At 38.9% G+C, this 71,419-nt stretch overlaps 2 protein-coding genes and 1 long non-coding RNA gene across 7 annotated transcripts in view; 2 read left to right on the top strand and 1 right to left on the bottom strand.

The window, feature by feature from the left end:
- Positions 1 to 11,615: 11,615 nt before the first annotated feature.
- On the top strand, positions 11,616 to 40,661 carry LOC143858377 (2-alkenal reductase (NADP(+)-dependent)-like). Its single transcript, XM_077369014.1, has 6 exons — positions 11,616 to 11,793; positions 12,159 to 12,410; positions 16,678 to 16,873; positions 22,993 to 23,159; positions 39,178 to 39,305; positions 40,141 to 40,661. Exons 2-6 carry the CDS (start codon positions 12,180 to 12,182, stop codon positions 40,517 to 40,519), a joined length of 1,101 nt encoding a protein of 366 aa, XP_077225129.1. The 5' UTR covers positions 11,616 to 11,793; positions 12,159 to 12,179; the 3' UTR covers positions 40,520 to 40,661.
- A 2,031-nt stretch (positions 40,662 to 42,692) lies between these two features.
- Positions 42,693 to 52,832, top strand: LOC143858383 (2-alkenal reductase (NADP(+)-dependent)-like). The gene is made up of 5 exons (XM_077369020.1): positions 42,693 to 42,995; positions 46,782 to 46,959; positions 47,724 to 47,890; positions 51,220 to 51,302; positions 52,048 to 52,832. Exons 1-5 carry the CDS (start codon positions 42,765 to 42,767, stop codon positions 52,424 to 52,426), a joined length of 1,038 nt encoding a protein of 345 aa, XP_077225135.1. The 5' UTR covers positions 42,693 to 42,764; the 3' UTR covers positions 52,427 to 52,832.
- A 16,078-nt stretch (positions 52,833 to 68,910) lies between these two features.
- The window catches only part of LOC143858723 (uncharacterized), a 4,898-nt gene continuing 2,389 nt past the window's right edge, over positions 68,911 to 71,419 (bottom strand). For all 5 annotated transcript variants that reach the window (XR_013239016.1, XR_013239017.1, XR_013239013.1 and 2 more), the window contains 2 exons: positions 69,237 to 69,315; positions 68,911 to 69,001 (listed from right to left, as the gene is read on the bottom strand). This is a non-coding gene — a long non-coding RNA (uncharacterized LOC143858723). The remainder of the gene's footprint in view (positions 69,002 to 69,236; positions 69,316 to 71,419) is intronic.

The raw sequence follows: 71,419 nt of genomic DNA, 5'->3' as shown, positions 1-71,419 counted from the left end.
AGCCTGCATGTAATGCAAAAGGAAACACAACATCTACAACCCTTAAACCAGCTTTTCCATCTACAGTTTTTACACACAATAGGTATGGAGCTGAAAATATAATTTGACGTGTCCAAAATCTAGGTTACACACTCAGCCCAACGGCCATGGAGGGGGGTTTTGATTCAAGGGTTTTTTTTCGTATTAACTGCTATTCTAGGGTTTTTTTCATTTTTTAATGGTTTAAGGGGTTTTGATTCAAGGGGGGTTTTGAGTCAAGGGTTTTTTTCGTTTTTAATGGCTTTAAGGGGTTTTGAATCGAGCGGGGTTTCTTTTTCGTTTTTAAGCTGATTCTTTAGGGTTTTGTTTTCTTCTTAAAATCTAGGGTTTCTTTTTTCTTTTTTTAACTGATTGTTTAGGTATGTGTTTTGTTTTTGTTTTTTTGGGAAAAAACTTATCTAGGGTTTCTGTTTTTTTTTTCTTTGGAATAATCTTACATCACTCCCTCTCCTCTTTTTTCAATTTTTTTTTTCGGTATAATGCTATTCTAAATTTTTTTTTGTTTATTAACGGATTAAAGGGGTTTGGATTCAAGACATGGAGTTAGGGTTTGTATTTTTGTGTAGATTCAAGACATGGAGTTAGGGTTTGTATTTTTATTTGGATTTAAGACATGGAGTTAGGGTTTGTTTTTCTTAAACTAATATTCCATGGGAAAAAATGTCACGGTTGCTAAAGATGGCCTAGACATGATTTAATTTGCGTACAGAAAATTCAACCATGATGTTATTTTGGTATTTGGGTAATGAAAAGTTAATCCATAATGGAAGGATATTTCGATGGCATTGCATGAGAACAAGAAGAATATCAGTTGTGGGTGAGTACTCTTTCCCTCTCTAGTTGTCCCTTAGTTTTTATTAAATTGTTGTTGTGTGATGATGATGGTCCCCCTGTTTTTGGCTAACCATTAAGGTAGATGGTGTCATTTTCATTTGACCATATAGAATCAAAAAGAAGACTGGTTTGTAAGGCCTTTTTCCATGGCTGATATCAGTAGGAAATGACCTATAGAGCTTTCCTAGAAGCACTCTATTAAAATAAGATTTGTGGCCCGTGGAAAAAAAAAACCTTTGTTTATGAAAACCCTTGGTTACCATTTTCTGATTTAGGGATTTACGCTTGGAGGTGCTTTCATTTTTTTTTACCAAATCCACAATGTTATGTCATGATGATGTTGCTCTTGTTAATTGATGAATTAATTGATCCAATGTTGTTTGAACAACATAGTTATTTTGCTGACATTCTCTTATTTTGCATGTAAGAGAAACTATTGTGATGGCTTCCTCAAGCAGCAACAATGGTAATTCATCTAGTGTACAAGCAATGTCCAAGAACTGTCTATGTGAGCAGCCAGCGGTGTTGAAAATTACCAAAGTAACGCAAACGGAAACAGAGGCCGCCCACACTACAGTTGCAATATGCCCCGGGTCAGTAAACATTCAATTTTTGTAATGTAGTCTTCTTTTATGCAACTTGTGGGAATTCTAATGTGTAACCAATGTTCAGGGCCGCAATAATTCCGTTAGGCTGACGTTGATTCATACGGGACTGAGGTTGGTAGGGTGTCAAGGCCTTACAATGGAAGAGAAGGAAATGCCGAGAATAGGACGATCGAAGACCGCGTGAACGCATTGGAGAATGAAAATACCATGTTGAAGAATGAAATTTGGATGCATAAAGTATTAGAAATTGTTGGTTTTTTTTCCTTACTTTTCATGAAACCAAAGTCTTATATTGGGTTGAAACATTATGGGGGTGTTGGCAATGTAATTATTTTCATGGACAGAGAAACTTGATGGTGGCATTGGCAATGTACTTATTTTCATGCTTTGAATGTGAATTACTGATCTTTTTGCCAACTTGCCTCATTTGATTGCTCTTGCTAATCTTAGAGAGGTGATGGAACATTAACGTATAAGATAGGAGCATATCGAAAGTAGTATTGTTTTTGAAAATTCATGTCGAAAGTTGTATGAATGGTAATGCAAATGCCACTCTCTGCTGCAAGATTTGTATACGATTGAAACTGAATTTGGCAAGCTCAAGTACAACATCATTCCTATCCTTCCTTAGTTGTAAACTGGTTAATGAAAACTGCTTTTTATAACTAGCAGCTTCTGAAGATTGCTGATTTTCCCATATTTATCGAGAAGAAGATTCTTTGGATGATTGCTTGGCTATTTTTAGTACATTGTGTGGGAATAAAATAAATTGCCATTATATGAAGTTGGTTTTCAATTTTGAGCATTGAGGATTGTCGGGTGCTTAAGAATCACTTTAGTTTTGGACCTGATCTTGGGAACTTGTACTTGTGTCTTCTGAAAGAATTTTATTTGTTAAAAAAAGTCAGTCCTGAACAAGTAGAGCAAAGGCTAAAAATATATCATATACAAAATGTCCACAAAGTTGTTCGATACATTGTGTTTGCCCATTTACAGTTGAAGCCACACTCAAAGTCAATACATCAATGGCATAAAGGTGACTAAGACAATTTCCAATTCGAAAGAAAACATTTTTCTTTAGGTTTCTAGATAACTTCAAAGACAAGTGACCGAGGAAAAAAGTCTACTTTTAATGGACCAAACTCGCCCAAATCAATTGGTTATTGACTCAACTTAGTACTAGATGTTCCTAGGGATTTCATTTTAAAATTTGCCAGTGAACCTTTCATGCATTCGTGCTATTATGTAAAGCACTTATTTCTTATATGCATTCCAAATAGTCAAATAAAGCCAGAAAAGTTTGTGGTTCTTTTCTCTTTGCACTGATAAACTCTATTGGCAGACTTTGAGGAATATGCATCGACATGAACAACTAAGCTATATCGTACAGCAATAATAAAAAAAAACAAGCTCATGATCACAATCAACAGAGAGAAGAAAAATCATATTAAAGGAAAGGACAAAAGAAATATGTCCCTATTTTCAACATGGAACACAGAAGTGGATATCAAATTTAACAAAACATATTCCTCGCATAACAGTTTCCTTAATGATATTCATATATTCTATCCACTTTCTACTCCTATAATGCCTATTAAAACACAAAACAGAAACAACTCTTCTAAAGTAAAGCAGCAGCAGCAGGTTTTGATAAGTCTTCTCAGCCCAATGGCAACAGTCTTCTCAGCCCAATAGAAAGATATAAATACTTCATACAATGGCAACAGTTGCCATCAAATACAAACATATAAGCACTTCACACAATGCCAACGAAAAAAAGTGTCTCAATAAAACAAAAGCAATTGCAGCAGTGGTTCCTCTTCATTAGTAATGTAGCATCAACCAATAACACCCAAAAAAAGCAGCAGCAGCAGGTTCTGATAAGCCTTCTCAGCCCAAAATGCCTGCAAGATTAGTCCAAAGAAAAAAAAAACAGAAACCCTAGATAAGTTTTTTCCCTAAAAAAAAAACAAAACACATACGTAAACAATCAGTTAAAAAAAGAAAAAGAAACCCTAGATTTTAAGAAGAAAACAAAACCCTAAAGAATCAGTTTAAAAAAGGAAAAGAAACCCTTGAATCAAAACCCCCCTTGATTCAAAACCCCTTGAAGCCATTAAAAACGAAAAAACCCTTGAATCAAAACCCCCGCAAACCATGAAAAATATGAAAAAAACCCTAGAATAGCAGTTAATACGAAAAAAAACCCTTGAATCAAAACTCCCCTTGAATAAAAACCCCTTGAACCATTAAAAAAATGAAAAAAACCCTAGAATAGTAGTTAATACGAAAAAAAGAAAATAGAAAATACATACCTGTGCATCGGAGAAGGAGGTGGCGCCCATCGTGAAGGAGGTGGCACCCGGAGAAGGACGGAGAGAGAGAGAGAGAGAGAGAGAGAGAGAGAGAGAGAGAGATAAGGGGGTATCGTATGCTGGGGGTTTTTCTAATCTTTTCGTCGAGCTAAGCAGGTGGGGCCCACTAAAAAACCCAATCGCATGTGTTTTAAAACCTCAACCGTACCCAAGGCTCAAACGGTTGAGCGTATAATCTTTTTGCTCATATATATTAAGAATAGACCAAAAGAGGGACACAATATCTGTCTTTAATATTTGATGTAAATAAAATAGTAATCAAAACTCTTGCATTAGATGTAGATATAAATTGCTAATCCTATATAAATTTAAATTAAGAGAGATGGGGTGAAGAAGGCTCCGAAAACCCTAGCCCTAATAAAAAAAGAAAACAAAATTATGCTTTTGTTGCTGTAATGGTACCTTTTTAATGGAACCTTAGTTTTCCCGTCTGAGAGGTGAGAAATTGAAGGTCGAAGAGTCTGAGAGGTGAAGAGATTGAAGGTCAGAGAGGAGAAAGATTGAATCGAAGAGGAATCGAGAAGGAAGTAAAAAAGAAGGCGTAGAAAGAAGGTATAATAGGGCAAAGGGTACGATTGTCCTAAAAAAGTTAAGTTTTTTTCATCTAAAGAGTGTACACTGCGTTCAAGGGTTTAGGGGTACTATTGTCCTCGTGAAAGTTAAGTTTTTTTTGCCTAAAAGTGTGGATGAATTAAAGGGTTTAGGGGTACTAGCGTCCTCATGAAAGTTGAGTATTTTTTCCGTTAAAGAGTCCTTGGCGTGGAAGAATCTTACTCGCCCACGTTGAATTTACACACTTCTACTCTCTTTCAAAATCCCGTAAGTCTTTTACGTACTGTTTTATTCTTTTTAGTGCTATAGATATTGTTATTTTGAAGAAACATATCTAAATATTTCTCTAATGCTTGAAATTTCTGAAGGGTGTTTTGGGTTTGACTCCGCTTGTGCTGGGTTTAGGGGTCCTAGCGTACTCATGAAAGTTGAGTATTTTTTCCGTTAAGAGTCCTCAACATGGAAGAATCTTACTCGCCCACGTTGAATTGCACAACAGTTTCCTCCTCAACGTTGAGGAGCCAAGTTTTGTTCATCCTCACTGATTCAGTACACACATCTACTCCCTTTCAAAATCTCCTAAATCTTTTACATACTATTTTATTCTTTTTAGTATTCTAGATATTGTTATTTTGAAGAAACAGTATCTGGAAATTTCTCTAAGGGTTGAAATTTTGAAGGGCGTTTTGGGTTTGACTCCGCTTGTGCGGGGTGTTGAAATTTTTCTACTAGGCTTCATTGCATCTTGGAGGCAATTCACGGAATCCCCTCTGCACATTTCTAGTGCGGGTGGAATTTGTCTTAATGAAAGTGATATCACGACTTGAAGCGATTATGTTTATGATTTTCACGATCAACAGTAGGGGGGTTGGACATGGTTCCGGTTCGAACCAAGGAACCGAACCGAACCGGCACATTTGGTTCGGTTCGGTTCGGTTCCATTTCTATATGGTTCGGTTCAGGTTCAAAAATCCGGGAACCGGTGAAAATTCGGTTCGGTTCTGGGTTTGGGATCTCGGAACCGAGAACCGAATTGGTGTGGGCCTCACTATATTTTTTTTAAGGTCTGCTTGCATGTAGCGTAAACACCATATAAAAGAGCATTCTTTTTTATCAAGATACTGATAACAGCTGATAACAACTTAAGGATAAAGGATCATCCAACAGTGATTAACCAGGAAAGTTGAATAGGGCGGTTCTTCCTAGGGAAATGATATTTCCAACCCTTTTTGTTTTTCCTTTTTTACCCTAGAAATGAATACACGTTCATGGCATTGGGCTACTCTTTTTCTGGAAAAAATAGTGATTTTCAGGAAAAGACAAACAAAAGGTGGTGGAACTTCTGAGAAAGAGGTGTCTCTCTTTATGTCTTGTTTCCTCCCATTGGTGGATTGGTGTAATACATGGGACCAATTCCAATGTAGGGTGGGTCACCTTGCTCCCTCCAATAGTAATGTACGTCTTGGATGGTTAGTGAACGGTGGCCCACTTGACATTTAGCGTTAATTGAAATCGATTGGGTCTGCCCACGCTGATAGGATTCGCATATAAAAGAGATCAACGGTAACGACCAATTTTTATGTCCCATACATTTATGTGCAATCAAGACCGTTGATCTTGTAGAACATCGTGCCCACATGATCTTGTTCTCATGCCAAGTAAGCACCCCTTGTATACGAAAATCAATGTTCTAGATTTTGTTGGTGGAGCCTTAAGCAAGGCATGATTGATCAAGGGCCTACAATCATCCAGTTAAGGTGTTTGGATCAATGGATCAGATTGTTTTCATTGGTACAAGGAATGGGAACCATTTATCTTCAATCGATATCACCTCTCATTTTAAATGGCCCCTACAGCCTCTACCAATGGGAATGTACGGATCCATAGTCAATGCAAACCATAAACCATCTCTTATGGTCCTTCCTAACCGAACCGAACCGAACCGATTATATATGGTTCTGGTTCGGTTCGGTTCCACACATATATGGTTCGGTTCTGGTTCCAATTTCAAGGAACCGATTATACATGGTTCGGTTCTGGGTTTAGCCCAAAACCGAACCGAACCATGTCCACCCCTAATCAACAGTACCATCATCTCCAACATGAATAAGACAAAATCACTAAAAAGTGAGCCTGTGAGGCAGCAGCGAAATTGCCTAGCAAATCCCGGTTTGGCTTTTATATGAAGTATGCAATTCATGTGGACGGTACATAATTTTTTAAAATTTATAGTAGTACATATAAATACATCATTAAAAAAACGTCAACCTGGGGGCTCTACCGTGGAAAATACAACAGTGAAAATAGCAAAAATATTTTTATTTAAGAATTAAATTTTCAAATAAATTCTATCAAATGACCAAATAGTTCTTATTTTAAATTGAAAGATTTTGCGGTGCTAGAAAATCCAATTCTTAGATAGTGAAACCAAAGTTTACACTAGCCCAAGATCCATAACCAAAGCAAGATGTATCCATTATATGATATAGAAGAACAACGTACAAGATAATTAAGAGAATAAAGCTTCAAAATATGTAGAAAATAGGGCAAGTTAGCTCTTTCCTTCAATCACAAGCTTGCACACAAGAGATCTTCAATGGAGATCGTGCTAGAGGAGAATCTCTACAAGAATGAGTAAATGAGGATAGACTTAATCATTGGAAAGTGCAGAATAAATTGCTCTGGTAAGTGGTACTAGGTATGAGAAAGTGGAGACTTAAGGGCACATTTGGATCGCCAGATTTGGAATCAAGAATCGACGTATGATTCCTTTCCCACCATTTCCAGCGTTTGGATATTGACATATGGGCGGAAACTGAAGACCCAAACGTCATCTTTCGCGGAAAACGAAACCTCCCAAGGGAGGTGGATTCGTTGATTCCATCTTCTCTCTCTCTCTCTCTCTCTCTCTCTCTCTCTCATTAAAAATCTCTCGCCAGCAAGCCCCCCCTCTCTCTACAGTAAAAAATCTCTCCAAATCTCTCGCCCGCAACCCCCCCCTCTCTCTACAATAAAAAATCTCTCCAAATCTCTCACCCGAAAATCCCTCTCTATCTTCCCGAACAAATCTCTCTCTCTCTCTCAACCCAAACAAAAATTGTTTTCTCATCTAGAATAGAATACTCTCGTATGTGGACTAAAAAGCTAGGGTTCTGCTCTCTCATTTGGGTTTTTTGTTTGTTTGCTTGTTTGTTTTCAGCCATTGTTTTCATTTATTTTTTTGCAGTCATTTTGCTTAGGGAGGTAGTCATTTCTCTGAAATCTTTCTTGTTTCAATTTCTCCTTTCTTTTGATGGATTTCTAAAGTGGGTTTTCTTTTTCTTTTGATTTTCTGCTCCATTCAATTCATCTAGATGAAGTTTTCTGGGTGCCTTGAGGGCGAGGAAGAGGGTTTGGATTTTCTGTTACATTCAATATATCTCCATGGATTTATTTAAGTTTATTTACATCCTATCTCACCAGAGTTCCTAAAAGAGGGTTTTCGTTGAATTTTGATGTACATAAAAAATCATCAAATTCCAAAAGTTCAAACCAAACGCTAGTATTTCCTTTACTGTGGGGATCAGAATAGGTATGGAATGTGATGAATATTCCCATTCATAATTCTGGCAATCCGAACGCAGCCTAAATGCTTAAGGATGTAGTGATAGGTTTAGAGTTCCAAGTGAAGTTTGAATTTGAAATAGGCAGGAAGTGGGAAAAGATGGAGCAAATATGTGTTTTCACACAATGCAACCTAGGAAAAGTGACCAAAATGCCCTTGAACACAAAATACATTTTTGTCCTCACTACATCTCTTAAAATAAAATAAAATAAAAACTAAACAAAATTAGTTTCCAAAAAACACAATTTAAAATTTAACACTCCCCCTTAAAGTTACTTTTTGAAAATAAGTCTAACATTACCACTTAGTAGTTCAAACCGTCCTTTGGAAAGTGATTTGGTAAAGATGTCGGCAGTGTTCTCTTTCCTCCTCATTACCGCTACACCAATTCTCCCATATAGTACCTTTTCACGAATGAAAATAATGCTTTGTTCTTGCGTGACAAACCGGATTTGTGGCAAGTTTAAGTACACTTTGGTTGTCTCGAAGAATAGTAGTTGATGAATATCTTCAATCGAGCATCGCAACTAAATGCATTGTTAAGAAGCAAGAGCGGCGGCCTTATATTCCGCTTCCGTTGTTAAAAGAAACATTGAATCTTGTTTCTTATTACACCAAGAAACACCCATCGATCCATACAAAAAACATAACTGGAAGTGGATATCAAATCATCCAAGTCCCCTCCATAATCGTCATCGATAAATCCATTTAACATAAAATCAACTCCTCTCTTGCAAAGCTATCCCAAGTAAAGAATAGAGTTTGCATGCTTCAAAAATCTCTTTGCCACTTCTAAGTGTGGTTTCCGTGGTGCTTACGTATAGCGACTAATAATCCCAATGGAGAAAGAAATATCCAATCTTGTGGATGAGTATATCTAAAAGAGCACAATATGGCCGGCGATCATAAAGAAGCTTTCCTTCTTCTTGCCTTTTCTTTAAGTTGGCATCAAGAGGAGTGGAGGATCGGTTACCATGACTCATCCCAAATCTTCTAACAAATACGCTACCCTTCAAGGTTTCTACCTCCAAGCCAAGAAAGTGAATTAGCTGTCTCAAATTCTTCATCTCAAAACGATTAGATAGCTTCGCCCTTTACATCGCAACCACCTCTACATCATTGTTGTTGGTAAGTATCATATCGTCAACATAAAGAAGTACAATAACAAGCAAGCCCTTCGCTTTCTTCAAAAATAAATTAGAATTGGAATTGAAAGCCAAATAACAAAAAATTATAAGCATTCGGCAATCTTAACATTCAACGCCCTTGGAGCTTGCTTTAACCCATAAAGAGCTTTCTTGAGCTTGGAAACCTACATCGGATGATCACTTAAATTGTAACTCCGTGGTTGCTCTATATTGATGTCTTTGTCGATCTCTCCATCCAAGTTGAAACATTCTCCAACTATGACAAGCGGCGAATGAAATTACAACCCATTCTCTCTATTTCACCCCTTTCTTTTAGCACTCAACATTATAATCTAGCATTTTTCTCTTCCTTTCCTCTCGCCCTCCGTTCCGCTCACCTCTCTTCTACTACTTTCTTCTAAAATTTATTTTTTTAATGCCATTTTCTTCTACAATTTGTATTTCCCTACATCTGCTTTTCCCTAGGACTTGAAAGATAACAGCCTCCCTTCCCCCTATCAAACCGCACAAATCTCTCACTTTTAGTAAAGTCCTAGTTGCTTTTATGAGACTAAAAAAGCTGTTTGAGATTGAACTCTCTCCTTTGAGAAAGAAAAGTAGATGACTGGTATTAGAACTACCTTATTTTGATAGTGGCACCCAACTTTTAAAGAGAAACTGCATCGTGACAGCAAAAATTAAAGCAAGGTCTACCACTTTGGTAATCCAAATTCTTTTTATTTTTTATTTTTGATAAGTAGGGCTGCAACTCGGGTCGGGTTTTGGAGAACCCAACCCTACCCGAGAAATATCTCGGGTCGGGTCGGGTCGGGTTTTTTTTCGGAAAACCCACGATTCCCAAACCCGGCCCTACCCATGATAAATCTCGGATCGGTTCGGGTCGGGTCGGGTTTTTTCACATTGACGCAAATTTTTAAGGAAAATTCTTGTTTGGCAAAGCAACTCAACTCATAGTAGCAGAAATTACACTCACATTACACTTGAATCAAACAATGATGTAATTACACTCACATCACACTTGAATCAAACAATGTTGTAATCAAACAATGTTGTAATTACAATCAAACAATGCTGAATCAAACACTTGAATCAACTCAACTCATAGAAGCAGAAATTACACTCACATACAGTAACAGTGGGTGCGTGAGTTTTCACTTTTAACTTTGGGATAATTACATTTACACCCCCTCTAGTTTCTGACACATCCACTTCTACCCCTATAGTTTAAAACGTGACAAATACACCCCTGTAGTTTCAATTTGTTTAAGGTTTGCCCCCTCAGCTGAAGGTTCATCCATAGATTGAAGGGTTAAGATGATCCGATGGAGCTGATTTTTTGGGCACACCATATCTATGTCAGGACCCATCAAATGAACGCTTTGGATCATCCAAATAATGTGGGCCCCTACCTGAATCCAAACACTACAAAAAAATCATCCAAATAATGTGGGCCCACATTGTTTGGATGATCCAAAGCGTTCATTTGATGGGTCCTGACATAGATAGGGTGTGCCCAAAAAATCAGCTCCATCGGATCATCATAACCCTTCAATCTATGGACGAACCTTCAGCTGAGGGGGCCTACCTTAAACAAATTGAAACTACAAGGGTGTATTTGTCACGTTTTAAACTATAGGGGTGGAAGTGGACGTGTCAGAAACTAGAGGGGGTGTAAATGTAATTATCCCTTTAACTTTTAACTAACAATAGAAAAAAATGTACATACTGTAACTTATGTAACTCGGGTCGGGTCGGGCCCCTTCAAACCCGGCTCGACCCGAGATTCATGCGGGCTTTTGAATGTTGAACCCGGCTTGACCCGAAACCCATGAAACCTGAATCCGACCCAAGCTATTTTCGGGTCGGGTCGATGCGGGTCGGGTAAAACCCGGCTCGAGTTGCAGGCCTATTGATAAGTGAGCTGGAGTTAGGCAGGACCCCTAGCAGATTCATTAGAATAAAAAGAGATTACAACTACAGGGCTCAAAAGCCAAAATTCTTGGGATTAATAACCCGGCAGCCAGAGAGAAGAAGCAAATATAATGGATGTGCCGTAGGGCAACCATCTATATGATACTTTTTAAAACGAGTCACTTTACAGCTTAGAATGCCACATTGGTTCCGTCCATTCATGTTTGAACAACTGAGAAATTATATAGTGGCCGACTGTGAAGTCACGTCAAGGGAGTAGGTGGCCGACCGTGAAGTCCCATCAATTTGCAAAGTTAATTCATTTTACACCCTACAATGCTAAATTGGTTCGGCCCATTTATGTTTGAACAACTAAGAAATAATAAGGTGGCCGACCGTGAAGTCCCATCAAGATGGTACATCAAATGTGCCACCCTTGATAATTGATCAAACAGCAGCGTCTTAAAAGTGTGATGTTGGATCAAATATCAAGGGTGGTACCGTTTTGACATTACTTCACTGTAGGGCCAAAACTAATGGTACCGTTTTAACAACTACAGGTTTTGATACTTTTCAAGTACATTGGGTTTATCCACACAGGTTTTCCTTATGAAAGTGAAGAAGAAGAAGAAGGGACTATAAGTGCTTACACCATATAAAAACTTGTTTCGTTTCGTTTGTTTGAAGCTAGTCGCCACAACCCAGTTTTGAAATCTTTTCCGGTACGCTTTTTTCCTGTTACTGTGGCACCACACATTTTGCTCAAATAAGTGACAGAGGGATTGATTTTGGGAGTTTTTATATGATGGTGGATCCGGCCTGACCTTGAAAACAGTGCCCCCCTTGATAGTTGATCGAACAACGGTCCCCTTTATCATCTTTTGAAGGGGCAACTGATGGATCAAACATTAAGGGTGGCGCTTTTTTTAGGGTCACGCCTGAACGGGCATCATACAATTTCTCTGATTTTGGTGATGACAAAATGCTACAGATAGCGAATAAGAGAGCGCATTACTTGTAATCTTTAGTTACAGAATTCTTGAGTTTCCCAAAGATAGTAAAAATTTAAGGCCTTCGATTTTGGCAGAGAGAGAGAGAGAAGCAAACAATGGCTGAGGCAGATGAAGTGAACAACAAGCAGATAATCTTGAGAGATTACGTGACGGGATTTCCTAAAGAATCGGACATGATTTTGAGCTCAACAAAAATCCAATTAAAGGTTCCTGAGGGATCCAAATCAGTCCTCGTAAAGAATCTCTACCTCTCTTGCGATCCTTATTTGCGAGGTCGGATGAATCGGATTCCACTTCGCAATATTCCTTCCTTCACGCCAGGATCGGTAATTTTTTTTCCACTTGGAATTTTCATTTCTTCATATTGTTAGGGTTTTTATTTTTATGGTCATGGAAACTCGTTTATTTTGTAAGTTTGGGAAGACACGAGAGCAATTTTTTTTGTTTTTTCCTTGAAATCTGCTTAGGAAGAATTTAATGAGATTTCATATGACCGTATTTTTTCAAAAATGTATGGTATGCCCCACACCATGGGATGATCCAAACCGCTCACTTGCTGGGCGTAAATAGGTTTGTGCCCCAAAATCATTTCCATAGAATGATTCTAACCCTCCGATCTATAGAAGTTTCCATAATGTGCAGTCCCTCTATAGATCGGAGGGTTAGGATCATCACAACCTATTTACACCCAATGGATGGACTGTTTGGATCATCCCATGGAGTGGGTCCTACCGTACTTTTTGAAAAGTACGAGTTTAGGATGAAATACATTTGACGAGGGAAACAAAAGACAAAGTAACACATGGAATTTAGGGCCAGTTTGGTTCAGGCTTTTGTTAGGAATATAGATACCATTTGAGGAGATTTTATATGGTGTAAGCAAGGTTTTAAATTTCAGTTTCGTTACCTATTTCGGACCCCTCCGAAATTTCAGTTTCGGTCCCCATCGAAATTTCGGATTTCGGATTTCGGATTTCGGTCGAAATTTAAAACCATGGGTGTAAGCCCTTATATTCCCATATTTTTAAAAAGTACCACATCATAAGATGATCCAAACCGTCCATGGGGATCATCATAAATTGTGGTCCTGTACAGTACTTTTTGAATAATAAGGTACTATAAGGGCTTACACCATATAAAAACTCCCATTTGAGAATGAGAATAAAATGGTTGGGAGTTGTGTTCTTTTATTTCTCAAAAACCATGGAAGGTATTTTTAGTGTTTAATATACACCCCATATGTAGGGAATTTAACTGGGTAGAACTCACACCTAAAAAGCTAGCTGTTAGAGGGTGGGTTGCACATTTCCTTATAACCCATCCTCATCCATTTCACTTATCCGATGTGGGACTATTTGCTTTTGTGTGGAACCCCAACAATCTCCCCCTCCACGCGGAAGCAACGTGGACAATCTCGCCCCTTCATGCGGCAGCAACATGGAAACCACGAGATACTACATCGAGGTTTCCGAGATCTTGCTCGAGGGACATTTCCCCGCCCTCGGAGGCCCATAACGTAACTCAACTCAACTCAACAAAGCCTTTGTCCCAAATTAGTTGGGGTCGGCTAAATGAATCCTTTAGAAAAATTTCACGAAGAAAGTGAAAGGAATCTATCCGGCTCTAATTCTGGTTCTAATTGGATTCTTCTACGTGGATCATTTTTTTTCCATTCTATCCTATCCAAGGTCATGTTCTTTGTTATGCTTCTAGCTATCAAGTCTTTTCCTCACTGTTTCTACCCAAGTTGTTTTCGGTCTGCCCCTACCTCTTTTTACTTCATGAATTTGGCACGAGTCCCCTCTTCTCACTGGAGCATCCAAAGGCCTACGTTGGATATGTCCAAACCATCTTAAGCGGTGCTCTCTCATCTTCTCCTCAATTGGTGTCACTCCCACCTTTTTACGAATGTCTTCATTTTTAATTCTATTTAACATTGTGTGGACACACATTCATCTAAGCAGTCGCATCTCCGCTACACTCATCTAATGTACATGCTGCTTCTTGGTGCCCAACATTCTAAGCCGTACAGCATGGCTAGCCTCACAGCCGTCTTAGAAAACTTTCGCTTCAACTTTCCCTTCAACTTGGTAGGAATTTTACAGTCACACAGAACTCCTAAGGCAAGCTTCCACTTCAACCAACCTGCTCTTATTCTATGGTTAACATCCTCTTCAATCTCTCATTCCTTATGTAGAATTGAACCAAGATAGTGAAAGATATCCCTCTTAGGTATCGTCCAGTCATATTTACTACATCCTCGTCCCGCCTCCTTACATTACTAAAGTTGCACTCCATATACTCTGTCTTAGTCTTACTCAGTCTAAAACCTTTGGATTCCAAAGTAGTTCTCCATAACTCTAACTTAGCATTTACTCCTGCTTTGGTTTCATCAATTAATACTATGTCATCTGCAAATAACATACACCACGGCACCTCATCTTGGATACCCTCCGTAAGCTCATCCATAACTAGCGTAAAATGATAAGGGCTTTGAGCTGATCCTTGGTGCAGTCCTATTGTAATTGGAAACTTACTAGATGTGTCATCCGTGGTTTTGACACTTGTTACTGCTCCATCGTACATATCCTTATTCACATCAATATATTTAGTAGGCACTTTTTTCCTTTCAATGACCCACCACATAACACTCCTGGGAACCCTATCATATGCTTTCTCCAAATCAATGAAAACTATATGAAAGTCCTTTTTATTTTCTCTAAATCTCTCCATTAACCGCCTAATCAAGAAGATAGCTTCCATAGTCGATCGTTCGGACATGAAGCCAAACTGATTCTCTGACACCTGCTCTCTTTTCTTAGCCTATGCTCAATTACCCTCTCCCAAAGCTTCATGGTCTTCTTTATTCTTATAAATAGGTACTAATGTACTCTTCCTCCACTCAGCAGGCATCTTCTTAGTCTTTAAAATGTTATTAAATAATCTAGTTAATCAAACCAACCCCACATTACCCAAGCATCTCCAAGTCTTAATAGGAATATCGTTAGGGCCCCTAGCCTTACCTAATTTCATATTTTTCATAGCTACTCTTACCTCTGATGCTTGGATTCTACGAACAAACCTCGGGGGCCCATATGTAGGGATTTAACTGGGTAGAACTCACCCATAAAAGCTAGTTGTTAGAGGGAGTGTTTCACATTTCCTTATAGCACATCCCCATCCATTTCACTTATCTGATGTGGGACTATTTGCTTTTGCATGGAACCCCAACAATCTCCCCGTCCACGCGGAAAGCAACATCGACAATCTCGCCCCTTCACGCGGCAGCAACGTAGGTACCATGAGATAGTACACCGGGGTTTCCGAGATCTTCCCCGAGGAATGTTTCCCCCTCGGAGACAAACCGGGGTTACCACACCCTGAGCTCTGATACCATTTGTAGGGAATTCAACTAGGTAGAACTCACCCCTAAAAGCTAGCCGTTAGAGGGAGGGTGCCCATTCCCTTATAACCCATCCCTATCCATTTCACTTCTCCGATGTGGGACTATTTGCTTTTGCGTGGAACCCCAACACCATATGCTGATGCTCAAACCGAGTGGCTCTAGAAAGCTTAGAACGACAACATATGAAAGATTCACCATCCTCGTTTGGTTTTAAATATTTGGTAATTTGCTTCAGTGTTTGAAAATTGTTTCTTATGATAACTCAGGCTTGGTATAACTAACGTTTTATATCTCGGTTTCGGTCATCAGCGAAACCCAAACGTTTCGGTTTCAGTACGAAATTTCGGACGAAATCTTGTAAAAATTTCACCGAAATTTTCGAAACGTTTCGGCCGTAATTTTGTACTTTTTCAAAATTATGTGCATTTCGTTTCGTTTTCTGCCGAAATCAAAATATTTCAGCTGAAACGTTTCGTTTCGGCCGAAATTTAAAACCATGGGTATCACCGATTTGACTTTGGTGAGTCCATGATTGCTACAATCAATTTTCATCGAGTCGGGAGAGTCAAAGGGGTTTTCACTCGATTCCATAGCACCAAACTCAGATTCAAACGAGAACTCGCCCAAGGCAAATCCTAGTTGACTCGGTCGACTCTCTGATTGACTTGGGGAGTTTTAATTCAGGGGTTTGTTTTTTTCTCAAGAAAAGATAAGAAATTCAGATTTATTACATCCTTGCAAGGCCAATATCTTCTTCACTCCCTTTCTCAGTATTGCCTTACCGCAGCTCACTAAATGAGTTGATTGAAAGGCAAGGGTTAGAGGACTTGATTGATGACAATTGGGTTTATGTGAATCTAAATTTCATAGTTTTAATCTAGTTATGAGCCTCAGAGGTATTGTCTTTTAGAACACTTGCCGAGTCAACTCTAGCCAATCAAGAACTGAGCGGAAATATTAGAACTTGGTTTTTTGTAGGATATGATATAGAATGCAAAGACCTCTATTGAATATGTAACAACCTTAAAAAATAAGATCTTCTTTAGAAGTAAAAAAAGCATGATCAAATACTTAACCGAGCGCCAAGACAACTTGGCTTGCACTATGACAGTCTGACTCAAGTTGGGAAATTTTGAGCCTTTTCTTATGGTGCCTTGAACTTGTGTTTGTTACTTTTTATTATGCAGCCCTTGCAAGGTTTTGGTGTATCTAAAGTTATAGATTCTGGACATCCGGACTTCAAGGAAGGGGACTTGGTGTGGGGGCTCACTGGATGGGAAGAGTTCAGTCTTATATCGGTGACCGATACCATGAAAATCCCCAATACCCTGACTAAGATCAAATACACCGATGTACCACTTTCCTATTACACAGGCCTACTCGGTAAGTTAGACTTTTGTAATGCGTATACAAATTAGTAGGCTGTGGCAGTTGGAAATATATGAAGCTAAGTTATCTGAAAGTTGAAGGATGCTTTGTTCACATACTGTCCCCTGTTTAATACTTTTAAGGAGAGAACGGATAGTTAAGTACTTGAGGCATTGCTTGAAACATTATCTTCTCATTTGTGAACTCTTTTACTTGGTCTTATTTATCTCCATTTGATGGACATCTATGTTTTTGCGTGTTTATTTTCCTAAAGAAAAGAATCTGATATTTTAGCTGAGATTAAGATCTCATTTTAGATGATTTACTTAGGTTAGGTGACCATAATAACAAGATCAAAGCACACCAGAGTACTTAAATCCTGAAGCATTCATTCGTTGATTGTAGTCTCCATGTAATAGATAGATAGCTTTTTACGTTGTTTTGTCATAATATCTGATTTCTAGATTTTTCTGTAATATTTCCAAAGCATGGGACTTTATTTTTAAGTGGAATCAGCAATACATTTCTTGAAATATAAATTAAAATGAAAATTAATAAATTGAACGCTATCTGCCTTGAAATTACCTAGCAATTTCTAATTGAAATCCATGAAAAGAGGATTAATGAATTTTCTGAAATTGTGGTACATGTATCAAACCTTGAACCATCTGACTGAGTTCACTCTGTCCCTTTGTTAAATTTTAAAGTGTATTTTTGGGTAGCTTTTATTTTAATTTTAATTTGAGACATGTAGTGAGGAGAAATATGTATTTTGTGTCTATGGGCATTTTGGTCTTTTGTTGGCCTAGCTTGCACATGTGTGAGCTACACATGTTTGCTCTATCCTTTCCTACTACCTACCTATTTCAAATTCAAACCCTACTTGAAACTCTAAACTCACTATCCTAGCATTAAAGTCCTCACTTTCCCATATCCACTATCTCATACCAAAGCTATTACTTCTCTTTGCTTTCCTTGACTAAGCCTATTCTAATTAACTCCTTTTTGGTAGAGATTCTCCACTACCTAGACCTCCATTGAAGCTTCATTGAAGCTCTCTTGTGTACAAGCTTTTCTCTTGAAGCTTTCTTCTTTTTATTGTTGTTTATCTTGCAGTGTTGTTCTTTCTATCATATATTGAAGTACATCTCTTTTGGGCATTGTTCTTCTTCTACTTGGTTGTTCATCTTGGGCTAGTGTAAACTTTGGTTTCACTATTTGAGAAGAGGATTTTCCGGTGTTGTGAAATCCGTCTTTCTCTATATGGTATCAGAGCCACAAGGGTGGTAGTTAGTGCTCGTCAAGATTTCTTTGGTGAAGAAGTTCAATCGGTGCTTTGAAGATGGATATGAGTGGAAGGGTTAGTGGACTCAGCATTGAGTTGCTAAATCAATCAAATTACAAGATATAGAGAACATGTATAGAGTCTTATCTTGTGGGAGAAGATTTATGGGAGGTTGCTTGTGGCAGTGCCGTTGTAGCTCCGGGAGATCCACAAGAAAATGCCGATGTATTGAAGGCGTGGAGGATGAAGAATGCCAAGGCCAAATTTCTTTTGAAGTGGTCTATTTCACATGACTTGTTTGAGCACATCATTGGGTGAAAATTGGCAAGTGAGATTTGGATTACTCTTGATGGATTGCTCAACAAGAAAAATATGGCTCGTCTACAAATGTTGGAGAATGAGTTGGCGAATGCTACACAAGGTAGTCTCTCTATTTCTCAATTCTTTTTGAAGATTAAGAATCTTGTTCGAAGATTTCTCTATTAGATCCGGAAGAGCCTATTTCAGAAGCACAAATGAAGCGGCATATTATTCGTGGGTTGAAAAAGAGAGTACATTCCATATGTTACGTCGATTCAAGGGTGGGATCGGCAACCTTCTTTGGTGGAGTTTCATAATCTTCTTGCTTCACAAGAGTCTTTAGCTAGACAAATGGCGGGTTGTTCAATATCCGGGAGTGAAGGAGAAGCATTATTTTCAAGCAACAAGAAGCCCTTCAACAAATACAAAGAGAAGAAAAATTTTCCAAGTAAAGGTGGAGATGAAGGTGGATCATCCGTTACGGGTAATGGAAACCGAAAGGGTATCAAGTGTTACCGATGTGGTAAACTTCGCCATATACAAAAGAATTGCCATGTGAAATTGAAGAATGGTAATGTAGCCGAAAATGTTGATGACCGAACAAATGAAAAAGATTGGGGTAGATATTTCGTGGCTGAAACTACTATGGTGGGTGGTTTGGCATCCATCAATTTTGAGGATGATTAGACTGTTGATTCCGGTTGTGGGCATCATCTTACTGGCGACGAATCCAAATTCTTAAAGTTCCAAAAATATGAAGGCAACGATGTTACTATCACGGCGGACAACACTATACATCCGGTAGAGAAAGAAGGGGTCATTACTATTGGTGGAGCGAATGAGGATCCAATTACACTTAAGAGTGTGTTTAATGTTCCCAGCATGAAGAAGAATCTCTTCTCGGTGGCAAATGCGGTTGATGCGGGAAATTATGTTTTATTCGGGCCTAAGGAGGTGAAATTTCTTCGAAATATTTCAAGCTTGAAGGCGGATGTTGTCTACACTGGTAAGAGAGTTAAAGATTTGTTTCTTTTATCGGCTTCGACTTTATACGTTGATAAAATGAGTACAAATGATGGCCATTCAATTTGGCATGCTAGATTGGGTCATATAAGCATGGATAAATTGAAGGTCATGGTGATTAAGAATCTAGTGAATGGGCTACCAAATTTGAATTCCTTTGGTAGTGGAAAGGTGTGTGAGGGTTGTCAATATGGTAAGGCACATCATCTTCCATTTGACAAGTCTCTTTCAAGATGCAAGGCCCCATAGGAGCTTATTCATAGTGATGTAATGGGACCTTATAGGACACCTTCATTTTTCGGCTTCCGCTATATGTTGTTATTTGTTTATGATTTTACTAGATTCACTTGGGTGTATTTTATAAGGGAGAAATCCGATGCATTGTCTAAGTTTGTTGAGTTCAAGAAGACCGTTGAAGGTGTGCTTCATAAGAAGATCAAGCGGTTGAGAACCAATAATGGTGGAGAGTTTACTTTCAATGACTTTTCTATATTTTGTCGTGATCATGGTATACAAAGGGATCTCACTTGTTCCTATACGCCTCAACAAAACAGAGTGGAGGAGCGGAAGATTAAGCATCTTGTGAAAACTTGTAAGAGTTGGTTGTATGCAAAGAACTTACCCAAGGCCTTATGGGCGGAAGGTATGTCATGTGCAACTTATGTGATTAATTGGGTGCCTCTTAGTCCGATTAATGTGAAGTCTCCTTATGAGTTGATGTTTGGGGTGAAGCCTAGTGTCAAGCACTTCAAGATATTTGGTTCAACTTGCTATGTGCATGTGTCGGATGAAAGGAGAACCAAGTTGGATGCTAAGGCGAAGAAGTGTATTTTCATTGGGTATGATGAAAGGAAGAAAGGTTGGAAGTGCATGGATCCTACAACTTACAAGTCCATTATTTCAAGAGATGTTGTGTTTGATGAAGTCTCTTCTTAGTAAGGTTTGGATGGTGGTTCCACAAATGGTGTGAGCGTAGGTGAGGACATCCTTGTTGAGTTTGAGCCTCAAGCAACAATGAACTTGCGGTGACACCAAATGTTCCAATGGAATTTGGGTCTTTCTCTTCTTTGCCGATGGGGGAGCAAGGTGATAGGGGGAGTGATGTTGCATGTCATATTCAAGAAGAAGAGCAAAATGAAGAAACTAATGAAGAGGAGTGTAGTGCAACACATCTTAGAAGATAAAAAAGAAAGATTGTCAAGCCCGCATGGTATCAGGATGAAAACATGGTGAGCACTTATTCTTGTTTTCTTTCCAGTCCATTTGATAACAATGAGCCTTCTTGTTTTGATGAAGCAAAAGAGGTGAGAGAATTGAAGGATGCCATGGATGAAGAGATGAAGGCACTTATAAAAAATGAGACTTGGGATCTTTTTCCTAAACATAAGGATGTGAACCCGGTTACATGTAAATGGGTGTACAAATTGAAGCGGAAAGCGGATGGGAGTGTGGATAGATTCAAAGCAAGGTTGGTGGCTAGAGGGTTTTCTCAAAAGTATGGAGAGGATTATGAGGAGACCTTTAGTCCCGCTGCCAAGATGACTTCCGTTAGAGTTGTAATTTCATTGGCTGTTTGTCATGGTTGGAAATTGTTTCAACTTGATGTTAAGAATGCATTTTTGTATGGTGAGATTGATAAAAACATCTACATGGAGCAACCGTTGGGTTACAATTCAAGTGATCATCCGAATTATGTTTGCAAGCTTAAGAAAGCTCTTTATGGGTTAACGCAAGCTCCAAGAGCGTGGTATGGTAAGATTGCCAAATATACTTACAATTTTGAGGTTATTTTGCTTCTAACTCCGATTCTAGTTTATTTGTGAAGAAAGAGAAAGGGTTGCTTGTTATTGTACTTCTTTATGTCGACGATATGATAATTACCGGAAACAATGATGTTGAGGTTGCAAAGCTAATGGTGGAGCTATCTATTCGTTTTGAAATGAAGGACTTGGGGGAGCTAAGTCACTTTCTTGGCTTGGAGGTGGAAACTTTGAAGGATAGAGTGCTAGTTTCTCAAAAAGGCTATGCAGAGAAATTAGTTGGAAGATTTGGGATGAATCAAAGTAAAATATCATCTACTCATCTTGATCCCAACATAAAGATAAGGTGGGGAGAAGGCAAGCCTCTTCCGGATCCGCGGCCATATCGTGCTCTTGTGGGTAGTCTCATCTACTTGACTATCACAAGACCGAACATTTCTTTTTTCCGTTGGGCTTGTTAGTCGCTATCTGCAAGCGCCACAGTAACCAGACTTGGAGGCAGCAAAGAGGATTTTGAAGTATGTGAATTCTACCATTGACTTTGGGTTACTTTACAAGAGAGGGGTTGATTTTGTGTTGAATGGATTTACCGATGCCGATTATGGAGGGGACTTGGATGATCGAAGATCTACTTCCGGTTATGTGTTTTTGTGTGGATCGGCGGGTGTTTCTTAGTGTAGTAAGAAACAAGACTCGGTGTCTCTTTCAACAACGGAAGCGGAATATAAGGCCGCCGCTCTTGCATCTCAAGAATACGTTTGGTTGCGGCGGTTGATTGATGATGTTCATTTACCTATTCACAAGGCGACGATTATTCTTGGTGACAACCAAAGTGCACTCAAACTTGCCACAAATCCGGTTTGCCATGCAAGAACAAAGCATATTGAGATCGAGCATCATTTCATTCGTGAAAATGTATTAGATGGTACAATTGGTGTAGCGGAAGTGAGGAGCAAAGAGAACATTGCCGATATCTTTACCAAGTCACTTTCCAAATGACCATTTCAGCTACTTAGGGGTAAGCTTGGACTTGTTTCCAAAAATTCACTTTAAGGGGGAGTGTTAAATTTTAAAGTGTATTTTTGGGTAGCTTTTATTTTATTTTTATTTTGAGAGATGTAGTGAGGAGAAATATGAATTTTGTGTTCATGGGCATTTTGGGCTTTTGTTGGCCTAGTTTGCACATGTGTGAGCCCACACATGTTTGCTCCATCTTCTCCCACTACCTACATATTTCAAATTCGAACCCTACTTGAAACTCTAAACCCACTATCCTAGTATTAAAGTCCCCACTTTCCCATACCCACTATCTCCTACCAAAGCTATTACTTCTCTTTACTTTTCTTGACTAGGCCTATTCTAATTAACTCATTTTTGGTAGAGATTCTCCACTACGTAGACTTCCATTGAAGCTTCATTGAAGCTCTCTTGTGTGCAAGCTTTCCTCTTCAAGCTTTCTTCTTTTTATTATTGTTTATCTTGTAGTGTTGTTCTTTCTATCATATATTGAAGCACATCTCTTTTGGGCATTGTTCTTCTTCTACTTGGTTGTTCATCTTGCACTAGTGTAAACTTTGGTTTCACTATTTGAGAAGAGGATTTTCCGGTGTTGTGAAATCCATCTTTCTCTATATCCCTTTCATTCCATACCTCCACAGTGATTGTAATCCTTCTCATATTGCAAATTAGCATTCTGCTTTCATATTTAGTTTCATCTCAGTAAAATATCTGGCACTTCAAGTTTTAACATAGGAAATTGTTTGTAGGTATGGCTGGTCTCTCAGCTTATGCTGGAATTTATGAGGTTTGCACTCCTAAGAAAGGGGACTATGTGTACATATCATCAGCATTCGGTGCAGTTGGTCAACTTATTGGGCAATTTGCTAAGCTAATGGGTTGCTACGTGGTTGGAAGTGCTGGCTCCAATGAAAAGGTGACTTGCCACTAAAGATACTTACTATTTACACTGATGCATGAATAGGGGAACTAATGAGCATGAATGGGAGCCAGCACTTCCAGCACTAAATTTGGAAGTGCTGGCTCCCATTACTATTTACACTTATGGTTCGAACTGTTATTCTGCTAGGTCTACTATGGACATGCCCTATGCTAAAACGAAGACATTAGATGATTTTAAGTTTTTAACCCTCCTATTTGTGGAGACTATATAATTGGATGTGGAGTTTTTAAACCTCCACAAATGGTTTGGACCACCGATACGGTGGGCCCCACCTATACTTTTGCATCCCATATATAATTTAGACATGAACATGCATTTTGATGTCATCTGCCCGACTGGAAAACTTGACACCATGATATGTTCGTAAAAATATTTATAAAAAATAACTAAATTTGCATTTGAGATGTTACATGATACATGATCGTATTTTCTGTTGTAAAAATAAAATATTAGTCCATAGAAAGCATGAGACAGAAAAAGTTTATAAAAAATAAATACATTTTCGAGATGTTATATGATACGTAATCATATTTTCTCTTGTAAAAATATGAGCAGCCAGATGTACAACTGTACAAGTGTGGCCCACTTGTACCATCATTTAAACCATTTATTCGCCAGGCCTTGTGATTGACAACCATCCCTCAAAATTCTCTTCCATTGGATTACCTAAACCGGTTGATTTGTGGAGATTTTTCTGGTAAATGCAGACTAACCGCCCCCATTTAAAGGCTACCAATTGCAGGCAATGAGAGAGAACTTTGGTTCTTACCCCCATCCACAACAAGTGTCTGGCATATATGATGCATGCTCCCCGTTTGTACTTCTGCCCATCATATTTTTCAAGGGAAATATGGCCATGCATCATTTTTTTAACAGGAATGGGCCATGCATCATATAACAACTCTTTAGATTATATATAAAGTGAACATTCTGTTTTTTTGGTGGGCAATCGTATTCCAATGTTCTTGTTTTGTTGGGTTTTGTAATTATCCATGTGGAAGAATCTGATGTAGAGATGATAATTGCTTCAAGGCGCGTTACAAATTGTCGCTTTTCTTAAGACGATAATCGCACCCACCAATCGAATGATGTGAAATAGGGATCCGCGAGTTCGCCTCCAAGATACAATAAATCCCAATAGGTAAAACCTATTAATGATTTTTGACGCTTTGCACAAGCAGAAACAATCCCGAATTATTGTTGAATTTTACAAGTCTTAGACAATTTCTAGTTTCTGTTTCTGCTGTTATTAGAAACTAGATGGCAATGGCAAAAGAAAACAGTAAGAAGGTTTAAAGAGAGTGAGAAGGAGTGCTTTGATCTCTTAGAATTCAATAGAATTTGTGAACCCCGTAATAATAGCCCAAATGGCATGTTTCTGGTCTATTTATAGACCATATGGTGTCTTTTCTGGTGGAAAAGCCCCCCTTTATGGTACCTCTACACAATGGGCATCTTTTATGGCCGTTAGATCTTGTTAGAGAATAAGATCAAAGCTGTTACTCTAATATCTGATTGTGGGATTGATCGGGCTGGATTTAGTAGTAGGACTAGATTAGGCAACTAAGATTAAGGTAGTTGCTAAGATTAGGATATTCTTTTATAGTAACCTCTCTTTCCTTGTTTATCTCCTAAAGTGCTCTATATAAGCACTAGTTAGGGTTCATTGTAATCATCCAAAATTAGTGAAATTTCTTTAATTTTTCATGGTATCAGAGCCATCGACCCTGCCTTGATTACAGCTCTAGAAGCCTCCTCCGGCGGACAATCGATGTAGCCGTTCGCCTGGACACCGTTGTTCTCCACCACATTCCTTTCTCATTGCTATAAATCCAAGCCTATCTTCATGTGCCACAAAGGCTTAAGCTGTTGGAGAAAGGCGTTATTTATCTTTTATACTTTAACACTTCCCCGCACATGTGGCCCACGTGGCAAACACGTGGCACATGTAGTCCCACTTTGGGTTGACCATCGCATGTGTATTTTTGCTATCCGGGAGGTTTGAACTCAAGACCTTTGGCTCTGATACTATGTTAACTTACCAACTTCTCCAAAAGCTTAAGCTGTTGGAGAAAGTCGTTATTTATCTTTTATACTTTAACACCATCTAATGGAAGGAGGAGTTTGCACGACTACATGTATTGCAATCTTTACATTTTGTGATGATATTTCGATTTTTCCTCTTTATAGTATTCAATGACTTGGCTTTGATCAAGGTCGAGTTTATCAACTTAATTTCATAGATTTTCAAAGTCATAATTGTATCCTTTGTTTCCTATTCCGTAGGATATCTCATGCTTTGAATAAAACAAGGCTGAAAAAGCCACTTTAAAGAAGGCTAATGGATGAAATTATCACTCTCTTGTGTTTCTCTCTACACACCCCATCTTTCATATTTAGCAAATTCTCATCCTGATGTTTATAGAGACACCCCTCTTCTCATATTTCTCCCATGCCTTGTCTCAACACTTCTCACCTCAATTTGATTTGCACACCCAAAGAAACATTTCTTCCGCTTCCTAAAATCCACATATGACATACTTTTCTTGTTGATATTTGTCGTATGCTTTCAAGTCGCTTGTTATCGCTTCTTTTCATTTTTTTTTCTCTTTTTTTCTATCCTTTTCAGTTGAGGTACTCCGTTTGATGTACATGCCTGAAATAGTCGCTCTACTCAGTTGAGGCCTTGATTTCTTGAGATTCATGCTTGAGAGAGTAGTTTCAAATTCCATGAGGATCGACTTATGATGTATAATTCCATGTTGTCCTGCCCCTCGAGGCTTCCTTTTTCCCATCGAGGCTTTGGTCCATAGTGACCCACTTTTATGCGGTTCGGTATTCCAAAAACGGCCCATGATAAGTCGCCATCGAGGCTTAAGTTCAATTCGGCCCTTTGAGGCTCTTCAACAAAGCAGCACCTTTTTTGGCAATCAAAACGTTTCCTCATCGACAACTTCAGTCCTCGTCAAGAAATCTTTGTCATCCACTTTCAGCACTGTGCATTGCATTTTGATTACATTTGTAATTTAGGGATATTGTATTGGGAATTTATTGTAATCAAACATATGTCGATTTTTCAAATTACATACGTTTGAGTGGACATTTTAGAGAATAAGATCAAATCTGATACTCTAAGATCTGATTGTGGGATTGATCGGGCTGGATTTAGTAGTAGGATTAGATTAGGCAACTAAGATTAGGGTAGTTGCTAAGATTAGGATATCACTTTTTATAGTAACCTCTCTTTCCTTGTTTATCTCCTAAAGTGCTCTATATAAGCACTAGTTAGGGTTCATTGTAATCATCCAAAATTAGCGAAATTTCTTTAATTTTACAAGATTCTATGGCCCAGATCGGTCCTGAGACGATTGTTGGGTTATGTAAAACCCCATATCTGTTAGATCGCATCTGATCGGCAACCTACGGCTCCAATTACACCAATCAGCTATTGATTGTTGGGAAGTGTCTGTTCACGATTCCAAATCATAGAGCGTATTCTTTTATTGCAGCTAATTACGAATCTCAATCAGTCTTGTCTGTACACCAACCCCAATGGCTAATTCAGCTCTTAAGCCTGGAGCCTGGAACTCAATCAAAAAGAAATTCTCTTTTGCCGGGAACTACTACTTCTAGTCTACCTACGTACACCAATCAGCTATTGATTGTTGGGAAGTGTCTGTTCACGATTCCAAATCGTACTCAATCAGACTCCAACCGATCCAACGCCCAAGATTGCACCTGCTCGGGCAACGCCCAAGGAGTGACGATGCGTATGTGCGAAGTGCAAAGTGCGCTAAAAAGCACTACTAGCACCCTACAACCCACGCCGCGCGTGTGTGACGACTGTGCGTTGCACCGTCCCGTGGTTTCACCCACGGCTAACCCATTGTGCAATAAAGCAAATAAGAGAAGTGCGTAAAGCTCTATATACCTGCCACTTTCTCTTGAAACTTTCCATTTGGGACTATTTTTCCCACCTTCCCACAACTCTCTTTTTACCTTCTCAAAAAGAAACCTTTTTTTTTTTTTTTAAATCTCGAAAGTTACAAAGGAAAAGGGGGACAAGGTTTTCCCCAGAAGACAGCCCACAATAACGTTCGAGAGTACATCACCCCCCAGAAACAAAAGAAAAGTTACATTAGAAGTTCAAAGTGGAATCCCAGGAAATTCTCCCATCACAATTTGCGAGACATGGAGGCTCAACACCCGCCTTTGCCGATGAGTCCTCCATTGAATTCGCGGATCTTTGCCTATGTACCAATTGTAGGCGGATGACTCGAATCAGATCCCTAATCTCATCGATTTTATCTAATAAGCGCCACGGTCTGTAACTTCGATTCGATGAAAAAGAAAACCTTTTTCAAAACTAAAATGTTTTTACATTAAAAACTATGTTCAAAATCCCATTTTATTTTGAAAATATCCAACACATGGATTATTGTAGATTATTCTTCTCTCTCGGGCCGTTTTGTTCTTCCCCCAAATCCGCTTCCTGTTTCACCACCCATCTTCCATTGAAAAGCTAATGCCTATTTTCTTTCATCTGCTTTTCCTTTTTTGCCCTAATCTTAGGTTCTCTTCTTCACTGTCAAGGGTTTCAAAACCCCTCCTAATCATATTTTTCTTTTTAATTGTTTGTTGCATCTGATAACTATAGAAGAAGAAATTATGTTGGACAACTTCTCCATTTGCAATAGAGAATTTTTGGGTCTCTTTCTCTTCATTTTTTTTAAAAGGTCCCCCTGGAAATCATTCACCTGCATCACACATTCAAGGATTCAGATGTCTTCCTTCTACAACAGACATCTATTGGGTATTTGATACACTGATACACAAGCCAGTCTTTTTAATTTTTTGTTGGAGCTTATAATGATACAAGGATTCATGCTAGACGGTTGGGGTCTCTTTCTTTCTGACCTTTTTTTAAAAAAAAAATCCCTTGGAAATCATTCACATGTACCACACATTCTTAACTCTCAGATTTTACATTTCATAATGAGGAGTGCTATTGATTTGATCTGGGTATTTATTTTTCTAAAGAGTACGTGGACACCTAAACTGCCATTTTCATCTGTTTTTTTTTTTTTTTTTTTGACTGTGTTATGCTTGAATGAGAAATTACAGATGTAATTTTTTTGGATCTTTGCCAATGGGAAAACTCAAGCTTGAACTCACACCATGATTATAGTCTGCTTAGGGTTGCTACAAAATATCTTGTTTTTGATGAATGAAAATGTTTAAAATAAAAAGAATGGGAGTTAAAAAGAACAGGGGCTGGAAACGTGATGCAGCATTTGATCTTCCAGGCGAGGAAGAAGTAAAAACGGCATAGTTTCTGAATATTATTACAAACACAAAAATACACTACTGAGCTATCAATGATAACTAGTTGCAGTCCCGTGCAACCCTATTTTTATGAGATTCTTTATTGAGAAACTTTAGTGCGTTAAATATTTATTGAAAAGCTTTTTTCGTTAAATGCATATTTTGCAATTTAGATGAAATCAATTTAGAAAAGTTACTAATTTTTTGGGACTCTTTATTGGAAAACTTTATTGTGTTAAATGTTTATGGGAAAAAGATACTTTATCAAGGTTTCATGTGATAGAGGAATACGTATAGATATTTTTCTAGAAAGAAATTTAGGAATTCCATAAGTGTAAAACGGTGTGCAACATCCCCTTCAAGCATTTTTAAATTTTGAAATGCAGTGGGGGTGCCACGCGGCGCCACTCCAGCTTACCACATTTAGCTTTATATATATAGTTGAACGAAAAACAAAGAATCAAATGAAGCGAATTAACATAGAAGACCATGGGCAAGACATTTAGAAACATGATCGGATTTCTTTTAAGTCTCATCATTCAAAGTAAATTAACATAAAATACCAACATAACTTAATTTTACAACTGAAACAACATATTAAACCACCAGTGAGTGAATGACAGGAAATCCTAACCATTTCGCTTAATCAACAAACATCATTTTTTTTATCACTAAAGCTCCCATTATTAGAAACAACCATAGAATAATCCACATATCAAAGTAGATCATTTTTCGTAATTCCCTTTTCATGTTACTAAGGTTAATGTCCAATTCTTTGAACTGTTGCTTCTCTAATTAATAACTAATAATTTGTAGAGTGGCACAAATTGCTTTGAATGCTTCTCGAAAAATATACAACTTCCTGAAATCCAAAGTGAACAGAAATATCATATAAGACAACTGTAGAATCTCACCTCTTATTAATTCCATTAATAAAGCATAGAACAATCATCCTCCACAAATTTTCAGTGTACCGTTGGAACTGGTGTGGTTCCAGCTATTTTTTGGGGCCTACAAATTGACATTACAAAACCACTAAACAAAATAAAAAGAGAACCGAAACAGTGAAGAAATACAAAAAGAAGTTTTAATTAGAGGGATATAATTATCAATTGAAGGTCCCCCTAATTAAAATTTGAACTGTGATAGTTCATGATACTCTTTTCTAGGTGTAATCAAACAATAAAAAACTGAAAATGGTGGTTGAATTTTTGTTTTCATTTGCATCCTATTTATCTATCATATATTTTGATCATTATATAGTCATTACTTGCAAAAGTAATTTCATTTGTGTAGAAAGAAATCATAGGATGCTTATGTAAGAAATAAGGCCTAGGGATTAAAATAACAACCGACATGTTCCCCAGCCATACCAAATCCAAAAGCCCTGGCAATCTCAGATGTAAAAAGGCTAAAACCAAAACACGATGCTCTGTTTCTGTTCTTCAACAACAACAACAAAGGTAAAAATCTTGTAGAATCTAACAGTCCCACCTCACTGTTGACTTTGTCACTACATAATGATAAATGATAGAAATAGTAATAATAGAAAAGTGGGAAAAAAAAAGACATTATCGAGGAAGCAAAGATGGTGTTTTTTAAAAACTGTTTAGGTTTAATCCCAGATAAATTTTTTGAAAATAAGAGAAAACAAAAAATAGAAGCAGCTGCAATTGTTACTCCTTATGTTGTCATCATCCACCCTTTTTTTTCATTGGGATGAAACAAGAACCAATGGAAGAGATTAATACATGGAGAGGGACTACAGAGCACAAACAAAGGGTTGAAGTATGACCTCCAAAAAGAAAATCACAGGAGATTTATAAGGAAAAAGCCAAGTTAATAGCAAAAAACTGACTTTATTGAATAGAGATTTGCAGCCTAATCACAGGAGATTGAAAGAAAGTTGTCTGCAGCCTAATCACGGCTCCATGACTTGCTACCCCTTCTTCAGTTTCTATTTCACTCCTCTATATCAAAGCCTTTTCTAACTGGTTTTAATTAGGATCTCCTGAAGAAGGATGGGGTACACGACCTGCAAGAAGAACATCAAACTTGTCCATCGTGTGATTATACATGATATTCATTTAAGGAGAAACAATTTATAATGATATCCATCTAAATAATTTATGACCCCCTTTCCACCAAGGGGCTGTTATATCATAGAAACCTTCAACAATACACAGTAAGAGTATTATACAGTAAGTCAAAAGAAGAAAAATCAACAATATAAACAAAATCCAAAACAGAGCCTTAAAAAAACCAACACAACAGTTCTTCAACCCCCAAGAACTAATTAAAAAAATGCCAATTCCAGCGAAACAAAACGCAACCCAAAAAAAGAGAGGTGGTTAGTGGAAACCTTTGGAATTGTGAGCACTCACTACTCTGTTGTCGCTGGATCATCTGAAAAATGGGGGGGGGGGGGGGGGTGTTGGAAGAATTAAGGAGGAGAAGGGAGAGGGAGGGAAGATACAATCGTGAATTCGATTTTATTTCTTAGTTTTGGAAGCTATGAAGGATAATGGGAAAGATTTTTGGGATGCAGGAAGCGGCCGAAGATTTTGCTTCTTTTTTTTTTTCACTACAAATTGTCACGTTGAAGAGAAGGAATGTCAAAGATTTTCCAAGATTTACATGCTCTTTTAAAGGCCATATGTAGATATTTAGGTGACATTTGATTTTTTTAAGCCCAAACGTCGGACGATTGACGTTTCCATGATTTAGGCAGTTACGATTGACGTTTCGTGATCTACGCAGTGTTTAAAGCCAAACTTTTTGTGCAGTGAATGATTTTTAAAGCAATTATCAATTCAGGGTATAGAAGGGGTGCCACCTAGCACACAACTCTGGAAAAAAGTAAAATTTTAAAAGGGAAGAAGAATCAACACAGAGATTGTAAATTTATTTATAATGAGATAACTGTAATGTTTGTAAAGTTTTAACTTTAGGGAAGAATTTCTGCTTTTATTACGGGATATAAATGGGCCCTACACAGACCATACGATGTATATTCGTGGGCTATACATCGTGGAAACGTTTATATTTGCTATGCAGAGGGTTTGACAAACTGACAATACAAAATGGAAGTGTGTATATTTTTGCTGTGCAGAGGAGCTGACACGTGGCACCCCCACGGCTTAGAGGATTCCGCTTTACTTATATATATATAGGATTACCATATCACTTTTGTGAAAGACTAGAACATCTTAAACCCTAGCAAACATGGTTGATTGAGTGCCAAAGATTAGGCTCTCTATGTTTTGGATTTTTAGAATTCTTTTTTACTCCAACTGATTTCTGGACTTAAAATTGCTTTAGGTCGTGTGAGTTTTGGATTTTCATAATTGATTTTGAGTCCAAAACTTATTATTGGATTGAAAAATTGCTCCAGGCTGGATCCCTTTGTATTTTGAGTCTAAAACTGATTATTTCCCTCAAAATTGCACCAAGCCCTGTTAAATCCTCAGTTTATATGAATGTTTCTCTCATATCCTCTAAAAACTTTAATGAGATTTTCTGAGTTTTACTTTCTTCAATGATGAAATTGGATTCTTTTCATGTGGTTTGTTAATTCATGTTTAAATAGATGCTTTATGTCTAAACTAGGTGTTCTTCGCAAGGTTGCCAGGGCGGGAATCGAAAGCGGGAATCGAAGGCTCCGGCGATGGTTGGGAGCGGGAATCGTGGGTTCTCTGGAGATTCGTCGGGATTCGCTGGGGATTCGTCTGGAATTCGCCGGGAGTCGCTGGGGAGTTGGGAATCGCCAGGAATTCGTCGGGGATTCGCCTGGGAATCACGGTTCACAAAATTGAGAGTCGGGTTTCGACGAATCCGAACCGCAATTCCCAATTTTCAAGGATTCAATTCTATTCCCTAATCCGATCCGCGTTCCGGGGAATCTGGATTCCCCAGTGCAGGGAACGAATCCTGCTTCCTTGGTTCTTCATTTAGGTAAGAACCAACCAATGTCAAATATTGGTTTTTTATACTTTATAATGTTTTAATCAATATGCAATGTTAGCAATTATTTAGGTCATATTTGTTTAAGAATATGCCAACCGATTGTGAGTTCAAAACCAATTATTGGACTCAAATTTACGTTTAATTTTGAGTCCAATTATTAGTTTTGGACTCTTTGCATAATCTCAGGTGAACAGGGACTTAAATTCTCTATTCGTAATAGTTTTAATGCTTCTTTTATTTAACCATTGAAATCCCAATAGGCAAACCAAGAGGGGGGTGAATTGGGTCTAATTAAAAATCTCTATAATTTGCAATTTATTTAAACCCTAGAAATTAAGCATGCAACCAGCCCTTCTTAATTTATGGATAGATCGGTAAAAGATATTACCACAAATATTGCACAAGGAGATGAGAGGGAAAGAGGTAATGAACACAAGATTTAATGTGGTTCGGAGCAAGTCCTACGTCCACACTACACGTCCGCACGTGGCTTCCACTATCTCGATCCTCCTTCAAATGGCCGGATCAATGAGTCAATTACAATCATCAAGCTTCTCCTTTCTTGGGCCGAAGCGTAAGACCCCTCACAATCAAGCTTCTCATTTCTCAAGGGCCAAAGCATAAAACCCTCTTACAAATGTCTTCTCCTTTCTCAAGGGTCGAAGAACAAAGCCCTCTCTACAAACAAGCTTCTTCTTCTATGGGGTTGAAGCGTAAAACCCTCTTTACAAATAGATGGAAGAAAGAAATGAATGTTCTCAAGCCTCTAAAAGGCAAATACAACTCTCAAGCTCACTAAATCTCCAAATGATTGAAACTAAATGCTTATGGAGATCCTCTTGACAAGAAATGAATGCAAGTTTAAATGCACAAGAGGTAGAAGATGATTCATTTTGATTTTTGAAGGTTAAAGCTCTAGGGTTTGAAGAGTAATATCTCAAAATGTTGGAATGAAGGTCTTTAATGGTGTTTAAATAGCCCTAGCACATTTAAGACCGTTTGGGGGCAAAACCGTAATATTTTGGTCAAGAAAAAGTAGACTACGCAGAGCCCCAGCATCTAGTTTTCAAGACCAGGGTGGTCGACCGAGGTACGACGGTCGCCCGCCCTTATCGGACGCTTCTTTTTAATTTCAAATTTCAAACCGTCGTGGTCGACCGGGATGACCCGGTTGCCCGCCAAGACATTCTTGGACGGTTTCTTGATTTTTAGAAAACCCATCCGCGGTCGACCGGATCTACTAGGTCGACCGGCCCGCCTTTGTTTGGAGGTTGCTGGAATTCCAGTCATCCTTCCGCGGTCGCCTGGGATGGCCCGGTCGACCGACCCTGTTTTGAAAACTTGATTTTGAAAATTTAGTTCAAGGGACTTTGGGCCAAGGTCTTTCGGCTTTAGATATGTGTTTTCAAATGTCTTTTAGGAGTTGTAAAAATAATTTTAAAATACTAAATCATGCAAACACTAAATGCCAAGAGGACTCCAATGCATTATAAAGTAAATAAACCTTGAATCTTCTCTTGCTTCAATCTTCTTGATCGCTTGCATGATCCGTTCATTGTCTTGAGATAGTCTTCAAACTTGTTCTAGCGTTTGTGGTTCTCTTGATTCTTCGATAGACTATACGGCTTGAAGGTTGACCACCAAGACTTGACTTTTTCTAAGACTAGCTCTTGTTCTTCTTGCTTCAAGTGTTGATATAAATGTAACCTGTCTAAATCACAACACTAGCAAAACCATTAGCATCATATAATCAATTTGAGTTTGTAGATTATCAAAACATAGATAGGGTTGAATCCTTGGGCTTACAATCTCCCCCTTTTTTTATGATGACAAACCAAATTGATTATGAGGTGGAAGCTCCTCTTAGGGATTGACAAATGTAAATCTAGCTCCCCCTTAATCTATGCTTATAATAAACATTTCAAATGATGATATTAAGCATGTTTAGCAAGTTTTTAGCATGGAAGCACAATAAGCATAGAATTTGGGAGCAGCCCTTCTTCAAGTCATTTTCTTCATGACCTTCCTTTAAGTGATTCCCTTTATGGCTTTTGTCACTTTCGTTGTATCACCAAATAATGTGAACCCACCTTCTCTGAAGAAACCAAAACATAGGGAGGGGCCTACCAGTTCATGTTTTGTGTTGGCAAGGAAATGGTGCCACTGTTGCATATCAAAATGCCTCCCATTCTATAATATGTTTTGTAAGGGAAGTGGGCCTGCTATGAATGTTGTGATGGGAGTGTGGCTATTGTCATTACCCATAGCCCCATACTTTTGATATTAACAGCCCCATCCCCTTAATAATAACAGTCTTTATAGCTTTGTTTTGACAGCCATCTCTTTGATAATGATAGTCCTATTTCACCTTGATAAGGGCAACCTTTACAACTTAATTCACAGTTTTTTTTTAATTTATTTATGGCATTACCAGTTGTATATTTTAGTCTTTATCTCAAATGTCAGCACTATAAGTGGTACCAATGCAATTCTCCTTTTAATGTAAGCATTATGAGTTATATAGGATCGGTCCCTGTTTTATATCCCGCTCATTTATTTCATCTCCAGTCCATTTATTTGCAGTTTAGTTCTTGATCTATGAGTAGTCCAATTCTTGTTCTATGTGCAGTTTATTTATTTGAAATTCAACCCCTACATCTTTGTGATATGTACATCCCCCATATACCTTGTATAATATTTGCACCCCTCACATCCTTATGATAGTAGCAGCCATTCCCTCATGATAATGACAGCCCTAACACCATTGATGTCAAGCAACCCATAAATCTCATGGTTTAATAGTTCATACATGTCTTTCCAGTCTTAGATCCTCACTCTTATTTGTGTGGGCCTGGTGTGATCTGGTCATTTCCCATGATAGTGTGAATTATATTTTTGGGGATAGTATACTATAGAGGATATCTTGTAGTTACATATGAGGATGGCTGATTGAATAGGCTTCCTTTTTTACATTTTCTTGGGACCTAGTCTTAGTATAATCTTGCTTAGGAAGTTGATGGATGCACCAATGGGCTTGATCAGTTCAGTTCATGATAATTTTAAGGATAATGCTCTTCAAAACCAATTGATATTTGGACTAGTGTAGTAATTGAAAGGTGGTAGCGTTAATATCATTTTCCTTGGCGAGTGACATGACTCTAGTTTCTATCTCTCCTTTAATTGAATTATGAAGAGGTAGCAGGAGGGTTAAAGTGATGCTTGTGAGATTCTTTGAACAAGATAAGTTGATGTACTGAAATAATCTTAAAAAAAAACTAAATTCATGGCAATGGATGTTGGATGTGGGAATTATGGTTGGATTGAGGGATATTAGAATCTTAAATGTTTCAACATGATCTTGTCCGTGTCAGTATTGATATGTCTCAAAATAAAAGATATGAAAATATGTAACTAAGACTGAAAGCCTGGCTTGCTCATCCTAGGTTTGATTGGGTTGAGAAGATTGTGATGATTTCCTAACCTCCTCTAGTCATTCTTAATGTATTGATATCACTTTGATTCACTCCAATAATTTTAGGATATCAGCTTACTGATATGTGTTGATGTATTTGTATAGCTGAAATTATTTAATTTCTGAATTGATAATGAGTTGTTTGAGTGTCCGTTGTAATGTGCAATATATAACAGTTTTAGAGAATTGAACAAATGTTCTGTACCTTCATCTATATAATCTATCACACAGTTGTTGTCTCATTTTGTAAATTTTATATTACCTTTAGTGATGCTTATAAGATAGTAATGGTGCCACTGTGGTTAATGACATCAATTTTATCATAATTGGAAGTGACTCTTGTATATGTTGGGTTTTAAAAGGTAAGTGTTAAGGAATAATACTAAAATAAATAATAATAATAGTAATCACAGAATATGCTACGTAGTACCTAAAGTTTTTATTTAAGTATATTGCGTATTTGAGGATTTTTTTTCATATAGTGTTTTCAGTTTTTATCATGCTTTGTGCTGTGCTAATGCTATTTTGTATAAGAAATTGCATGTTTCTAAATTTGTGGTGACAACTGATGGAAGGGCTACTATGAAGTGGTGTGTCTTCTGGAAAATATATCTATGCTCGGATAGTATTAGAAAAGTATTGTCTTTACTTGTTGTAGCCTATTCATTATGATGGCGATGAAGGAGTCATCCTAAGCCCATCCTTTAGGGGGATTTGCATAGTCCTAATAGTATTTCCTTCTTTTTTCTCTCTTATAAAAGACTAGCTTAGTATTTTAGTTAAATACCTTTTTAGACACTAGTTCTCCCTCATTGCAAGGGCAATGAAAGAGTCATCTAGAGCCTTAAGAGACATATTCTGTTTCTCTAGGCAGTTCTCCTTTGGAAACAAGCCTTGGTCTTTGTAGCAGGTTACTCTTAGTAGGCTTGCCCAGCCTCATGTTAAAACAGGTTACTCTTGGGAGTCTGTCCTTAGCCAGAAATTCTTTTCCATTAGCATATGAGTCAGTCCTTAGCTAGAGAGTCAGTCTTTCTTTCAGGAGTCAGTCCTATCATCATAGGGATTAGGATTCTTTCCAATCTCTTATCAAATCATGTGATTTTTATCCACTCTTGCAAGGTATATGATGCTGTCCAACCCTTGCAGAGTCGTGATTCTGTCTTTTTTCCCCGCAAAGCATAGGATATTGTCCAACTTTTGCGGGATATCTGGAGTTTGTCATACTCTTATGATGATAGGGATTTGTCATCTTGAGTCAAAAACACTTGAAAATTCAAAAAATATCTAAAAACCAAAAATCTCAAAAGTCAAGAGTCATTAGGAGTAGTTAGGAAATTCTGTTCCGAACTACGTTTGCTTGATCCCTTTCCACAGGGTACGTAGTGCAGCTGGTGTGATCTTTATCCCAGGTCCAGCCAAACATTTCAAAATAAACATTTCAAACTCTCCAAAAATACAAAAATTATTCAAAACCTTTTTTCAAAAAGATCTTCCTATAGAGTTAGGAGTCTGTCCTAGCTGTTTGGGGTGTTTTAGAGTTACGAGTCTGTCTTCTTATGGTGTGTCCTGTCGTGTGAGTGTCCCTAGAGTTAGGAGGCCTCAAGTTGATCGGTTAGACATTTAGTCGAACTGATGGCTAGACTAGGAAGCATATAGTCAGCCCATGGTTTTCATTAGGCTGCACAGCCTAGATACACATAAGATATAGGGCCCACCTGCATTAGCTTAAGGCTAATCAACTTACATTAGTTAAGGCATATAGAGAGTCCTAAAAATTACAATTCACTTGAATTTAAGCAATCGTACAAAAAACTTTAAAAATCAGTCGAGTCTAGTGGATCAAGTCTAGGATAGCGGTTCTAGATGGTTAGGCATCGTAGTTTAGAATAGGTCATCGAACTACGTTGATTCTGATTCTTCCCGAGGCCGGGATACGTAAAGCAGCCAGGGTGGATGGCTATTCTGGTCCGAGTCAAGTATTGCATTAGAGTTTTAGGATTCGTCTTGTCGAGTCGTGTATAGAATTGAATTGTGTTGTGTGTTTTGCTGTGTTTTCTTACTTTCATGTACAGATCCTATACTTTTAGCTGTAACATGCATGTATTTGCACACCAGAACTTAGACACCAATTAGGTATGACATTCATAACCTAGTTATTCTCAGGTGACACTTATTTTATTTCTTCTATGTGTGCTTATTAATCATCTCCGAGACATGCATGATTATATAGACGTCTTCTCGGAGATATGTGTTCCCATTTCACATGACTTTCGCCCAAAAATCTTCAAAATCAATAAGTAAATGGCATAAGAGACCAGGTGTTTGCACTTGGGCGGATGAGGTGCTCTTCGAACCTTCCAAATTCGTAACCAAGCACGAACCTTCTTTTTATATCTCTGGTTATCCATGGTAACAGAGCATAGTATGGGATCCAGGGCCCACTTCCTTGGATGACGACTCTTCTTTGTTTAAGGTACGCATCGAATCTGGGCTAGTCCCCGAATCGAAAGGTGTCTTCCTTTTGAGAGTTCCTTGGTAGAGAGCTCTTCATTCACGTGGATGATCTGTAGAGAGATACTTCTTCGTGGGGGCTCGTCCCCCGCCTCTCTCGGATCTGGGTCCACAATACTACGGAATAAAATGAGAATTGGTTGAAGTTACATAAATGTCCTTCATGTATTTTCATCACATCCTCTTTTAATGGGCACCCGCGGTTCAAATTGAAACAGGTCACTACTTTGGGACCTGGACCCATGCGGGCCTGGGTCACTTCTTGCCAGGTCTAATCCTGATTAGAAAAAAATGTTGTCGCTATGTCCCACATGGGACACATTGGACCCACACCATTTGTCTATGCACCACTCTAGCGACCCAAATCATCTGGATCAATCGGACTATCAGGTCGGTTGGCAGCTCTAATATTTGTTGAACCAACCAATTAGAAAATGGAAAGAAGGCCTTTGGGGGAAAGCTCTTTCTACGTGGAAAGGCATTTACATCTAACCAAACATGCCTGTATAGGTGGGCCAAGACCCTATGTGTCACCTTAGGATAAGCTACATAATCAACCCTCTTGATTTCACATATATGCCATTTTTGGTAGAACCAACAAGCATTCTACCATTGATATTAAATGTTGCTTCTTGCTGTCGGGTAATTTTTTTTAGGAAGCATAGACTTCATATTAATTTAGATTGCTGCCAATCACTAATTTTATTGTCTACTCAGGTCAATTTATTGAAGAACAAGTTTGGATATGATGAGGCTTTCAACTATAAAGAAGAGCCTGACTTGAATGAGGCGTGTACCTATTTTCATAGGAGATTCTTAAACATCATCTTCTTAAGTAATTGCAGGTTTTGTACTACAGAAAAGAGCAACTGTCTTGTTGTTTAAAGTAGGGGTACCACTCGGTTCTATTTTTGGGAATTCGGGTTGAGCTTGTAACATAAAATCTCATGTGTCCGAATCTGACACGGTCATCGAGTGTCGGATATTCGCAAACCTTAAAAACAAAGATTCTTGGATTCACCAAAATATTTTAATTCTGAAATTTTAATTATAATAAATAGGGATTTGGTACCCGCTTTTGTGAAAAGCCATTTCGCGCCTGTTTTTGCATGTCATGAGAGCCATGTCAGATAAATCAAATGAGAGACAAATTCTGCCAAAAAGTCAACATATGCGGCTGTCATCACATGCAAAAGCCGGCCGCGAAATCGCGTTCTACTAAAGTGACTAGCAACTACCTAATAAATAAAATTGGCCATTCAAAAAAGAAAAAAAACTACCTAATAAATAATATATTGAAACATGCAGTAATTATTTTTGTAAAAGAAAATATAAAAACTTACTATTAGGATGGATAAAACTTAAAACTTGCAGTAATTATAAAGTTGTGATAGTTGTATTCAGAAAAAAAATAATTAAAAGAAAGCTAGAAGTATCTCTCTGACTCCCTAAGTTTTGAAATCCGACACGTGTCTGAGACAGATTCTTCGCCCATTCAGTAGAATCCATGTAACATAGATAAAATGAGATTGGATTTGGGTTTATTTCAATTCATTTTCAGTAAAAGTTCAACCCAACCTTACCCAAGTTGCACCCCCAGTTTTAAGACTGTTTACATCCATCTCTTCACTGTTTCTTCCATTTTCTTGCTTGATAGAAGTGGAAGGTCACTACTTTCAGGTATTTCCCCGAAGGCATTGACGTCTACTTTGAGAATGTGGGTGGCCCGATGCTCGATGCAGTTCTCTTGAACATGAGAATCAAAGGCCGCATTGCGGTGTGTGGTATGATCTCTCAATACAACCTTGAAAAACCCGATGGTGTGCAAAACTTGTTCTGCCTCGTTTCAAAACGCATTCGAATGGAAGGGTTCAATGTATTAGATTACTACCATGTGTACCCTCAGTTCTTGGAGTTGACCCATCAGTACATCAAGGAAGGGAAGATTTTTTATGTTGAAGATACAGTCGAGGGCCTCGAAAAAGCACCGGCAGCTTTAATAGGACTCTTCACCGGAGGAAACGTCGGGAAACAGGTTGTTGTAGTTGCACACGAGTGATTTGGACGGCTCAAATCCTTCGTTCTTGTGATGTAGAGATCTATGTATTGTTTGTAGCGATGGTGTGTTGTAGATTGTCAATTCAACGTGGTGCTGATGATCTACTATCAAATTTTCATAATAGCACCACTTTGTTTCACTATTTCCGCAACAGTTCCCATGCACCATACAGCATTTCCCATATCCCATACATAATACGACTCTTTTCAATGCGAATAAGTGTTTCCTAAAATCCCTCTCTATTGAGTTTCTAAACATCAACCAATTAAACCTCACCTACTAATTTATCTCTGTCAAAAAGTATAACTACAAATCCTCCCCTCTCTCTCTCTCTCTCTCTCTCTCTCTCACACACACACACACACACTGACACACACACACACAAATATGTTCCATTAGACAGTTCCCTAGGCCTGAAAAATTAGGGATAGATAGATTAGGCCTATTTGGATTGCAAGTGATGGAAAAACTTTTCTTAGGATTTTTTTTCTTTTCACAATTTTACGGGAAAATGATATTAGGAATTCTTTTTTCTTTCCACGATTTTACGGGAAAATGATATGATCATGGTTAATTTAGAGAGATACCATCATAAACTGAAGGCCCCTCTAAATAAAAACTGAATTAGGTTGGTTCAAGTTATCTTTTTTCACGATTAAACAAAGTCGAAAATTTTAGAAGTATTTTTCCTTTCCAAACTTGTTTAGAAAATTCATGCAATCCAAACATGGCCTTAGGCACTATATAGAGAAAAACCTAGCCCCTCCTACTACCTTTCATTAGATGTCTTATCACCCCTGATTTGATTTGGGCCGGCCCTCCTATGTTTTGTAATAGGTTCAGTCATTTTGCTGCTATAGAAAGAACTGTAAACCATTTCAAAACCACCACCAGAGGACTCAAGTGACTTCATGAACATGGACTCAAGTGATTTCATGAACATGTTACTGGCTACGGAGGACACCAGTTCGAAATCACCACCTACACACAAGTGACTCCGGGTACATGTTATGTTGAGACACATTTTTCACCCTTTTATTTTATTTAAGTAGGTAAGGTCCATCTTTTCTTTTTTGTTGCCGCTCCGTGCATTGCATGGCTGGTCCTACTAGTTAACAAAATAAAGCATGGAAAAGTTAAAAAGTCGGCATGTTAAATAGGAAGGGATACCGTTTAAAAATAAAGAAGATGGTGAAATTGGCAAATGAATTGTCCATTTCTAATGGGAAATGATATTTGCCTCAAGGTATTTCGATAAACAAGCGCTCCACTTGTTTGTCGTGTAGTATTTAAAGGGATTTCAGAGGATATTACAGTTCTCAAAAGGCTCTTTAAACCATTTAAATACTACACGACAAACAATTGGAGCACATGTTTATAGAAACACTCGGCGCATATATCATTTCGCTTTCTAATTCATTTTGGGCTTTTTATGGGGATTCGTGCCCCCTTCTTTGTCTTCTTGCTCGACACTAGCTATTGTCTTTTTTTCCAAATGAGATTCCCGTTTTGCTAGCAAACTCTATTAAATATGTTTAATACCTCCAAAATATCATTATTAAGTTTCCATATTGGTGACTTTATATGCATATTAAAAACGTGGGATTTGCTAGCAACCTTAGCATAAACCAATGTCGCGCCCATCCTTTGCATGTGATGATAGCCAGCCATGAATAGGACAAAATCTGTGACAAAGTTAACATAAGTATAGGGTTACAACTCGGGTAAGGCGGGTCGGGTTTTCTAGCACCCTACCCTATTCTACTTGAGAAATTATCTCTGGCCGGGTTGGGTCCGATTTTCTTTTAGAAAAAAACCCACAATCTTTAAACAGACCCATGTGTTTTTCGGGTCGGGTTGATGAGACCCGACCCAAGTTGCAACCCTAATTAAGTGGCTGTCATCACATACAAGGCCTATCAAATCCCTAAAAACATCTAATACCTCAAAAGTATCATTATCATTATAAAGTTTGACGTAGACATTAAATTACATGGCGTGTGAACACAACATTGAATATTGATTCGTCAAACAAACCTCTCCTAATACAATCGCATTTAATTTGTTTTTTGGGAGCGTTACACGTTTTGCTAACGTAAGTGATGGCGTTATTCATTTTGTACTTATCACCCCCAAAAAATGCTATAAATATCCTCACCCCTCCAACCACTACTTCTAGTTTTATTCACTGCGAGAAATCTAGGGTTTCCAGAAGACTAGTAAAAAATAGCTTTGGATTTGTAAAATGGCGGAGGGAGATGAAGTTAGCAACAAACATATAATCTTCAGAGATTACGTGACGGGATTTCCTAAAGAATCAGACATGATTTTGAGCTCAAACAAAATCCAATTAAAGGTTCCTGAGGGTTCAAAATCAGTCCTCGTTAAGAATCTCTATCTCTCTTGCGATCCGTATATGCGAGGTCGGATGAATAAGATTCCTCCAGGCTATGTTTCTTCCTTCACTCCAGGATCGGTAATTTTTATTTTTATTTTAATATAATTTTTTTTTGAAAGGGGTGTGAATAATCCTACAGGGGTGCGAATATATCATCACCCTTTTATATGAGATTTTATATGGTATAACGGTTTAGATCGGAGGGCTATGATCATCCCATTGAAATGAGTTTTTGGGGAACAACCTACTTTCGTTGTGTTCCATCACATGGACGGTTTGATCGTCCTTTAGTGTGGTCCGTACAGTACTTATTGAAAAATACGGGACTATAAGGGCTTATGGTAACACCATATAAAATCTCTTTATATAATTCAAAAGTATGGTAGGGCCCAATCCATAGGATGATCCGGTCTGTCCATTTGTTGGGCCACAATGTTAATAGGTTGTGCCCCAAAAATCATTTCCTTGGGATGATGTCTCAAAATTGTGCCCTCATAGTGGCGGCGATATATGAGATACCTCTTAATTCGGGGACTAGCCCGGAACTAAGACGTGTCTAAAACAACTCAGAGTCACCATCCATAGATAGGCCATGGAGCCAAAACAAATGCTCTGTGGAATGGATAAATCCAGAGATAATTTGGGTCCATGCCTGATTACGCACTCGGCTCCTAACCCTCCGATTTATAGAAATTTCCATATTGTTCTGTATTGTGCCGTCCTCTTTAGATTGGATGGTTAGGATCATCCTATAGAAATGATTTTTGGGGCACCTATTTAAATTTGTTGCAGAACAAATAGATGGTTCGGATCATCCTATGGAATAGGATGACATATTTCTGATGAGGAAAATGAAAGCGGAAGAAACCCATGGAGTTTAGGGTCAGTTTGGTTCTGGCTTTTGTTAGGAATGTAGTTACCATTTGAGAATTGGAATAAAGTGGTTGGGAGTTGTGTTCTTTCATTTATCAAATGAGGGGTAGCCATGTAGATATGTTACTTTAAAAAGTCATTTTAGTGTTTAATATGCTGTTGATAACGCCAAAATTCGTATCTGAGAATCGGATGAGCGTCGTAAATGGATCCGGCTGTTCGGGTTGGTGGAGCTCCAATCTGTGGATGCTTGCGCTCACAGAAAACAACGTTAGAAGGTCCCCCGAAGGGGGACTCCGGGGGCACCTTGTTACGTGCCTAATTGGCTGTAACAGAATTAAACAAAAAGAAAATAGAAAAGAGGGGGGAGAGATTGATTCGAGGCAACCGGACCTCCTAACGGCTCGATTCGAGAGGAACCATGACTCTCCTACAAAGTTTCCTTTGTTGTAAAATTATATTCTTCTTTTCTCTTCCTTGAATTGCTACTACATAAATACAAGCAAGAGAGAGTGCCACATCACAAGCACACTTACCCACTAACAAGGCACATCACAAGTAACTAACTCCCAGTACTCTAAACACATTAGCCACAACTAATGGCCATTACACTAAAACACATACCCACTATTATGCACTAATTAATCCCACATACAACATAAGAAAATACACATAACATTTCTTCTCCCTAACAAACGACCTTGTCTTCAAGGTCGAATTATTGGAGAAAAACTTATTCTACCAGGGTCCCAAATCTTAATGGTCGCGATCAGTTGAACCTTGCCTCCAAAATCCATTGTGATCAAAGTTGTGACGAAATAAGATTTTTCATGAAGCCGCTTCAAAATGATGAAATGATCATGATGATCCTTGTGTCTTCAACAAAACTATTCTTGTTGCCATCGATTCTCGCATTTTTCTCCACATGTACATCAACACTTTCAAGATTTAACTTTTCTCTTTCTTCACACATTTCTTTGATCTCTTTGCTGATTTTTTCCAAGCTTTCCGCAAATCGTCGGTGTTCTTCCATCATTTAAAAAAAAAAATACTTTGATTTGCTGGAAATCATTGCATAGGGATTCCAAAATCTCTGACGGCACAGCCATGACGTAGGATCTATCGCTCTGATACCAATTTGTTACGTGCCTAATTGGCCGTAACAGAATTAAACAAAACGAAAATAGAAAAGAGGGGGTAGATGTTGATTCGAGGCATCCGGACCTCCTAATGGCTTGATTCGAGAGGAACCATGACTCTCCTACAAAGTTTCCTTTGCTGTAAAATTATATTCTTCTTTTCTTTTCATTGAAATGCTACTACATAAATACAAGCAAGAGGGAGTGCCACATCACAAGCACACTTACCCACTAACAAGACATATCACAAGTAACTAACTCCCACTACTCTAAACACATGAGCCACAACGAATGGCCATTACACTAAAACACATACCCACTATTATGCAGTAACTAACCCCACATACAACATAAGAAAATACACATAACACACCCTCCGACGCTCAAGTCAGAAATCGGCGTCAACGGTATCTAAGCAAAATACTAATGCAGAGAGAGAGCGTTTTGGGGGTAGAGGAAGATGATCCCCTTTGAGCCTGGGGGTACCTTTTTATAGGAGAGGAGGCCCATGATGTCCATGGAGCCAATCAGGCCTTTGATTTAGCCCACGTGGGGCGTGATGGGTGGAGGATAAAATCGTGGGGATATGATTTGGGTGGAAGATAAAATCTTGGGGATATGATTTGGGTGAAGGATAAAATCTTGGGGATATGATTTCCTGGAGTTTTGGGAGGAGATCGTGGAAGGGTGGTCTTGGCGGGATGTTTTGAATTTGAATTCGAATGTGGCGCCTTAAGCGTAACGACTGCCCGGATTGATTGTTTAATGGCGAGATTCCTCCAATCGTGTCTTGTTTCTCTTGACGGTCGGTGCCGATAGTTCTATATGTGTGTTTATGTTGAGCCATTTGTGTGTCATGGTTTGGTCTGAGGGTCGGCACCGGGCATACCGATTTTACCCCCAACAACTGTAAAACCTAAAAGGTGTTTTTAAGGTTTGATATACACCATATTATATTATGTTATAGTGGCTGACCCATATGCCGATGCCCAAACAGATTGGCTTTAAAATATTTGGTCATTTGCTTTAAAACATTTGGTCATTTGCTTCGTGTCTGAAAACTCAGTTTCTATGATAACTAGAGGGCCAATGTAAAGCCGATTTGACTTGGGTTAGTCAATGATTGACACAATTAATTTTCATCAAGTTAGGAGGGTCAATGGGTTTTTATCGACTCCATAGGAACAAACTCAGACTCGAACAAGAATTCGGCCGACGTAAAACGTGGTTGACTCAATCGAGTGTATGATTTGACTTGGGGATTTTTAAATCAGGGGTTTGTTTTGTCTCAGGGAAAGATAAGAAATTCAGATTTCTTACATCCTTGCTAGGCCCAATATCTTCTTCACTCCCTTTCTCGCTATTGCCATACTGCAGGTCTGCAGCTCACTAAAAGTTGATTGAAAGGCAATGGTTAGAGGACTTGATTGATGATAATTGGGTTTATGTGAATCTAAATTTCATAGTTTTAATCTACTTATGAGCCTCTTAGGTATTGTCTTTTAGAAAGCTTGCCGTATATTTAAGTTGTTGCAGTTAATAGAAACCATTCAAAAAAAATAGAAAAAAAAACACTTGCCGAGTCAACTCCAGCCAATCGAGAACTGAACAGAGATATTAGAACTTGGTTTTTGTAGGATATGATATAGAATGCAAAGAACTTAATTGAATGGGTGACAAACTTAAAAAATAAGGTCTTTGAAAGTAAAAAATCATGATCAATACTTAACCAAGTGCCAAGACGACTTGGCTTGTGCTGTGAAAAAGGTCTATTCAAGTTTGAAAATTTTGAGTCTTTTCTTCTCGTTCCAGGTGCTGAACTTGTGTTTGTTACTTTCTTTTTATTACGCAGCCCATACTTGGTTTTGGCGTATCTAAAGTTATAGATTCTGGACATCCGGACTTCAAGGAAGGGGATTTGGTGTGGGGGATCACTGGATGGGAAGAGTTCAGTATCATATGGCCGACCGATATACTAATTAAGATCAAATACACAGATGTGCCACTTTCTTATTACACAGGCCTCCTCGGTAAGTTGGAGTTCTACAATTCATATACAAATCTGTAGCTGTTGGAAATGTATGAAGCTATCTGCAAGTTGAAGGATACATTGATTGCATCCTGTCCCCTGTTTAATACTTTGAAGGAGAGAATGGGTTCTTAAGTACTGAAGGCATTGTTTGAAACATTATCTTATCATTACGTGAACTCTTTTTACTTGGTCTTATTTATCTCCATGTGATAGATAGCTTTGTTTATGGGTATCTATTTTCCTATAGAAAAGAATCTGATTTCGAGCTGAGATTAACATCTTATTTCGCACTGTTTACTTAGGTTAGGTGACCATAATAACAAAATCAAAGCATACCAGAGTAGTTAAATCCTGAAGCATTGATTGTGATTTCCATGTAACAGATAGATAGCTTTACTTTGTTTTGTCATACTATCTGATTTCTAGATTTTTCTGTAATATTTCCAAAGCACGGGACTTTATTTCATAACTGGTATCAGCAGTACATTTCTTGAAATATAAATGAAAATGAAATTTAATAAATTGAAATCCATCTGCCTTTAACAATTTGTATTTTAAGTCCTTGAAAAGAGGATTTAATGAATTTCTTGAATTGTTGTACATTTATCAACCCATAAACCATCTGATTGAGTTCATAGAATCCCTTTCAGTCCACATCTCCACAATAACCAGATTGCAAATTAGCATTCTTGTGTCATTTTTAGTTTCAGCTCAGTAAAATTACTAGCACTTCATGTTCTAACCATAGGACATTGTTTGTAGGAATGGCTGGTCTCACAGCTTATGTTGGATTTCATGAGATTTGCTCTCCTAAGAAAGGGGAATATGTCTACATATCAGCGGCATCCGGTGCAGTTGGTCAACTTGTTGGGCAGTTTGCTAAGCTGATGGGTTGCTACGTGGTTGGAAGTGCTGGATCCAATGAAAAGGTGACTTGCCACTTAAGATAATTGCTATTTACATTGATGCAAGAATAGGGGAACTCAAGAGTGGGCTAAAATGCAGTTCAGGCCATCTTTTCGATGATTGGAGCTGTTATTCTGCTATGCTCCAAAACAAAAACTTCAGATGATTTTAACCCTCCTATTTGTCGAGATTATATCATTGCATGTGGATTCTTGTCTCCATAATCCACTATCTGCCTCCACAAATTGGAGGATCGGGATCATCTGTCGGGGGTGCAGCATGGCTCATACTATACATTTGCATGCCATATGTAACTTAGACATGAACTTGCATTTTGATGTCATCTGCCTGAGTGGAAAACTTGACAGCATGATATGTTCAGAAAAATATAGTCCATAGAAGCATGAGACATAGAAAGAGTTTATCGAAAAGTAAATACATTTAGGGTAGAGATGTTCCCTAGAAGCATGAGACATGATATGCTCCCTTCTTTGCCTTTTGTTCTGTTCTTTTCTGGGAATCTACTGAAACCCCCTTGACTGAAGTTTCTCAACCAAAATCTCCCAATGTTTTGTTAATAACTAAAATCACTCATTATTAACCTTTAATATTATTTTTACCTAGCCATTCAAAAAATATATTTTTTACATATTATATCCTTTGTCAGTGATATTTTTTTTTGCAAATGACATTAAAGTAAACCAATATTTTGGACCTCCCTCTCATTGGCAAGACTCCATGTAATGGAGTATCTTTTAGATAGAGATACCCCTTTGTCAATGATTTTTTTTTTTGTGGAAAAAAACTTCAAAATAAACCAATATTTTGGACCTCCATCTCATTTGCAAGACTCCATCTAATAGAGCATCTGTTAGATAGAGAGACGCTTTATCAATGATATATTAATTTTGGAAACAATATTAAAATAAACCAATATTTTGGACCTCCCTCTCATTGGCAAGACTCCATTTAATATAGCATCTTTTAGACAGAGAGATATTCTTACCAAACAAAATTCCATCTTCATTTCAGGGTAAACTACCTACGAAAGGTGTTGTAAAGTTATTTAAGGAAACTTGTGATTTTAGTAATTTACAAGAAAGAATATGAGGTTTTTGTTTCCAAAATTTAGTCATAAGGATTTTTCGGGGATTTCCCTTTCTTTTTCCCCCTCACTAATCCAATATCCATTTTCTTATCTAGCAAAAATAACACTGTAATGAAAGATTATATAAATTAGGAAAATACTAAAAGGAGTCACTTTTATGCTCCTTTCTAGGAGGCACTCATTGGCTTGTTTAGGGTTGTGCTAAGAAAAGCTAAACCGTGGATTTTTGTTGTCCTTTATCTTATGCATGGGATTTTCCTCATTTGGTTGGCATGACAGTGAAGGAAGGTAGTGGAAAGGAAAACCTGGTTTTCATCACTTTTCTTTGTTTGGTTGGGTAAGAAAAGCCTTTCGAGATGCAAATACCATTCTATCCGGAAGAGGAAACACCAATTTTTTGTCTTGAGGTTTTGTCATCTTAAAACCTCGGATGCGGCTCTCCTTTTTGTGTGAAAAGAAATGTTGGGCAACATTCACACATGCAAGGTCCATTGGTTTTGGAATTTGCAGATAATTTGTTAATATATATATGAGAAAAGAGTTTCTACACACTAGTGTAGATAAGTTATCTACACACTAGCTTAAAATACAGTGGGGGCCGCATTGTTTCGGTGATCCAAACTCCAAAGCATTAATTTGATGAGCCCTCACATAGATAGGGTGTGCCCAAAAAGTCAATTACATAGGATCATTCTAACCATTTGAACCGTGGAGGCAAAAAATGGACAGATTTGTGAAGGTTTATACACGTCCATTTTACCTCAACAAATCGTAGGGTTGGGATGATCCTATGGAGCTGATTTTTTTGGGCACACCCTATCTATGTGAGGGCTAATCAAATGAATGCTTTGGATCACCCAAACAATGTGGCCCTCACTGTATTTTAAGCTAGTATGTAGATAACTTATCTACACTAGTGTGTAGAAACTCTCTCTCTCTCTCTCTCTCTCTCTCTCTCTCTATATATATATATATATATATATATATATATATATATATATATATACGGAAAAGTGTTGCTACTCGGTCTTGTAGCTAAGCTTATCGACTCGGTCGGCTTAGATTACAGTGGGGCCCACATTGTTTGGGTGATCCAAACCATTCATTTGAAAGTCCCTTACCTAGATAGGGTGTCCACAAAAAAATCAGACCCATAGGATGATCCTAACCCATCCAACAGTGGAGGGAGAAATGGGAAAAAATGGACAGACACAGTTTGTCCACAAATCTGCAGATATATATATATATATATGAGAAAAGTGTATCTACTCGATCGAGTGGATAACTTATCTACTCCTTCGGCTTAAAATACAGTGGGGGCCCACATTGTTTGGGTGATGCAAACCATTCATTTGATGGGCCCTCACATAGAGAGGGTGTGCCCAAAAAAATAGCTCGATAGGATCATCTCAACCCTTCGATTTGTGGAGGTTAAAATGGACGGGTATAAACCTTTAAAAATCTATCCATTTTTTACCTTCACAGTTCAAAGGGTTAGGATGATCTTATGGAGCTGATTTTTTGGGCACACCTATCTATGTGAGGGCCTATCAAATGAATGCTTTGGATCATCCAAACAATGTGGGCCCATTGTGTTTCTAATCGACGTAGTAGATAAGTTATCTACTCGATCGAGTAGCTACACCTCTCTCTCTCTCTCTCTCTCTCTCTCTCTCTCTCTATATATATATATATATATATATATATATATATATATATATACACATTCGATCGACAAACTTTTCCTGCAGTGTTTGCATCCCGAGTACAAAAAATGTTATAGCTATGTCCCACATGGGACACTCCAATGGACCCCACATCATTTGTCCATGCACCACTCTAGCGACCCAAATAGTCTAATTCCATAGAACCCTCATCCATGCCCGTTGGTAGACACATAAGAGCATGGAAAGAAGGCTTTTCGTGGAAAGATCTTTCTATGTGGAAAGGCATTTATAGCCAACTAAACATGCCTTTATAGAGGAACCAAGACCATATGTGTCACCTCATGATAATATACTCAATCAACGTTCTTGATTTCACCTGTATGCCCTTCTTGGGTAGAACCAACAAATTGCCTTTTACCATTGATGTCAAAAGTTAGTTCTTGGGCTCGTTGTTGATAAATTAATGTTCTTTTCTGGAATATGATCGCGGTCTACTTCTGCTTTCTAATTTTTTAGGAAGCGTAGTCTTCATGTTAATTTAGATTGCTGCTTATAACTAATTCCATTGCCCACTCAGGTCAATCTGTTGAAGACCAAGTTTGGATATGATGAGGCTTTCAACTATAAAGAAGAGCCTGACTTGAATGTGGCTTTGAAAAGGTCTGTTCTTACTTTCATATGAGATTCTTAAACTTTCATATGAGATTCTTAAACATCATCATCTTAAATAATTCCAGTTTTCATACTACAGAAAGGAGCAGCTTTGTCTTGTTTTCAGTAAGGGTGCAGCTCGGTTCGATTTTTGGGAATTTGAGTTGAATTCTTGACATAAAATTGGGTTGGGTTCGGATTGATTTTTTTCTTTTTTTCTTCTTGTTTTTATAATTAAACCCCGAATTATCTAGGAACCCGGGGCGGTACCTTAAATTTTATTCATGAGAAAAATAGTTAAAGTGGAGGACATAGAACCCAGCCTCTAACGCAAATTAGATGCAAGAGGAGGAACAAAAATATATAAACCCGTTTCCCCTTTACCCCTTTACAGAGAAAGAAACAATATTTATTTAGTGCGAATATAAGGAATACATAATTGGTCGCATCTAACAGCTCTAGAGTTCTTGGGCAGTAGTCCATTCCGAAAAGACTGCATTAGTGTTGGTGTCACAAGCATGATTGACCAAGCTATCCGCAACAAGATTACCATCCCTAAAATTTTGAGTAATAACAAAATCCAGAGCAGATAATATATCCCTTTTATCTTTTATAATATAGTGACTGCATTTTTCAGTAAAAGCTAAACCCAACGCCACTCAAGTTGCACCCCTAATTTTAAGACTGTTTACATCCATCTCTTCAATGTTTCTTCCATTTGCTTTCTTCAATGTTTTAAGGTCACTACTTTCAGGTATTTCCCCGAAGGCATTGACATCTACTTTGAGAATGTGGGGGGCCCAATGCTCGATGCGGTTCTTTTGAACATGAGACTCAAAGGCCGCATTGCGGTGTGTGGTATGATCTCTCAATACAACCTTGAGAAGCTTGATGGCGTGCAAAACTTGTTCAACCTCATTTCAAAGCGCATTCGAATGGAAGGATTTATGATATTCGATTACTACCACTTGTACCCTCAGTTCTTGGAGTTGACCCATCAGTATATCAAGGCAGGCAAGATTTTTTATGTTGAAGATACAGTTGAAGGCCTCGAAAAAGCCCCTGCGGCTCTGATAGGACTCTTCACCGGAAGCAACGTTGGGAAACAGGTAGTTGTGGTTGCACGCGAGTGATTTGGACGGCTCAGATCCTTCGTTTTTGTGATGTGGAGATCTATATATTGTTTTGTAGTGAAGGTGGTTGCTGTAGTGAAGGTGCTGTAGATGATTGTCAATTCTAATAATGTCATATACATTCTGATGAGAATAAGTAGGGGTGCAAGTTTGGCCCTGTCAGCCCTGAGCCCGAATAGGGTCAGGGCTGGATTTTCGAACCCTGAAGGCGGGTCAGGGTTCATTTTTTTAAACCCTGACTCAGGTCGGGTCGGGTTCTAGGTTAATGCCTCGGGTACCCTGACCCAGGCCCGACCCTAAGTTTTCTATTATAGAATTGAACCATCTATGCATGTTTCTTTTGCTAATGTTTTCTATCATCTTGGATTGATGTTTCTTTAGATTATTATTATTTGTCTTTGTTGCCCGTCATGTTGTTGAATTCATATTGTCTTGTTTTGTTCCCTTTCTCTGTTTATTGATCATTTTGTTCTATTTGATAAGTGCTTGCTTTATTTTTGGCACTCTTAACAGGTATTCGCACTAGGGTCAATTAGGGCCGGCCTGGCCCTGCCCAATCAGGGCCAATCAGGGTGGCCAGGGCCAGCACTGAGCCCTGGGGGGCGGGTAATGGGTTGAGGTTTTTCGGCCCTGGCTCAGGGTCAAGGCAGGTCAGGGCCGAGATAATGGGATCCGGGGTTGGGCTAGGGTTTTGAAAAACCCTACCCAACCCGACCCTGTTGCAGCCCTAAGAATAAGCATCTACTTGTTTATATGTTTTTGCCTCCACGTCAACTTTGTTTTTTTCTTTTTGTGTATTAGATTTAGGATTTGCTATGCAATTTTGCCGAAAGCTATTTCACAGCTCACGTTTGTGGTGAATTAACTGAATAAGACAAAATCTCTTAAAAAAAGTGAGCCTTTGGCTGCAGTGAAATTGCCTAGCAAATCCCGATTTAGTTTTTACTAGAAACCCCCTAAATCAAAACCTATATACTCGAAAGCCCCCCCCCCAAATTTTCTTAATTACCAAAAACATTATGTTTTGCAATAATTAGCTTTTAAGTTTTTTCTCTACATATTTTACCCTGAAAATATTACGCTTGGTACAAATCCCTGTGATCTCTCACCTCTCTATAAGCCATTACCACGCACCATACCTGTTTTTGGTAACTCTGTCTCCTCTCTTACCGGAATACTTCATGGTAGCATTCTTTGCCAATGCCATGCATATATGGATGTAGAGCAATAGCCCCACATAAAGATGAGGTGTAAAATATTGGGCCCACCCCAAGCATTGTCTGGGGACCCACCGTTCAGAGGAAAAATAGTTCCCCCACCTGATGCATGGATATGGGTGGAGATAGTGGGATCTTCTTACATAGGTATAAAATGGTCGGTCCCACTATATGGAAGGGCTTGGGTGGATATGGTGGGCCCTGCCATATCAGTACACGAGGGGTAAAAATGTGGGCACCACATGAAAATGAGTTTTAAAATTATATTACCATGCATAGCATTCTTGGCCCATGCTATGCATGGGTGTAAAATATTGGACCCACCGATTAAAAAATGAGGAAAAATGGTGTCCCACGCACCTCATCTTCATGTGGGGCCCATTATTTTACACCCATACATGCATGGCATGGGCCAAGAATGCTACCATGATGTATTCAATTAAGAGATGAGAGAGTTACCAAAATAGAAGAGAAACTGGAGAGAGAGAGAGAGAGAGAGATATTGGTGGGATTTTTACATTATCTTTTAACAAGTGTAATAAAACTATGGGTAGAATGGGTAGAGAAAAAACTTAAAAGCTAATTCTGCACATGACAATATTATTGGTCATTAAGAAAATTTTGGGGGGTTTCTAGTATATAGGTTTTGATTTAGGGGGATTTTAGTAGTTTTCCCTTTTAAATAATGGTATGTTGTTCATGTGGACGGTACAGTAATTTTTTTTAAATTACGTACATATAAACACACAACGGTGAAAATAACTAAAATATTTTTATTCAAGGATTAGATTTTCAAATAAATGCTATCAAATGACCAAATAATTTTTATTTTAAAGAGAGATTTTATAATGCCTGAATATCCACTTCTCAAATAGTAAAATTGAAGTCATTTAAAAAAAAAATAAAAAAAAATAGTAAAATCGAAGTTTACACTAGCCCAGATCCACACCAAGGTAGAAGAACAAACACAAGCAAGAGAACAAAACTTCAAAACAAGAAAATAGGGCAAGTTAGCTCTTTCCTTCAATCACAAGCTTGCACACAAATATCCTTAGGGAAGTAGTGGTGGGTTTAGAGTTCCAAGTGAAATTTGAATTTGAAATAGGTAGGAAGTGGGAAAAGATGGACCAACCATGTGTGTTTCACACATGTACAAGCTAGGCAAAGTGACCAAAATGCTCTTGAACACAAAATGCATTTTTGTCCTCGCCACACCTCTCAAAATAAAACAAAATTAAAAATAAACAAAATGAGTTTCCCAAAAATACACTTCAAAATTTAACACTCCCTCTTAGAGTTATTTTTTGGAAATAAGTGCAACCTTATCCCTTGAGCTAACCTTATCCCTTGGTAGCTCAAACGGTCCTTTGGAAAATGATGCGGTAAAGATGTTGGCAATGTCATACCAATTGTCCTATCTAGTAGCTTTTCACGAATGAAATGATGCTCGATCTTAATATGCTTTGTTGTTGCATGACAAACCGGATTTGTGGCAATTAGTGCACTTTTTTTTTTTGTAGTTAAGTTGGGGTTAGGCAGAGCCCCACCAGATCAATATAAGGCAAATGAAAATTACAAACGAGAATAGGATGAGCATCACTACGGAAGATCCTAGAAAGTTCTTGGGGTATGCAAGTCAGGGGAACACCCTCCCCTTTACAGCTACAATCAGTTTTAGATAGAAAATCCACTGCTGCACTAGCTTCTCTCCAAACATGGGACTCTTTCCAACTGAGAAAACGAGCCAGTAAATCCTTGGTCTCCTGGAAGAGAGGAGTTTGTTTCCATGGGCAAATCCATTCGTCATTGAGGATGTTAACCACAAGGAGGGAATCAGATTCCACCAAGAAGTGACTTAACTTTTTTGGCAATGCAAGCTTGAGGCCATGAACTATCGCTCTCATTTCTAGGATGTGAATCTCCTCTCTGCTTACATCTACGGAGAAAAGAGCAAGGACCTGACCTTTGAAATCCTAGAATAGCCCCCATATCCGTGAGCGAAGCATCAATGTTGATTTTTGAATAATTTGGCTCTACGTAAATCCAAGTGCAGAAAGCAGAAACACTTTTCTTACGAAAACACGGGAGATAGAAGTTATCGGCAATCTCTCTATTTCTTGGAGTGGGATTGTCCTCCAGCTTAAGAAATATGAGTCTCCCCTTTACTACCAATAAAATACTATGGAGGATGTCTTATTTGTGCCTGCATTTATTTTCATGCACTCTTTTATTCCTTTCCAGCCATATCATATATATCCCTGCACAGAAGACTAATCGAATGGCCGTAGCAGCCTGACCACCACCCTAGAACTCCCTTCTAATCCATTCTTCTTCTTTTTGTAGAGAATTGAATGGCCTCCTTCTAAAAGTAAATCTCCACAAGATAGATCTCCATATCCAAGCAGAGAAAGAGCAGGAAAAGAACAAGTGATCAACTGATTCAGGTTCAATTTTACAAAGGACACATCCACCATCACGATTCAGCCCCAGGAAGGACAAGCGATCACAGGTACTCAGACCCTTAATTAAGGCTTGCCAAGTAGTTAGACTATGTCTCGGGACGCTACCTCTGAACCAAACGGACTTGTACCAGTTGCATCTTTCATTTGATTCCCTTATCTGATTCCACGCACTGGAAATGGAGAAGTGGCCACTAGAGGTCTGCTTCCAAATTACTCTATCTTCCTTTCGATTGATAAACAATCCAGAATTGATTAGAGCTTTCAGGCCATTCAATTGGGGAGAATTTGATATAGCTTCCCAGGCCCCCAAACTCTTCATCTCCGCAATATCGCCTTGCTTACATAAGCGCTTGAATTGCATTCACTTAGATGCCTGGTTTTCAATGGGCCCATTTGGATGCCAAGGGTGCTTCCAGAAGTCAATTTGCTTACCTTCACCAACTAGATAACAAACATGAGCCTTTGCTTCTACCATCCTCTCTCTCTCTCTCTCTACTTCTCTCCTGCAATAAGACGTTTACTCTTTTTCGTCCAGGTTTCTTTCTTTCTTCAATCAACGAGCATCCAGTCATGGCCTCCAACCCTCCGGACCCTGGGGGTCAAAATATTTTAGATTTCAGTTCTGCTGAAGCTTTCGCAGCGAGCTTGAGGCAGACGAAACCCCACCCGAGGAATCCTCCTCAAATCTGTAGAGAAGACAAGCTGGGAAAAACTCCTGATCTCGTCTCAAAAGTAATAAGGGAACTTGAAGAAGAGTTCGGATTTGAAAAACTCAAGAACACAAGTTCCCTGACTTCCGTCCAGCAGCTCCCCCCGGAGACCCCTCCTCCATGGCTCTTTCAAGCAGATAAAATATCAAATAAAAAATCGACAGAGGGCCCAAGCCCTTCAAGGATCTCCCAAATAAGGGCCCACGCCCTTCATGCGCCCCCAAGTTTTGATATCCTACAAGGACCCTCACTGCAGCATCCTCAAGGCCAGGGAGACAACCGTCTGTCTACTGCAGACCTTGAAAGGTTCCACTCATCCTCGACTAATAGCTCTGGTAAGAATAAGAAAAACAAAAAAAAAAAGCAATCGCAGGCAAATGATGCAGGTAGCTTGGAGAAAAAGAAGAACCAGGAAAAAAAGGTGCAAGACCCCAAGCTCTTGCAAACCCAAAACTCTATTGACTATGATGTTGAAACCATCAGTGAATACAGGGCCCCCCCTCCCCCCTGCATAAATCAGTTTCTTTTTCATGATGTACCAGGCCCCAAGGAGAGCTCAAGCTTGAAGATGATTTCCCAAAGTAGTATGGCTAACCTATCTTCGGAACCCAGCCCCAAAAAAGGAAATTTTCTTAACCGTAGTTGCTCTGGTCAGAATAGAGAACCCGAGGAGAATTTTACCCAGACAAATGAAGTAACCGTGCAATTCCCCCCCTTAACCGCTGGTCCATCTATCAAACCCCAGACTATTAACTTTGACAGCCTCGAGTTTCCAAACCTGGAAGGAGCAGAAACTTCTACTTTTCATAATTTGAAGGGCCATACCGCTCCCAATCTTGAAAATACCCCTAGTACATCACAGGAAAATGCTGCAAGCCCACACCTTCAAGAAACTCGAACTGATGCTCCAACTCAAAATCCCCCCAAAACCAGTAATCCATGGCGATCCCTTTTTGAGCAGAAAAAAGGCACTGTAATAACTAAATTGAAATTTGTGAAACCCCACGCTGATGACCAGGGGAATAGGCAAATCCTCTTCCAGGAAGAAGAAACCACAAGAATAGCAAGCAAATGGCAGAACTCTTTGGTTGGCTACTTTATCGGTAGACGCCCATACTTCATGAATCTCCGAGAAAACCTAATGAGGAAGTGGAAGCTGAAAGGTGAGTTGTGTCTATACACCCTGAGTAAGGGATTTTATCTCTTTCATTTTACCTGCCCGGAGGATTGCAACTATGTGCTGGAATCAGGTGAACATTCATATGACGGAAGGCCACTCGTTCTCAGGAAATGGTATCCAGGTATGCTTCTGGAAAAGCTCGAACTCACTTCAGTTCCCATCTGGATTCGGCTCCCCGGACTACCTCTTCAATTCTGGAGCGCCGACGGGATCAGTAAAATAGCAAGTTACATCGGACATCCCCTCTATATGGACTCACAAACTGCTGAACAAACCAGACTAAGCTTTGCAAGGCTCTGTGTGGAAGTTGAGGCTGGAGATCCATATCCTGACACTATTCCAATCCACTCATCTACAGGCATCCATCATCAAATTGTCGAATATGACTGGAGGCCAAATGCTTGCAAGTGCTGCAAGAATTTTAGTCATCAAACCGAAGCTTGTCCCAAGAGCACCCAGCCAAATGATCCAAAACCGAGAAGCCTGCCCCAAAAACAGGAATGGAGACCGGTATGCTCCATAAGACAATCTCTTGTAGAGGAGCCCACTGTCATTCCTCCTACTATCATCCAAAAGAGTTCTGCCAACGACCTTCAAGCGACGAGCGTTGTCCTCCGTAACAGCTTCTCTTCTCTGGTCGAGGAGGACAGCACTGTAGATCTCTGCGGTGATGGAGTTGATGACCCAAATGAACCCGGCAAAAAAGGCCCCATCCCTGGTGAAGAATCTTCAGAAAAGCATACTCAACAACCCCAAATTCTCCCTGAGGAAAGCTCAACAGTATTGCCAGCTGAAGTAGACAACTCAGAGAAACTTAATCTGCACCCCTGCAAGACCAGCCAAATGGAAAATTCAGAGTCTCAAACTACACCGGCGGAGGACCAGTCATCTGGATCAGATGAAGAAAATCTCTTCCCTGCGCTCAAGAATAAGTGGTCCCCAGGCCTCCCAAACAAAAATGAATATGAGAAGACAACTGTAAATCCTTATTCAGCTGACCCTCTAAAGAGAGTAGATTTAGAAAATGTCCAGAGGCTTGAGCTGAGACCAAATCAACTTGTCACTAGCTCTGGATCTGGTATTTCTCAAAATCATTTGCCTTCTAGCAACTCTTCTGAACTTTGCTCTTCTGAGAGCCCCCTTCAAACTCCCCCCAACAGTTCTCAATGAAAGCTATTGCCTCTTGGAATATAAGAGGAATCTGCTCCCGGAGAAAAAAGGGTGAGGTTAAAAATTTGATCAGAGGTTCAAATGTGCCTATATGCTGTCTTCAAGAAACCAAAGCAAAAGAGCCGATGATGAAAGACCATGTATATGACATTTGTGATTCTTGGAATTCTTTTGGCAACTACAACCATGTGATTAAGGGGCGGATTTGGATTCTGTGGGATCCGGACCGCGTTAAGCTTGACATCCTAAGGGATTCGAGCCAATTCATCCATGCTAGTGTCAGGCTTTTACAAACCAATCAAGCTTTCAAGCTCACTGTTGTCTATGGCAGAAACTACGGGGGTGATCGTAAAATTCTCTGGCAAGATTTAAAAAGCCTGAATTCGACTATCCAAGACCCGTGGATTGTGATGGGAGATTTTAATGTAATCAGGGATCACTCTGAGAGATCATATGGTGCTCTTCACAACCAGCATGACATTGAAGATTTTAATGATTGCATCAATAGCTGCTCTTTGATGGATCTCCGCTCGATTGGCCATCCTCTGTCTTGGAATAACAGAGCCACTGTCTCTGAAAGGAAATATGCCCGTCTTGACAGAGCTCTGATAAATGATCTCTGGCTGCAGCACTTCCCACTTGCTTTTGCTGAGTATAGACCACTTGGAATTTCTGACCATAGCCCAATTGTTGTAAATCTCAGAGAATATAACAGTCTTGGGCCAAAGCCATTCCGGTTCATGGACATGTGGCTCGAGGACTCTTCTCTCTACCCTGTGGTGGAGCAGGCATGGGCTCTTAAAGTCTTGGGGAACCCAATGTACAGGTTGGTGCAGAAGCTTAAAGAAGTGAAAAGGCTTTTACTCACCTGGAACAAAGATGTTTTTGGCCGAGTGGATATAATCCTCCCTCTTGCGAGAATTAAGCTGGAAGAAGTGCAGAACAGATTGGCTTTAAACCCAGCGGATCATTCCATAAGAGATGAAGAAATCATTGCCCGAGATGAATTCCTAAGTGCTTCTGAAAAAGAAGTGTCTATGATGAAACAGAAATCCAGAATTGATTGGTTGTGCCAAGGGGATACTAACTCAAAATTCTTCCATGCGGCTGTAAAGATGAGATATCACAGAAATCAAATCATGGCAATGGAGCGTGAAGATGGCACTGTCTCCTTTGATCCAAGAGAAATCTCGAGTATTCTTGTTAGTTTCTATCAGAAACTCATGAATAAGTACCCCTCTCCTGCGTTCTGCACCCCAAATCCGATCAAAAAGATTTCTGAAGAGGAAAATGCTTTTTTGACTCGGGATGTTTCCGCTGAAGAAGTGAAAGAAGCGGTTTTTAAGGCGGATGGTGACAAAGCTCCCGGACCCGATGGCTTCAATGGAAACTTCTTTAAAAGATTCTGGTACCTGGTGGGAAACGACTTCACTCTAGCAATTCAGAATTTTTTCATCAAAGGTCAGATGCTCAAAGAACTCAACAACACCTTCATCTCACTCATTCCGAAGGGACCAGATGCCTCCTCACCAAGTAAATTCCGGCCAATATCTCTTTGTAATGTTGTCTACAAGACAATTACAAAAATCTTGGCTGGGAGACTTAAATCAGTGATCAACAAGCTTGTGAGTCAAAATCAGTCTGCTTTCATCCCGGGGAGACTGATACAAGACAATATTCTTCTCACTCATGATGTATTACACAACTTCCACCTTCAGTCGAAAGTCTCTGCAATGTGTGTAAAGATAGACCTTGCCAAGGCCTTCGACAATGTAAAAAGAGAAGCTCTTCTCAATTTCATGCAGAAGCAAGGTTTTAACAGCAAGTGGTGCAACTGGATAGCTGAGTGCATTCAAACTCCCACCTTCTCTATCCTTGTAAATGGCACCCCCCAGGGGCATTTCTCATCGTCGAATGGAATTCGCCAGGGAGATCCGCTTTCGCCACTTCTCTTTTGCCTTGCTATGGAAATGCTGACAAGAATATTTGATAGTGCCCTCCAAAAAGGTAAAATCAAAACTCCCTTTAATCAGGGAGTAGTTGCAATTACTCATGTTCTATTCGCTGATGACCTTATGGTCTTCACAGAAGGAACACTTGAGTCAGCTAAGGGTGTCCTCTCTTGCCTTAAGAAATTCTATAAATGTACAGGCCTTCAGGCCAATTTTTCAAAATGCGAAATTTTTTTCTCAGGGACAAGTTCCTCTGTTAGAAGGAAAATCAGAGAGAAGCTGAACATTCCTGAAGGAACCTTTCCAATAAAATATCTGGGCCTTCCCCTAACTACCTCGAGGCTAACTTCGAATGATTGCTTACCAATCATCTCCAAAGTGGTAAAAAAAATCAATTGCTGGTGCAATCGCTTCCTATCGATGGCAGGCAGAGTCGAATTAGTGAAGTCTGTAATCCAAACTTATCAAATATACTGGTCATCCTCATTCAATATCCCAAAGAGTACCATGGATAAGCTTGAGAAAATCTGCAGAGATTTTATCTGGGCGGGTGGGGAAGGGAAGAAGAAGGTGCACACGGTGGCCTGGGATGTTATTTGCAAACCAAAAAAAGAAGGAGGTCTAGGAGTTCGTAGCCTCAGGGATATTAACACTGCGCTCCAATGCAAGCTCTTGTGGGGGCTTCTCCAGGATAATAATTCATTATGGGCCTCTTGGATCAAAGCAAAGTATCTGAAAAACAAGAACATATGGACTGTTGGGATACCATCAAAGCCATCGTGGGCTTATAGAAGTATTTTAAATGCTAGGGAGATAATCAGAGGAAATATTTGCTATATTGTTGGAAATGAATCAGAGATTGATGTGTGGAACCAACCATGGCACCCGGCTGGGTCACTTGACAAATTGATCTTGAGATCAAGAGTTGATCACTCTCTCTCCTCCATCAAAAAGCTTGACGCCATTCATCACCTGGACTGCTGGCACCCCTTACTAGATAACGTGTCACTTCACAGGGAAAAAGCAATCTTGATTAAAGCGCTATTTCATGAAGACCCGAAGAACAGAGCAGTGTGGATGCCTTCAGTGGACGGAAATTTTTCGGTAAAAAGCGCCTGGTCTGAAATCAGAAAGAAGCATGCTAGTGTGAATTGGGCTTCTACTCTATGGTTTAGTGGTCATGTTCCTAGGCATGCTCTAATGGCTTGGAAGGCCCTTCATCTTAAGCTCCTTACCAGAGATCACATCATATTCAGAAACTCGTCCATCGATGAAAGATGCCCTCTCTGCCATTCTGAAAAAGAATCCATCGATCACCTTTTCTTTCGCTGTGGTTATTCTGCTTGGATTTGGAAATCCATCCTCAGGCTTTGTGGGTTTCATCGATCACTGAAACGAACTATCAGGGCAGAGGAAGAGTGGATCCGCACCCAGTGGAGAGGCAAGGGTTAGAGTGCAGTAATCATCAGAGTTGCCTTTGCTGCTTCTATCTACAGATTGTGGAAAGAGCGTAATCGCATAATTTTTGATAAAAAATTCAACCACAAAAGTGTGGTTCTTCAACAAATTTTAGATGATGTCAAGCTGAAAGTGCGAAGCCTCAACGTTTTTTATGATAGTGACGACCGAAAAATCCAGATGGCTAGTAACTTCGGCCTAAAATGCATCCGGAAGCTTAAGCAGAATAAGTTCTGCAGATGGATTCCTCCAATTCGAGGGGAATACAAGCTCAACACCGATGCGTCCTTATCAGATGAAGGGGGAGGACTTGGGGGAACTCTTAGGGACTCGAATGGAGAGGTTCTTCATTGTTTCTCTGTGAACACTCAAAAGGACGAGATCTTCTCTCTGGAAATTAAGGCTATTTGCATTGGGGTGGAAGTGGCAAAAAGACTGGGGATCACACATCTGTGGATTGAAGCCGACTCAAATTTCGCCGTAAATTCCTTTGCAAAGCTCTTTGACCCGCCATGGAAGAATCTTTTTGAGATCAGTAAGTGTTGGAAATTTTTGAACACTATAGACTGGAGGATAACTCATATATGGAGAGAAGCAAATTCTGTGGCTGATCTTCTTTCAAAAAGGGACTACCCCTGTAAGAGTCTGAATATTCCTCTTCAATGTATTCCGAATTATCTGAGGGATTCCATAAGTAGAGATATATCTGGGGAGATGTATTTACGTTTGTAATGTTTTTTTGACTTTCCCTTATTGTTGAGCTCACGCTCTTGTTTGGCTCATGGAGCCCGAGCCATTGAGTTAGTTGTCCTTTGACAACTTCTCCTCCTTTCATGTAATTTTCTTTTTGGTTCAATATATCTGGTGGGGGTCTTGCCCAACCCCAGCTTAACCATCAAAAAAAAAAAAAAAAAAAAACATGAGCCTTTGCCATATCTCTCATTTTGAAGATACTCCTAACTCCCCAAGGCAGATTTGAAGGCATGGGTCTTGTCCAAAAGCATTTTTTCCTTAGGTATTTTATTTTGAACCATTTTATCCATAAGGATCTCCTTTCCTTGATCACATGCCACAGAAACTTCAGCTAAGCCTCTTGATTCATATCAGATAGCTTGCGAAGACCCAAACCACCTTCATACTTGGGACGAGTTATCACATCCCACGAAATTGGGTGGTAAGTTCTTCTAAGGTTTGATTCAGCCCATAGGAAATCTCTCAAAATTCTTTCAATATCCTGGAGAACTCCAACAAGAATATTATACGTGGCAGACCAGTAGTACTGAAAGGAACCCAAGACAGTCTTGATTAGTTCAATACACCCCGCTCTAGGTAGGCTCCGATTACTCCACAAAGCAATCTTGTTCCTAACTTTGGACAGGAGGGGTTGACAGTCACGAGCAGACAGGAGGGGTTGAAGTGCATTTTGATTATCACCAATAATAGTAATCGCTTGTGAATAGGTAAATGAATATCTTCAATCAACCACTACAACCAAATACATTCTTAAGAAGAAAGAGGGGTGATCTTATGCTCCGTTTCTGTTGTTGAAAGAGACACCGAATCTTGTTTCTTACTACACTAAGAAACATCCGTCGATCCATACAAAAATTATAACCGGAAGTAGATCTCAGATCACCAAAGTACCCTCCATAATCAGCATCGGTAAATCCCTTTAACAGAAAATCAACTCATCTCTTGTATGTGTTTTTATAAGGTGTAAGCCCGTACAGTCTAGTATTTTTCAAAAAAGTACCATACTACCTACATCCAAACCGTCCATTTGATGGGACACAATGTAAATACGTTGTCCCCAAAAAATCATTTCCATAGGATGTTCCTAACCTTTAGATCTACAGAGGTTCCATACTCTGCAGTTCCTCAATAGATTATAGGGCTAGGTTCATCCTATGAAAATGAGTTTTTGGGCACAGCCTATTTACGTTGTGGCCTATCAAATGGACGGTCTTGGATCATCTTAAGATATAAGTTGTAGAGTAGATTTTGAAAAATATTGGACTACACTGGCTTACACCATATAAAATCTCTAATTGTATTGGCCCCATACGTTTAAGAGAAATTATATGGTGGCCGACCCTACGATGGAAGTACAATCCTTTTTAACAGCAGCCTCTTAAAAAGTGGGCTGCTGTTGGATCAAATATCACTAGCGGTATAGCTAGCACGTTGCATGACGTGGTCAGGCAACATATCAAAACTCTACGTTTAACATGTCCAAAGAGTGCTAGATGCAAGGGCCCCCTTGCATGAAGAGCCGGATAAGGCCCCTTGATTGGGTCCACATCATTTTAGGGTACTTTTTAAAATCGGTTACACTTAATGATGTGGAAAGTAAAATCAATTAGACAAAGGGGCCGTTTGGACATGCGGATTTTAGAAACCAGGTTTTAGGTTGAAAAGTGTAAAAGAGAGTTCATGATCAAGCTGCTGCATGTTGCGCTGACAGCATTTCTTGGATTTTAAAGTAAGAAAACCAGGTTTTAGAAATCTCTCGCTCATCCTGAGATTTCTAAAACCTAGAAACATGGGGTGGTCTGCTACTCTCTTGCTGCTGGAAAGAAGGGCGAAAAATTGATACACCAGATAGTTTCATATTTCATTTTGTCTCTTTCTACATTCGTCTCCCATGTACAACTTTGAGGAAATCCAGATTTCTAAAATCCGCGTATCCAAACGGCCCCTAAATGACATGGATCCAATCAATGGCCCCTTTTCCAGCTTTATGCAAAGGTGCCCGCCCTTGCCTCTATCATCCCTCATATTCAAAAAATATTTTTTAATGTTTCTCTAGATGTCAAATTATATAGCATGGAGTGTAGCTCCTACACATAATGAGAAATTGAGAATACTACATTGGTTTCACCCTCTTATGTTTGAACCGACCACAGCCTCTTATAAAGTCTCCTTATAAAGTTGGCCCGTTCTTGGATGAATTACAGCCTCTTCTCATCAAGTCAGCGTAAGGTAAGGTTAAAAAGTTGGCATATTAAACGGTTTCAACCTTCTCAGATTTTAGACGGTTTTAACCTTCTCAGATTTTAGACGGTTTTAACCTTCTCACATTTGCTTTGGCGTTGGCGTGTGGCTTAAGAATGCTCCATTGACCCACAACATTTTTTAGGGTGTGATCATTTTTTAGGGTGTGATATATTCACACCCCCTGCAGGATAGTTCGCACCGGCTGTAGGATAATTGGAGCAGACTTTAATGCTTTTTATGCCAAAATCACGTGGAAAGGGATGCGAATTATCCAACAGGAGGTGCGAATTTATCATCACTCCATTTTTTTAACCTTTTCCAATTTGCGTTTTCTTCAAGTTATGCCAACATAAGTGAAGTTTTTATATGATGCCCGATCATGAGAGTTACAATGGCGGCAGGGTGTAAAAACCCTGCCCCTTGATTTTTGATCCGGTCAAACTACCTTTTTTGGCTTCCCACTTAGATCAAAAATCAAATGGGGTTTTGACACCCTACCCTTGTAATTCTCACGGTCTCACATAAGTGATGTACTACTTTTTGCTAACATCAGTGATGGCGTCATTCATTAACTTCATCAACCCCCAAAAAAAGGACAATGATAAATCGACTCCCTAAGTGTCTTTCTCTCTCCTCTGGGTTAGAGAGAGAAAGAGGAGAGAGATAGACACATGTGGGAGGAGAGAGATAGACACATAGGGGTCCATTTAAGATATATGAGAGTCAATTTATCACTCCCCAAAAAAATGTTATAAATAGTCGTATCTCTCTAGAGAGGGGTAAGGAGTGAGAGAAATCCAGGGATAGAGGTGGCCGACCCTACGATGGAAGTACAATCCTTGATATTTGATCTACAGCAGTCTCTTAAAAAGTGGAGAAAAGTACGGAATGTGTGTAATAGTTTCAAGAAATTACGGATTTCGAGTAACTTTTTAAAACAAGCATCAAATATGGATGATTCTTCAAAATCGGGTGGGAAAAAGACCCCAGTGCCCTTCTGACATGAACAGAGTCCACTTATGTTGCCCTTCCTGTCAAATTCACAACCCCGCGTCAATCACTATCTTTAAAGTAATATTTTATTATTTCTCACTTATCTTTTGGATGAAAACGGCTACGTTGTTGAATACTAGTGGACAACCCGTGAGATGCACGGAGCATCGCACGGGGCAAAATATAACTAATTTGCCAAAATTTTGCTAATATGCACGTAGGATATTAAGAGATAGAAACAATTTTGCTAAAATCATGGGACATAGTGGAGATTTTTTCTCCAATAAATAGAAACAATTTTGCTGTTATACGTGGGATATTGAGTAATAGAAACAATTTTGCTAAAAATGTGGGATATGGTGAGATTTTTTCTACAATCGAAATATATCACCTTATAGAGAGAGTTTTACGTTTTTTGAGGAGGGGTGCCACGTGGCGCACCCACATCCTCCAGGATTCTGTTTTACACATCTCTTTTGGTTAAGAACGGCGACGTTATTAAATATTTTATTATTTCTCACGTCTCTTTAAGATTAGAACGGTGACGTTATTAATATTTAATTATTTCTCAAGTCTATTTTGGCTAAGAAAGCTACCGGATTTTAGAGTACGCCGCCGGAATATCAAGTACGCCACTGGATTCAAGGAACACCCACCGTTCAAAGATATCAAGTACGCTGCCGGATTCTAGAGTACGCCGCCGGAATATTAAGTACGCTGCCGGATTTTCTGGGTTCAAACATGTGTTCCAAACGTATCAAATACACATTCAAACGATCCAAAAGAAGCCTTGTGAAACGCGCCGATTTAATGGGCAGTTACTTTTTAAAATCAGTTACACTTAATGGGGTGGAAAGTAAAATCAGTTACACTAAATGTCCAATCAAGGGCATTTTTTCTAGCTTTATGCAAGGGTGCCCTTGCCTCTATCATCCCTCATATTCAAAATTTTTTTTTTAATATTTCCCTAGATTTCAAATTATATGGCATGGAGTATAGCTCCTACGCATAATGAGAATACTACATTGGTTCCACCCTCTATGTTTGAACCGACCATAGCTTCTTATAAAGTCTCTCCTTATAAAGTTGGCTGTTCTTGGATGAATTACAGCCTCTTCTCATCAAGTCAGCGGTAAGGAAAGGTTAAAAAGTTGGCATATTGAATGGATTTAACCTTCTCAAATTTGCTTTGGCATTGGCATGTAGGGGTGCGCATTCGGTTTAAACCGAACCGAAATAACCGAAATCATGAAACCGACCGTTTTTCGGTTACCCAAAGTTTTGAACCAAACCGATTGTCTGATCAACCGAACCGAACCAAGACTGAAAACCGATTTCGGTTTTAACCGAAAACCGAATTCTGAGAAAATCTATCATTTTCGGTTTCTGTTTCGGTTTCGGTTTTGCCCAAGAAGAATATAGTGCAAGTAGAATCAACTAGAATGGAATTATACTGGAACAAATAGAATAAGAGCTTATTCCAATTCCAGTTCACTACTTGTAGAGGAACAAAGTTTAAGTAGACCACTCACCACACTCTGTCCAGGTGCTGGTTTTAACTGGAACAAATAGAATCAACTAAACAAAGCCTATTCCAGTTCACTACTTGTCTACTTGTAGTCTGCAGAGGCACTCTACTTGTCTAGAGTGCAAGCCATCCAGACAATGCAATTAGCCAATTGTATCATGCTAAGAAAAACTCAGGTTTTCACATCTAACCAGGACCTGGGCAGAGTGGGAAAAATTACAGCAAGCCATCTAGACAATGCACTCTACCCGGAGCCAATTATTTTCATATCTAATTCTGCTCTGGGTGACTAAAACTCTAAAAGTAAATGGGCAGCTGCATGTTCAAATAAAATGCAAAGGTCAGAAGGGTGCTACCTGTTGCCGATCAACATTCCAATTTTTTTTTTTGATGGGTAATCAACATTCCAATTAACCAAGAGCACATGTTCATCTCAGGTTTTGTAAACCTGAAATTTCAGGGAGCAAATTGAGAAGATATGGCTCTTTAGCCCCTCGATTCAAATGGCAATAGCAACTAGCAAGCATGTTACATGTAGGGAAAACTCAAGTTCACTGTTTCTACATGAACTCAATGTGCTTCCATAAGTATTTAATCAAACACCAAGTGGGAAAAATTAGAGCAAGATCAACGAATTCTCAGAAACCAAAAAAAAAAAAAAAATACACCAGAACAACATATATTTGGTGCTTCACGAGGGGTTTTAGAAAAAGTTTTCAAACCAAAATTCAATACCCAAAAAGAGTCTGATAAGGCCTTGCATGAATGGTATTTCCAATTTTCTATTCATGCAAGCATAGGCACTGCCCCCTTGCAAGCATAGGCACTGCCCCCTAGCACTGTCCCCTTGCTTTCGATTTTTCCAGCCAAAATTTCAACAACTATACATCAGTGGTGCCAATTGCCAACTGCCAAACAAGACATAGAAAGACGAATATATGACATGAAAATTTAGAACTACGAATATATGAAATGAAACCATAGAAACCTCATATACAACTACTTTGAAGAATTATACAAAGCAAGTAAAGAAAGTACTAGAAATCGAGTTTGATTCACAAAAGAACAAGTAAAGAAATCATACAAAGCAAAGAAAGAATCACAAGATATGAAGAGAACTCCACAAGGACCAGAATTACAAACCTGAAACCGTCTTCCACTCTTCCATGCTTTGAAGTTCAAAGCTCAATAGTTGAAGACATATCCCCAACATTTGAAAATTCTAAAAATAAGAATACAAATGGCTTTAGTTTAAGAAACATCAAGTTCCAAGTCAAAATCAGTATATAGCAACACACTAAAAAAATTAAAACTAAAATAAATACAAATATTGTCATTTTCAACATTTTCAAGATCCTCCAGCGCTCCTTCGACATTAACCGGCATTGAAGATGATCGAAGCCAATCTTGAGCACATATAAGAGCTTGTGCTATCTTAAGAGTAAAAAAACTCCTAAAAGCATCAAAAACACGTCTCCTGTGCTAAACGCAGACTTCGAAGTAATGGTGGAGATGAGAACCGCCAACACAAACTGTACCATTTCTGATAAGACAGGAAATCTAGCACTGTTATGTTTCCACCACCTTAAAATATCAAATTCATTGGGACATTCTTCGGTGTCTTCACTTAAATATCTATCCAGTTCCATTTTAATATCCCCGATTCAATCTTGTGCTTCTTAAACTTTTCCTGTATCATCTTCCTCACATGTTGTCTAGGTTCTTGAATTTATGAGTGTTGAGACTGCTCTCTTGAAGTTGATAGCCCCAAGTGAACATCATTGTCCTGAGGTGTTTTGTATGTGTTCTTATTGTTTAACTCCTTAAACAATTCAACTGTGGCATTGAACACTCTTTCCCCCAACTCGTTGCCTTTTACCTCCCCATACATATCGATAAGAGCGAACTTCACAAAATCCATTTTGTGTCGAGGGTCAAGAACAACCGCGATATAAATTAATTTATTTATCTTCTCAATATCACCCCAATACTTGTCATACTTCTCTTTCATTCTCCTCGCCATCATTACCAAGTTAAAGCCTTCACTCTCAAGCCACTCTTGTAAAAGGCATTCAACCTCAACAATTTCAGGAAATAGAGTATTGGATGTAACATTCAATGATCCTGAAACCCGCATGGTGAGCTCATAGAAGTTTTGAAGCAATGCCGCCATCCTCCAAACTTTTGCCCAATCTCCATGATCGGGCTTCCTAATCCCATCCAAATCACCTGAATCAAGTTCACTACTGAAAAGTGATCTTCAATGTCAAACCTATCAAATGCTTTTTCAAATTTTTCAGCTTCCCTTAACATCAAGTATGTCGAGTTCCATCTAGTAGATACATTTAGGCACAACAAACTCTTGTTTTGAATCCTCTTGTTCTCAATACATTATTTGAAGAGCTTCAACCTAGCTGGAGAACTCCTCACATATCTGACCACCGCCCGCACGTGATCAACTATAATTTTCACTTCTTTTAATCCATCACACACAACTAGATTAATTATGTGTGCTACACACCTCACATGAAGGTATTTTCCTTGTAAAATGCTAGACTCCCAGTAATAATTCTTCTCCTCAAGTATCCAATCGCAACATCGTTTGAACTAGCATTGTCTATAGTAACAGTGAACACTCTATCAATCCCCCAATCAAGAAGACACCTCTCAATGGCCTTACCAAGAGGCTCACCTTTATGACTAGAAATTGGACAAAAGTTTAGTATTTTTTTGTGCAATTTTCAATTATTGTCAATATAATGAGCCGTGAGACACATGTAGTTAATTCTTTGCAGAGAGGACCATGTGTCTGTAGTGAGATAAACCCTTTGACTTGATTGTTTAAAAAACTTCTTCAACTTCGACGTCTCTTTTAAGAAGAATTAGAAGCAACCCCTCACAACCGTCGAACGTGATGGAATATGAAACCGATGATATGCAACTGAAATCAAATGTTGAAACCCTTCGTTCTCCATAGACTTAAATGAAAGCTCATCCACAATAATCATACGGGTTAAGGCATTTCTAATGGGCTCTTGGTCAAACTTCCAAACAGAAAGGGTGCCACTATCATCCCCTCTTGACCCTTGATTGGTTGGTAATTCAATTGTGTCTGCATTGTGTTCATATTGGCAGGGAACTTTTTGCATGAGGTGATGTGATTCCTAAGCGAGGTAGTTCAATTTTTCTTTGGATCACAACAAAACTCCTTCTTACAATACATACAAGTAGCCTTATGTTCACCCATCTAATTAACAAATTTTGTAAAATGATCCCATACATCTGACCATGACTTCAGAGTCTTTCTCTTCCATGAGTTTCCAACC

Source organism: Tasmannia lanceolata, unplaced genomic scaffold (genome assembly GCF_043159265.1).
Source record: "Tasmannia lanceolata isolate RefF3 unplaced genomic scaffold, GAP_Taslan_0.1 ptg000026l, whole genome shotgun sequence".
Taxonomy (NCBI): domain Eukaryota; kingdom Viridiplantae; phylum Streptophyta; class Magnoliopsida; order Canellales; family Winteraceae; genus Tasmannia; species Tasmannia lanceolata.
This window is presented reverse-complemented; position numbering and strand designations above follow the sequence as displayed.

Excerpts from the sequence above, each read along its gene's own strand:
- LOC143858383 (XM_077369020.1), top strand. The coding sequence starts at position 42,765 with ATGGCGGAGGGAGATGAAGTTAGCAACAAACATATAATCTTCAGAGAT. Across the intron at positions 42,996-46,781 it reads CTTCCTTCACTCCAGGATCG|CCCATACTTGGTTTTGGCGT; the intron begins GTAATTTTTATT and ends TTTATTACGCAG. Across the intron at positions 47,891-51,219 it reads GTGCTGGATCCAATGAAAAG|GTCAATCTGTTGAAGACCAA; the intron begins GTGACTTGCCAC and ends TTGCCCACTCAG.
- LOC143858377 (XM_077369014.1), top strand. The coding sequence starts at position 12,180 with ATGGCTGAGGCAGATGAAGTGAACAACAAGCAGATAATCTTGAGAGAT. Across the intron at positions 16,874-22,992 it reads CTATTACACAGGCCTACTCG|GTATGGCTGGTCTCTCAGCT; the intron begins GTAAGTTAGACT and ends AATTGTTTGTAG. Across the intron at positions 39,306-40,140 it reads ATCTTCTTAAGTAATTGCAG|GTATTTCCCCGAAGGCATTG; the intron begins GTTTTGTACTAC and ends CACTACTTTCAG.